The 72,089-nt window shown below is 36.0% G+C and overlaps 4 protein-coding genes across 5 annotated transcripts; 1 reads left to right on the top strand and 3 right to left on the bottom strand.

Annotated features, from left to right (window-relative positions):
- Positions 1 to 18,027: 18,027 nt before the first annotated feature.
- Positions 18,028 to 45,955, top strand: LOC111022289 (ATP-dependent Clp protease). 2 transcript variants are annotated; one of them, XM_022299455.2, is made up of 15 exons: positions 18,028 to 18,818; positions 19,579 to 19,640; positions 19,834 to 19,934; positions 20,020 to 20,099; positions 28,164 to 28,214; positions 29,393 to 29,467; positions 29,545 to 29,622; positions 41,813 to 41,869; positions 44,259 to 44,356; positions 44,453 to 44,552; positions 44,710 to 44,814; positions 44,946 to 45,008; positions 45,154 to 45,276; positions 45,444 to 45,590; positions 45,690 to 45,955. In XM_022299455.2, exons 1-15 carry the CDS (start codon positions 18,213 to 18,215, stop codon positions 45,765 to 45,767), a joined length of 1,824 nt encoding a protein of 607 aa, XP_022155147.1. In that variant the 5' UTR covers positions 18,028 to 18,212; the 3' UTR covers positions 45,768 to 45,955. The 2 variants fall into 2 exon arrangements, with proteins under 2 accessions (XP_022155147.1, XP_022155148.1); XM_022299456.2 differs by having other exon boundaries at positions 18,030 to 18,818; positions 44,286 to 44,356.
- Positions 45,956 to 50,919: 4,964 nt separating this feature from the next.
- Positions 50,920 to 54,020, bottom strand: LOC148208966 (uncharacterized). Its single transcript, XM_088117861.1, has 6 exons — positions 53,237 to 54,020; positions 53,014 to 53,160; positions 52,787 to 52,947; positions 52,229 to 52,707; positions 51,748 to 52,152; positions 50,920 to 51,664 (listed from the first exon to the last, which is right to left on the bottom strand). The coding sequence occupies exons 1-4, from the start codon at positions 53,357 to 53,359 to the stop codon at positions 52,515 to 52,517; spliced, it is 624 nt and encodes a 207-aa protein (XP_087973987.1). The 5' UTR covers positions 53,360 to 54,020; the 3' UTR covers positions 50,920 to 51,664; positions 51,748 to 52,152; positions 52,229 to 52,514.
- On the bottom strand, positions 50,943 to 51,407 carry LOC111022296 (putative ubiquitin-like-specific protease 1B). The gene has a single exon (XM_022299462.1). The coding sequence runs from the start codon at positions 51,405 to 51,407 to the stop codon at positions 50,943 to 50,945; it is 465 nt and encodes a 154-aa protein (XP_022155154.1).
- A 3,017-nt stretch (positions 54,021 to 57,037) lies between the features above and the next one.
- LOC111022290 (nucleic acid binding/RNA binding protein) lies at positions 57,038 to 65,073 on the bottom strand. Its single transcript, XM_022299457.2, has 8 exons — positions 64,766 to 65,073; positions 63,835 to 63,903; positions 63,091 to 63,213; positions 61,325 to 61,407; positions 60,286 to 60,361; positions 58,178 to 58,360; positions 57,930 to 58,058; positions 57,038 to 57,394 (listed from the first exon to the last, which is right to left on the bottom strand). Exons 1-8 carry the CDS (start codon positions 64,838 to 64,840, stop codon positions 57,233 to 57,235), a joined length of 900 nt encoding a protein of 299 aa, XP_022155149.1. The 5' UTR covers positions 64,841 to 65,073; the 3' UTR covers positions 57,038 to 57,232.
- Between the last annotated feature and the right edge of the window lie 7,016 nt (positions 65,074 to 72,089).

Below are 72,089 nucleotides of genomic sequence, written 5' to 3'. Positions count from 1 at the left end.
ACGAAAGTTTTTTTTTTTTATATTTAAAAAACATTTTATCTAAAATAGTTGTTTGGTAAAATAATGATATATAAAAAAACATTAATTTAGGCAAGCAAAGACTCAACCTAAGCCATGTGAATTAATCCTAAGTAACCTACCACTATGCCAACACCATATGATACAACTTAGTATTAATTCTTATCATACAAATCTTTATTTTAAAAAAATGTTTTAAAAAATAAAATAAAACAATAAACTAAAACGAAAAATAATATTAAAATAATAATAATAATAAAATAAAAATAAAATTTAAAACTTATTTTAAAATAAGCAAATCATATTTAAACAAATTTATTTTAAAATATTAAATCATACTTAAACAAATTTATTTTAAAATATATCAAATCATATTTAAACAAATTTATTTTAAAATATATCAAATCATATCTAAACAAATTTATTTTAAAATATATCAAATCATATTTAAACAAATTTATTTTAACAAATTTATTTTAAAATATATCAAATCATATTTAAACAAATTTATTTTAACAAATTTATTTTAAAATATATCAAATCATATTTAAAAAAAATTATTTAATATATATATGTATATATATAATATCAAATTTAAAACAAGCTTATTTAAAACAAATAAAAAAATCAAATCATTTCTAAAACAACTTTTTTCTATACCACGTACTGCAGTGAGGAAATTCTAGGTGTGCCCGCGGGTCTGAAAACTATGAAGGAGCACTCGAGGTCGAAGTCAGGTGGTCGGTGATCCGTGCGTCGGTTGTAGAAGTTTTGCGCCGGACTAGTATGGTGCAGGTTGTCTGAACTTGTGATCACCGGGGGACGCGTGCGGTCTGTGTATCGTCGGGGTCGCCGGCCTGAGTGAAGAAGAAGAGAAGGTGATGGTAGAGAGAAAGAAGGAAGTGAATTCTTCTGTATGGGTGTTCTGTCCGTCCTCTCCTCCCCACTACAGCCCTTCTTAAATACACCTAAAAACTAACGATAAAAAAGAAAAAGGGGGAAGAGAAGAGAGAAAAAGAGGGAGGAGAAGAAGGGGAGGGGATACACGTATGAAGGAAAAAATCAAAGGGGAGAAAAAAACTGTTAAATAAAACAAAATCTCTCTTTTTTAAAAAAAAAAATTTATTTACTTAAAAACAAATCATGTTTATTTATCTATTTTTATTTTAATAATAAAACAAAATCTAAACAAATAATTTTTTTATTTTCTTATTAATAAAATTAACATTTAAATAAATCTAACATTTTAATTTTAGTTAATTTAAACTTTATATTAAAATTAATAATAAAGTAAACCTATGTTATTCTTTAATTAAAATAAACCTCAATAAAATAAAATACAATAATATAAATTAAAAGTAAAAGTAAAAATAAGCCGGACGAAATGTGGTGTCTACAGCTTGCCCCCCTTTGTATATCCTTGCAGAACTAAAATGGTAGACAAAGGCAAAAGACAAAGTATTTGGGGAGGCAAAAATTTTATTCAGACAAGATAGAGATGGACCCAACTGGACACTTGACGGGATCCTGACATGCAAAGAACCTCGTACTTGATATAGGCTTTAACCTCGATCTTGGATCGGGTTTGATTTAATCAACATGATAAGTGCGATGGACCTGGCTTGACACAGGCTTCGACCACAATCTTGGATCGGGTTCGATTTAATCAAATGATAAAATGCAACGGACCTAGCTTTAACAACAGGCTTCGACCTCGACTTGGATCGGGTTCGATTTAACCGAAAGATAAAATGCAACGGACCTGGCTTTAACAACAGGCTTCGACCTCGACTTGGATCGGGTTCGATTTAACCGAATGATAAAATGCAACGGACCTGGCTTTAACACAGGCTTCGACCTCGACTTGGATCGGGTTCGATTTAATCGAAAGATAAAATGCAACGGACCTGGCTTTAACAACAGGCTTCGACCTCGACTTGGACTGGGTTCGATTTAACCAAATGAGAAAATGCAACGGACCTGTCTATAACACAGGCTTCAATCTCGACTTGGATCAGATTCGATTTAACCGAATGATAAAATGCAATGGACCTGGCTTTAACAACGGGCTTCGACCTCGGCTTGGATCGGGTTCGATTTAATCGAATGATAAAATGCAACGGACCCGGCTTTAATAACAGGCTTCGACCTCGACTTGGATCGGGTTCGATTTAACCGAAGATAAATGTTTGATCACAAAAAATACCAAGCTTACGAGCTCGGCTTGGACGGAATGATGACCTTTAAGATGAGCTGGATTTTGCTGAGCAGGAGACTTGCAAGAGAAAACACTCCAAAGCCCAAGTGAGGAAGAATCCGAGTTGTATTCAAGGGAAAAACAATGTTCGCGTACTTTAGATAGAAGCAAATGATTTCTATATATAGGCACCCGACCAGGCCTCAACGGCTCTTTAAGGTAAGTAAGAATTACGGCGTGTTGTCGTGGAGTTTGTTAAAATATGTGGCTAAGCAAGACACTACTAGGTCGGTTCAAACAAAGAATGGGAACGAGACCAAAGGAGACATGGTTGGCTCGGCCATAACGGGCGTTGGCTCGGTAGACAGTGGAAGTACCGAGGTGATAAAATTTTCCTCTTCTAATAAGGATATGCCACCTAAATGTAGGGTTTAGAGTTTCTTTTAAACTTGCTAAGTACATGAGATATGCACTTGACACATGATGATAAGACTAACACCACGTGTTTATACTAATGCGAACTTCCAATGGCAATATGGAGTACTTATCGTAGCGAAATTCTGACATCCGAGCGAGAGGTTAGACCAATCCAATTCATCATAACAAAACAACACTACACTACGTAGGTACTTGTGCAGGTGAGGCACTGGTTGGTCCTAGAAACGCCCGTAGTGACGTGAGGAGTCAACGACTGGAATGCCCAAAGATCATAAAGTATGGGATAGGAATGGATGCGGTGGAATGTTGTACTTATATTAAATTGCGTCTCATTATAAATGAAAGAGCTCCTACCAGAAATAACAAATGAAGATTGGGTACCCTATCGCTAACAATTGAGTGTGGCTTATAAACTAGTTCTAACTCTAAAGGTCGAGGAAAAGCTAAAGGGATCCGCAGGAGGCTCCACGGGAAGTTGCTGCGCGACCTCTAGTGCAACTATCTTATGATGGATGTGTGTATCTACAAATGTGTATTGCCCCAATGTCATGAATGATGCTCCATTTTATTTCGCATTTATTTTTATCACTTGAAAGTGTGTGACAGCATATGATCTGTTTTTTATTTAGCTTAACCAATGAATTTGATCTTCAATGCATGATGTCATCATGTATATGCTTATTGAAAGCTAGAATGCAACATGTATGCATGATACTAATTTTTGTTCTGAGAATGAAATGTGATTATGAATGCACAATGCATGATACTTAAAATTTCATAATCTAACTATGATATGAAAACTTTTTTTTTTTAAGAATATGTATGCAAGTGATGTGAATGCATGATTTGTAAAAATATGGTTGAGAGAAAAAGAAGTTTTTCCATATTTTGCAAAGATATTACTTTTTTGTATATTCTCATCCTTCTTATTAGCAATGATTTAGCAAAGAATCAAATGAGAAAAAGGTAATGTCAATATGGAGGAAACCCGCCAACTCTTTTTCATTTTTCATTTTTCTTTTGTTCCTTTTTTTTTATGAATGCCTTAACCTGATAAAAGATATACACATAAAGGTAATTTCTCAACCATATTAGGTTTGGTAGGGATGATTTTGTAGAGGTATCTCATGTGCCAATTTAGAGAACAATCAAAGGTAACTCATAGCATTGTACATCTTGTTTGATTAAACTGCTTCATAAACTCAACCTTATAATTGACAAGAAAAAGATCGGTTACAAAAAAAAATGAATTTAACATTAGGAGTAATGGAGGATAGAAATCATGATTTTGCAATAAAGCTTGACAATGAATAAAAGTTTGCAGGCTTCCTTTTTAAAGAAAAGGAAACCAAGAATTCATGGATATTTTGTCAAATCTCTGGAACAATAAGAGATTGAAATATATTTTTAAGAGCTTTGGTGAGAGATTAGAGTAGGATCAAATGAATAGAAGAGTAGAAATGACCCAATTTCTTTGGACAAATAACTTTGAGAATTGGTTGCGTAACTCCCCAAGAGTTTATCTCATGTACCTCACTCCTTCTTTGAGCTTAGCTGGAGAAATTTAATGAAATCATCTTTCTAACCACATGTTATTCTTCACGGAAATGTTTTTGTGGTCCACTTTGAAGGTAAAAATCTTTTTAGCCTTAGCTCTGAAGTGTCGTTCTTCACGGCAATATTGTTGCAGTCTACTTATTGAATGTAAATGACTGCTCCTTTTAGCCTTCAATTTAAAAATGAAGTTCTGTATGGAATGTTGTATAACAGCCCACTTTGTGTAGTGAAGGACCTTAAAAATTGAAAGATTTCCTACGAGAGAAATGAGATCTCCTCAGTCTGAAGATGGCCTTTGTCTCATGACCCTGCCCTAGCTTGCAAATGATAGTTTTGCCCCAGTGTAGCAGATGACGGCTTTTGCCCCAATATAGTAATGATCAAATTTGCCCTAGTGTGGAGATTTTCAAAGAAGACCTTGAAGCCTTTGAAATTATTGTTGTAGATTTCTGTTGATTGCCCCAGTCATTGAACTAAAACAGGGTGCAATCATGTATAAAAATGCGTAGTCGCCTTTATTGCTATTCCAAATTATGTCTTTGCTACTGCTCCAGTAAAAATTGCTCTCAGACTAAACTCATCAAAGGAGACTGAGATCTTGAGACTATTTGTCAGGTCGCTAACTTCCCAATTCTCAAAATCACTATCCTCGGTCTTGGAATCACTTTTACTCAAAAGAAGAAAGTAGACGAAGGATTAAGATAGGAGAACAATAGAAAGTGAAAGAAGAAAGTCAGAGTAGGGAAATTTTGAACAACTACAAGTAAAAATTCATGAAGCGGTCAATCATAAGAGCTTAATGTTATTTTATTACTTTCAAAGTTCTTAGGGCAACACTAGGTGGATAATTTTGGACATTTGTCACGCAATTAGATGTGGCAGGCTTGGTAAAAGGCCTTTATGGTAAGTAGGCAAATATGGATATTCATCACAAAAATTGTATGTGATGGGCTGAGCAAATGATTTTTTTTTTGCAGTAAATGGTCAACTCTCAATGTTGACTATATTTACCATATATCGGTAGGCTAGGCTCAAGGTAGATTAGGCTTAAAGCAGACTAGGCTCAAAGTTTTATAGAGAGTGAGTAATTTTGGATTCTCACCTAAAAAAGGCATCATTGCCCCAGTATGATGGTTTACTAGTTTGCACATGAGAAGAAATACGGAGGACCAAGATAAAATTGGTTTGAGTTACGGATTTAGCCCGACAACAAAGTCCGGAAAAATGGTTGAGTTTTGAAAAATATATCTCATTGAGGACCTTGAAGGCATTCGCATTTTCATTTTTTCCATTTTTCATTTCTTTTTTCACTTTTTTTTTTGTTTCCTCCTAGTGACTTACAAATATTGGTTTATGATTCTTGCTAAGGTCTCCACTAACAAGAATTATAAGAGTAGACCATCCAAAAATTTCATTTTTATCGAGAGCCTTTTCAAAGAAAACATTTTTTTTGTTCTTTTATTTTTCAACCAATGATATGATATGAGTGATGCATGAATGAATGTATGACTTTGATTTTATTTATTTTTTTTAAGAAAAATAACTCAATTTCCACACACTCACATTCTTTTTTAAAAGTACTTAGCTCATGGGTGACTAAAGCTTCATTGCCGTTTTAACACTAGCAAGCAATCTCAAAGATGACTTCAAAGAAGAAATAAACTTTATTGAGAATGCAAAGCAATAGGTCAACATTGATTTTGATAATCTTGTACACTCATGATTCTAGTGCTTCATGTGTTGACCATCTTCCTTTGAAAACTTTAGCCATCCTGCCTTCATTAGAACTTGCACTTTATGCTTTAGTGAAGTACAGTTCTCAGTTGAATGACCTACAGCTCCTGCATGGTAATCACAGTGGACTTGCGGGTCATACCACTTTGGATAAGGTGGCTGCAATGGTTCTACATGTACCGGAGCTAGTAGATGGCTTTGAAATAATTGGGATAACAACTCAATATAGGATATTGGGATCGAATGAAAGCTCTCTCGCTTTAGTTGTCTCCGACTACTATGATTGTTAGGTAATGTTTGTGGATCATTCTTCAGAGTCAATGAGTTCATGGGTATCGTAGAAGGACTGTACGCCACAAATCCTTGTTGGTACTTCCCTTTGCGCTTCGAAACTACTGCCTGAACTTTATTTTTCCTTTTAAAATAGCTTCTATTCGTTTCAAGGTGTGCCTCTTTATTAATTAAAGGCACTGGCAGTTGTTCCATTGCTTCTCCCCATCTCTGAGCATATTCTTTCCCTGCAGTCTCTTCAACATTTCCATTGGTAACATTTTCTTTTTCTTTACCTTTTAAAATATTTGAGTGAATGGCCTTTGATGCTTGTCCATCTTTGAATGCAACCTAACAGATTTTAGGAGCTTGTTGGCCTTTCTTGGAAAGCTGAGCTTCATGTGATGAATTATGCTGAGGGAAGCTCTCTATTGACTGACAAGGAGGTGAGTTCACCTTAGGTGATGAATTATTATAAGGTTCGACTAAATTGTTAGGTTGAGAAATGCCCCCAACAATATTTTTTTAAGATATTGAAAATTTCTGTGATTTGTCCCTGAATCTTATCAATGTCTTGTCTCATCTTCTTTAGCTCTACATTCTGCACCTCCATGACCTGTTCTTGAATCTCACCTCTTACTTTCTTTAGCTCAGTATTCAATTCTTCCATGACCCGTTCATGGATTTCGATTCTAAGTTTCTTTAGCTCAGCGTTAAATTCTTCCATGTTATGCTGCTTTATGTACCTTGTATATAAAGAATAGTAAATATGTGGTTCTTGAGCTATTTTTCTAAGAGTTCGTGTTAATTATGATGTAATGGAGAATGCACAGATTTTGATTTTTTAAGATAGAAATTGATATGCATGAGACGATGAGATGCAAATGTTGGATCACCAATTAGGGGAATTATGCGAAACAATGCCTGCGAAAATATTGCTTCCTTTTTTTTAATATATATATTTAGACATACGAATGATGCATTAGAACGATAAATTTTAATTTATGATATAGACATGTAAAATGATGCATACAAAAGATAGATATATTTTTTTTAATTTATGATATGGACATGCAGAATGATGCATGAGCAGGATAAGTTTTTTTTTTTTTTTCTTTGGAGGAGAAAAAAAAAATTATCTAAATATGCTACAAACTGCCCCAAGAATATGATAAATACTTCATGCAAAAACTTAAACAAATATTTAGGAAGAAATAAGGTAAATCATTTTTATTCTTTTTTTTTAAGTGGTTCATTTAAAACCTAATGGTTAAAACTCCAAATCAACCCTAATTTTTTATTAAAAACAATATGCCATGAACGACGGAACAACCCACATAAAATGCAATATGAGTATGGTGTAAAGTTATGTACTAATGCATCCTATAGGATAATGGCCCACAAATCTTTCATATGCTTTGGCAGTATGGTCAACTTGAGTGGAGAATTTCATGCGCCTGCACGGGAAGCGAAATTCCACGAAGGTCACACTACTCAGTCTCCGATCTAATCGTAAAAGGTAAAACCCGGGTAGGAGGCTTGTGAATGTGTGTGAGATGCATGGTGATGCAAAATAAAATAATAATACAATTAAATGAAAAAAAAACAAACAAACAAAAAATGGACCCAAAAACATATTACAATAGGGTAATAAATGACAAACTAAATGGCTTGACTCTCAAAGCTCCACAGTGGAGTCGCCAGGCTGCCGCAACGTCATCGCGACGCGGAGTGGCCGACGTCATCCCTTGAAGGGTCTCTTTCGAGATAAGGGTTTGGAGTCGCCACCAATCATCTACGAGGTGTGATTGGTCACCTAAAAATAAAAACAAGGTCTGCGAAAACAGATCATTGGTTCGGGAGTCGACTGAGCGTAGGGAAGGTGTTAGCACCCTACGACACCCGTTCAAAAACGGTACCACATTTTGTCAAAAATTATCCTATTATGTTATTTGGTCCAAAAAAATATATACTTTTTTATTTTAAATGTCTCATATTATATTAATTCACATTTTATTATAAGATATGAATTAATAGATATGAGTGGCACGAAAGCCATTAGAAAAATTTTGACACCTCGAGAATATTGGAAAGATCCAATTTCTGTCATTGGGATTTTCGAAATAATTATTTAGTAGAAAAGAGAAATTAATAAATAAAAAATAATTTTAGCCTAAGGGCCATCAAGACTTGAACTTGTGATGTGAGAGTCCATCTACAAATTTCTTACCAATGTGCCAACCTACTAAAATATTATTTAAAATTTTATATAAATATTTTAAGATTTGAAATCTTATAAAAAAACATTTTATCTAAAATAGTTGTTTGGTAAAATAATGATATATAAAAAAAAACATTAATTTAGGCAAGCAAAGACTCGAACCTAAGCCATGTGAATTAATCCTAAATAACCTACCACTATGCCAACACCTTATGATACAATTTAGTATTAATTCTTATCGTACAAATCTTTATTTTAAAAAAATGTTTTAAAAAAATTAAAAATAAAACAAATAAAACTAAAACGAAAAATAATAATAATAATAATAAAATAAAAAATAAATATTTAAAACTTATTTTAAAAATAATCAAATCATATTTAAACAAATTTATTTTAAAATATATCAAATCATACTTAAACAAATTTATTTTAAAATATATCAAATCATATTTAAACAAATTTATTTTAACAAATTTATTTTAAATATATCAAATCATATTTAAACAAATTTATTTTAAAATATATCAAACCATATTTAAACAAATTTATTTTAAAATATATCAAATCATATTTAAACAAATTTATTTTAACAAATTTATTTTAAAATATATCAAATAATATTTAAAAAAAATTATTTAAATATATATATATATATATATATATATATATATATATATATATATATATATATAATATCAAATTTAAAACAAGCTTATTTAAAACAAATAAAAAAATCAAATCATTTCTAAAACAACTTTTTTCTATACCATGTACTGCAGTGAGAAAATTCTAGGTGTGCCCGCAGGTCTGAAAACTGTGAAGGAGCACTCGAGGTCGAAGTCAGGTGGTCGGTGATCCGTGCGTCGGTTGTAGAAGTTTTGCGCCGGACTAGTATGGTGCAGGTTGTCTGAACTTGTGATCACCGGGGGACGTGTGCGGTCTGTGTATCGTCGGGGTCGTCGGCTTGAGTGAAGAAGAAGAGAAGGTGATGGTAGAGAGAAAGAAGGAAGTGAATTCTTCTGTATGGGTGTTTTGTCCGTCCTCTCCTCCCCACTACAGCCCTCCTTAAATACACCTAAAAACTAACGATAAAAAAGAAAAAGGGGAAGAGAAGAGAGAAAAAGAGGGAGGAGAAGAAGGGGAGGGGATACACGTATGAAGGAAAAAATCAAAGGGGAGAAAAAAAAACTGTTAAATAAAACAAAATCTCTCTTTTTTTAAATAAAATTATTTACTTAAACGCAAATCATTTCTATTTATCTATTTTTATTTTAATAATAAAATAAAATCTAAAGAAATAATTTTTTTTATTTTCTTATTAATAAAATTAACATTTAAATAAATCTAACATTTTAATTTTAGTTAATTTAAACTTTATATTAAAATTAATAATAAAGTAAACCTATGTTATTCTTTAATTAAAATAAACCTCAATAAAATAAAATATAATAATATAAATTAAAAGTAAAAGTAAAAATAAGTCGGACCAAATGCGGTGTCTACACTTAGTTTTAAGAGGAACGATAACTCTTTAAAATGAGAATTTGTGATACTGATCATTGTTGAATTATGACTTGTTTATTAATTGCCCCATAAAAGTTGTGGAGGTTTACAATCTTAATTATTAACTCATGTTTACTCTAGATTATGACTTATTTTCTAATGATGTTATTTTCTGATAAAGATGAATTTTTTGGCTGAATAGCCTTAATTAAATGTCCATTATGAAATGTGGTCTATCTACTCATTTTTATGTTTTATAAACCACCATCCATTCTAAATTACTACCCTACCCCTCCACTAACATACTTAAACATTTCCCTTTCTTTTTTATTTGAATCTCATATTTTCTCTCCTTCTCTCTCCTCTCATTCTTCATCGTCTCGGTGTTTCCTTCTCTCTTCCCTCTCTCTCCTCTTCTCTCTTTTCAAATTTTCCTGATTTTTACGGATTTCAAACTTTTTTTTTTCTCTTCAAAATTTTCATAATTTTACGGATTTGAAACTTTCTCTTTCTTCAAATTTTCTTAAAATTAAAATGTACAGATTTTTCTTTACCTCTCTTCATTTTCTTTCCCCTGTTTCGTTTTTCTCTTCATATTTCACATGAATCAACGAAAAAAATGAAGTGCTCGGTTCTGTACATAAGGAACTTCATTTTTTTCTAACTATAAAATCAACCAATTGTGGAAGAACTGAAGCTTGATTGTGGGAGATTGAAAAGAGAGAATGAGAAAGAGAAAAGCGAGAGAATAGAGAGAAATAAAACGAGAAGAGAGAGAGAGAAAGAGAGCAAGAAAAAGAGGGAGAACGAGAAAGAGAGCAAGGGCGTGAAAAGGAGAGAGAACAAGAAAGGGGGAGAGAGAGCGAGAAAGAGAGCGAGGGCGCGAAAAGGAGAGAGAACGAGAAAGGGAGAGAGAGCAAGAAAGGGAGCGAGCGAAAAGGAATCCTAATTTTTAAATTCTATTACTGATTTCAATTGAGGTGGAGATTTGATTTCAAAATATTAAATTAGTTTTTATAATTCGATAATTAAACAAATTTATAAAGAGAATAGTTTCAAAAAATTTTAAATAGAATATCTTTTAATAAAAATAATAAATTTGGTTAATTTAAATGAAATCAGAAACAATATTAAATCAATCCAGACTGAATTAAATAAATAAATTTTGAAACAATTTGATCAAATTTAATTTCAAAATATTAGCAAATAATCAAGATCTGTAAATTAAAGATTTTTCGCTCCTTCAGTTTCGTTAACTTTAATCATAAATGATATTCAAATTTAAAATTTAATCCAAATTTATTTTTTTTAATTGGGTTTCTTATCTCTATTTTATTTTCTCCCGTAACTTTTGTTGTGATTGAGGTTCAAATTTAAAGTTTAATTTCTCATCTAAAACGTTTTCTTTTATCTCTCATCTATCCTTCATTCTACAATTAATTTCTTCTCTACCTCTCATAATTTATTTTAATAGTAGATTGCAGGTTTCAAATGGAAATTTTTTCCAATTAATGAGATTTTAAAAACTAATTATCAATGAAGTTTCAAATTTATTAAATATTAAATTAAAAAAATTCTACAACGACTAAAAATAGTGTTTATTTTGTAATTTTGGAATAGGATTTCTTAATCTCCGCTTCAAATTAGTAACAGAATTCAAATAATCGGGATTCTTTTTCTCTCTCTCGCTCTCTCTCTCTTCCTCGCTTTTCTCTCTCTTCTTTTTTCTTTCTCTCTCTCTTTCTCTCTCTCTCTTTTCTCTCCCTCTGTTATCGTTTTCTTTCTCTTCTCTCTCATTCTCTTTCTTCAATCTCGCTTTGATTTTCTCCACAATCGGGGTATTTTCGGGTTAGAAAAAATGAAGTTCCTTATATTGTACAGAACCCAAATAGCGTACTTCATTGGTCAAAGAATACTCAAACGTTTTTTCAAAAAAAAAAAAAAACAAAACAGAGGAGAAGAGAGGTAGAGAAAAATCTAAAAATCTGTTCATTTTAATTTTGAGAAAATTTGAAGAAAGAAAAAATTTGAAATCCATAAAATTCTAAAAATTTTGAAGAAAAAAAGGAGAAGTTTGAAATCCGTAAAAATCTAAAAATTTTGAAAAGAGAGAAGAAGAGAGAGATAAGAGAGAAGAACCACCGAGAGAGATGAGGGAGAGAGAAGAAGATGAAGATGAAGAATGAGAAGAGGGAAAAGGAGAGAGAATATGAGATTCAAATGAAAAAAAAGAGGGGAAAAGTAAAAATTTTAAGTATGTTCGTGAAGGGGTAGGGCAGTAATTTGGAATGGATAGTGATGTCAGCAAATGTTTACAAAACATAAAAATGAGGAGATGGGCCACATTTCATAATGAGCCTTTGAGAAAGGCTATTCAGTCCAAAAACCCGATAAAGTTATTGGTTCTAAATTATTTTTGTGTTTTTATCTTTTATATATGACATTAATATGTCTCATGCATTTAGGGGGAGTTTTTACTTATCATGTCCAAAACTCTATATAATCCATATGTTTAGAGGGAGCGATACTATTATTTTTCTATTTATATTGCATCTTCTTTGTAAGATTGATGATTATTGATTTATTGAAATTTTTATTTTGATTTGAAATTAAGGTTATATGTTTTGATGCATTTACTATATTTATTGATTCTATGTCTCGATGAGTTCTTGAAAGTATTTATATCTCACGATCTTATGTTTGCTCAAAACTGATTGACTCTATTTATTAACGGAGCTTACATGACTTACAATTATCTATTGCTTGATTACTATTTTGAGGGGGAGCTTTTGCTTAGAATTGTTATATTTTGATGATAACAAAAAGGGGAGAAATTGCAGAGAAAAATATAAAGTAAAAGTGCTTAGTATTAATGATTGATAATTTGTTGAAGTGTTTATTAGTGATTTATTCTTTCAATATTATTGCCACTTTATGAATATTTTTCTCGAGTGGTTTGTCATCATAAAAAAAGAGAGATTGTAGCTTTACAAGCTTCAATCATGCCAAATATTTTGATGATAACAGACTTTATTTACTGATGGTTTTAGTATTTCAAAGTATCCATAGCGTAGAGCTTGGAAAGACGAATCCAACACCTTTAGAATCACTTAAATCGGAGTTCAAACAAAGAAGTTATGGTCCAAACAAGTCAGGAGAAAAATCATACGTGGCAAGTGACATGAACAAGTGAACCACTCAAAAGTTGACATGTGGCATCAAGATGACATACTTATACTGACGTGGCATCCAACAATCGAACAAATGAGAAGACAACATGTGGCGCTTTCAATCTCCACAAATCCATTTCCACAAATTTCTCTCAATCTCCTCAATCACTCTCCATCTCCATAATTTCTCAATCTCCACAAATTTATCTAAATCTCCATAAATTTATTTTCTTCTTTTACTTTATCATTTATCTTAATCTACATCATTCATTCTTTGTTGCCCTAAATCCAATGGTCAAAATTCATCATCGAAACTCTATTTAAGCCCATCAATTTCATCTTCTTCAACACACCAATTATCCAAGCAAAAACTACATTTCTCTCTTCAATTATTTTGCTCTCAAATTTTCATTCTCTCCACACAAAATTTGTCTATATATTTTTTTTTGTGAGTGATACATTAAAGTGTAGCTTTTTTAGCTATTGCTTTAGTGCTGAATTTGTAAATCTACCTTAGTGAGGTGTTTTATTTGTATTGCTTATTTTACATTTTGGGTTTGTATTAGGGTGTGGGTACACCTTGGGTTGTGAGAAAACACAATTGGTTATATCTTTAACCAGTTAAAAGGATCATGTGTTTCTCTTTAACCTAAGACAAAAAGAGGGTCGATCGGTTTGGTTCTCACCTGTAAGAGAGTCGGCGTAGTAAAAATATCCAAGAAGGAGTCTTGGAGAGTGGAGTAGGAATTTCCAAACCACTATAAAAATTTATGGTGTCATCTCTCTCTCTACTCGTTTTAATTTGTGCATTTTAATTTCGTTTGATTTTTGTTTATGTTAATCTTTTTTCTAAAATTGAAAAGTCGATATGCAACCCTATTCACCCTCCTCTAGTATTGCCATACAATCTTACACTATCCACTTACTTGATATTGTTCTTAGGTCGTTGATGAACCGTTTAAATTTGATGTTACAGAACTACTTCAGATGTAAGGATGGCTCATATGTATGCATGCAATCCGATAGTTCATTGCCTTCGAGAGTGGCGGCCGAGTACGATTGGGACAGGAGGGACAAGATCATCATGAGTTACACTAACGACACTCATAAAGACTACCCTTTGAGGTGGAGGGAAGTGGATGTCGTATATCTCCCCTTCAACATCGGGAGGCAACCATTGGGTTATGGTTTGTATCGACTTCGAGGAAGGCAAGATCGTGGTATGAGACTCCCTAAAGTCATAACCACAGATGCAGCTATGGAAGATCACTTGAAGTTAATGTGCACTATCATCCTCGTAATGCTTTACAAGTGCGATGTTAAGAAAGTCCGGACCAATCTACAGACCAATCCATAGTGGATTCGACGAGTTACGTCAGCACCATAGCAGATTGGCAGTGGTGATTGTGGTATTTTCTGCGTCAAGTATTGTGAGTATGATATAACCGGGTTCGCATTGGATACCTTAAGACAAGCTAGGATACCGTACTTTAAGAGACAACTTGCTTTTCAACTTTGGGCGAGTAGGCCTATTTGTTTACATTCCCGTAGAATATTTGCGTTATTTTGTAATCAAATTCAATTTAAACTCAATTCGTGCTTTTCAACTTGCTTCACACATTCTTGATTGTTTTGAATGATAATAATCGAAACGTCGTACCTTAAGTTCATAATAAATCAACTAAAATTTTAAATAATACATAAGGTACTTTGAATGCATGAATGAACAAGATTTTGAAATGATAAAAGTTTTCGGGCAAGGTCATTAGATTCATGAGCGAGGTCGTGTTACAATTCTATATTACATACGAAGCGACTTCCCAGGTGAGGTTGTGTAAACCTCGGTCGGGGTTTTCGGCAGAACTGAAAAAAAAAAGGCGAAGATTTTGGCAGCATTTCCTTTGCATGCAAAATGAACCTGGAAAATATATAATTCGGATTTCAACCAAATCATAATCACTAATATTTACATAGCATACATAATTCAGATTCCAACAAAATAAAATTCAGTAACAAATATATCAATCTATTTGGTTTCAGTTGTTCAAAGAGGTTGCCTGCACGTCTTGCGATTGTGTCCGATGTTTCCACATCGGCCGCATTTTTGTACCTGGCAGACTTGCACACTAATGTTTCAAAGCACTGCCCCAATAATGGCATGAGAGCATAAAATCTCGTAATAGTCAAATTGTTTGCACTTGCAGGTCTTACTATTTAGGTTGACACGTATCTTGCTCGTACCATCGTGCACTTCGAATTCAATCCGATCAATTGGTTTGACATGATGATATCGAGCTTGTTTTGCCGCTTTTTGAAGAATATTCTCTGCATATTCAGTAAGCACTGTTCCTCGACTAGAGGCGGCTGTCCACCTCTCGTAAAATCATTTTTGTAGGATAGCTTGACAGTTTTCAAATAGAACTGTTATTGGTAAAGCACGAGCATGAACGAGTACTGCATTCATGGACTCAGCGAGATTCGAGGTCATTTGGTTATACCTCTTTCTCGGTTAATATACGCGGGCCCACTTATCGAAGTTTATGTCTTCCAAATATTTTTGGACTCTAGGGAATCTGGCTAGTTGGCCCCAATAGTACTAAAATTTTGATTCCTTAAACATCTTTGCTGCTTTATAGAAAAGTTTATTCATTCCCTCATTTTTAAACTTCCCATTCAATTTCATCGCTACATGATGCATACAGGTGACGTGCGCTACATCAGGAAGCACTGTTGCCACGGAGTTCGTTAAAGTTTGATGCAGTCAGATACAAAAACTAAACCATTTACGTTACCTATACAAATCCTAACTCTCTCCAAAAACCATGTCCAGACTCATTAGATTCCTTATCAACAATCCCGAATGCAAGATGGTAAATTTAATTGTTACCATCTAATGAGGATGCTATAAGTATGACGCCCTTGTACTTTCCCCCTCCAAATGCTCCATCGATCATTAGTATCGGCCGTATGCAACTTCCAAAACCCCTAATCGAGCCTTCTAAGGCCATGAATGCGTACTTGAAGTATGTGTTGTCCTTCAACTTCATTTGAAAATTAATTCCTTGATTCACAGCCTTCAGAGCCTCCCCATACTTATGTAGGGTAGTATATGACTCTTTAGGCGATCCCATCAATAGGCCTAGTGCGACTTCTTTCGCCCGCCATGCCTTTTCGTATCAGATATTCACACCATAGTTCTTTTGTACATCATTAACAATATCTTTAGGTTTGTAACAACGACTGACCTCTTCAAAGTTCGACTTTATCGGTTGACCCAAGGCCACCCAACTACCAGCTTGTCGATGGTCGTGCATCAGTGTCTCTCGTTCGCAACTGTGCTTCTCAAAAAACGTAGAGATGAGGAATGTATACGAACCTTTAATTATTCTTGCATGCAGGGCCCATTCCTCTTTTGTACATGCAATAGTTAACAATCTCGTAGTAGATTTCTTAACTCGATACTCGAATATTTTTTTGATAGTAAAAACAACCAATTTAAATCATAATTCATCCTTAGACCGAAAAACACTGCCAACTGCAATGTCATCAACCGAGTCATCATCATTACCAATTGTATCGCTATGTTTTAAGGATGCATGCACACCCTCTGCACAAGGTGCATTCCTACTTACAAACTGTACTTCCACAACAAGTGTTCTTAACGATGGATCACCATCACAAACGGGTTCCTCAGCTTCATTATCATCCTCATTCTCAGTGTCTGAGTAATCATCATCCTCAAGATCATCTTCGAGAGCATCCCAAAACATCATGTACTCATACTCCTCATCATCCTCATCTCCAACCTCATCCCACTAACCGAAATATTCTTGTTCATCGTTGCCTAAATTTCATGGTACAACATTGTCCGTTAATGGAGTCATTAATTGTATAGAAGATGAGGGATGAACAGTACGTAGGGAGGAGTGCATATGATTCAATGGAACGGGAGAAGGAACATTTTGTCCTACTTGACATGGAAATGAAGAGAATGCTTCAGTTTGGGGATATAAGGGTACATCGTGTGAGTTGCTACCACTACCTTGTCTTTCCTTTGGTACAACATATACATACAAGGGTACTTGAGAGGGATGTGGAGGGCCCATAAGGAAAAAACTAAAGCTAGTATCATCAAAGATATAATAGTTCGACACTTGGTACTGGAACTCGAATTTGTAGATACATTGTAAAACAATATTGAAAAGGTCCTAATTTATTCAAGTAAACCTAAAGATCGCATTTACGAGGTCTCTATATGTTATGCCTTCATCAACATCTAAACCACCCATAACTCCACATTCGTATACCGTGCTTGCCTGATGCCACTGGCCCCATAGCTAACAAAAAGGCGAAGCATTCTATTATGAAAATCACAAAGCACAAGTGCAAGACAATTATAGATGAAAAACAAACCAACGATAAAAGAAAAAAAACCTCTGGCAAGGGCCTATTTTCCTGCCCAGGTGATTAAAATCCACAACCACGCTCGGGGAAGAGGTCGTGTCAACTTTTCTTATTCGTTACATTTGACCCTGGGTGAAAACTATAAAACCCCGCCCGGGGTTCATCAAATCATTTGAACCTCGATCGAGAAACAACAAATCCCGCACGAGAATGATAGTGAACCTTCACAAAATCATGCAGAAATATAAAATTGGGTTTAAAATTACAAAAACCCGCACCATAACCTTACTAATAAAGGCAAACCAAACGACGAGCCAAATAAAAAACAGCTTTTGAAATGTAGCCTATTAAGCAAGGTTCTTAAGAAAATGAAGAAAGCAACAAAATTGACTACCTGTTTCACAACCTTCAAACTTCCAAAGAGAATATTAGAGACTTTTTAAATTTTAAGGATAAGGACTTTTGTTCCAATGACATGTACACATTTATTGGGTAAAACATAAAAAGGAGTGGTACATTGGTTGGTGTGAATTAAATGAATCTCTAGTGGGAATTAACTCTGAATTTGTTTCGAGAAGGAAAGATCAAGAGAGTGGCACTCATCGTGTCTGCTGCAGAGCACGGTTCCATTTCTCATCGGCTCATTCCCTTCGTAAGAAGAATCAGCGGAGCAGAGGCAGTTGTTGAAAGCAAAGCAAGCATGATTCCACGATTTAGAGTGAAGAACAGCACCGGCTTCATCAAGCTCTTCAGATTCACAGCCACCGCCGCCTCGATGTTCCGCCACCGCTCCTCAGCCCCACTTCCTTGTCTCGAGCCCAAACCCCACGCCGCCGGATTGAGCCTTTGGTTTTCTCAGAAACGCCACACCTGTAATTGGAAAGGAGCCTCCGACTACGATTACATTAGGGCCGATGTCAACTGTCCGAGGTGCTCCAAGCAGATGCCTGTCATCTTCTCCAATCGCCCATTGTCCATTACGGGCCGCGAGACTGGCGTCTATCAAGCCCTCAATCTCTGCCCCAATTGCAAAACCGCCTTCTATTTCAGACCCTTCAAGTTGCTTCCTCTGCACGGCACTTTCATTGAGATTGGTAGGGTTAAGGGCGCCACGGACTTGGATAAACCCACCAAACCAGATTTTCCCACCATTTCTGGCGGCGGCGGTGCCGATGCTAACTTGGGTTCGCTCCAAACCGACAGTGTCCAGAAAGGGGAGGCGGATTTAGGAAGGCAGTTGCTTACTCCCAAGGAAATTTCTGAGGCGCTGGACAAGTTCATCATTGGACAAGAAAAAGCCAAGAAGGTCATTTTTCTCGAGCATTTTCTAGTTTCTACACATTCTGCACGATTTTCGTGTCCTATTTTTTATAATTGAGGAAGTATATGCTTTTCTTTTTATGGTTTGGCTAGAAACCGCATAGAATAGTTGATAGAACGAAACTACAAATGAGGGAGTACTATCCCTACCGAAGCATGGAGTGTTACAGAAAGACTCCAATTGGCAATGATAGAAGAAAACGGTAATTATATTTATAAAAATAATTAGAAAGAATTTTCCATGAGGAAGTTAGAGAAGTTGTTTTTTCATATAGAACTACTGAATTTTGTTCAGTTGTTTTTTTCCACTAGCATACCCAAATATGTTTTCACTGAATTTTATTATAAGATGCAAAAGTTGGTTTTCCAAACAACACCTAGAGAATGACTTATTTTTCACATTTTGTTGGTCTAAGAATGTAGAATATCTATGTTCTGTGATTTCGGTTAGATGGTTTGATTTCTTGTAATTTTCCTTCTTTTTGTTGAAAGATATCTCATCCTTTTCTCAAATAATATTTTTAATTAAAAAATATATCCCCAAAATAAGGCTCATTAGCTTTTGATTTACAAAGAAATTTGGGTCCCAGCTACTCCCAGCTTTTTGCACCTATTCTGCACATTGGGATGAAAGGGAGGGGCTTAATCCACAAAGGAGTCTAGTGTTGTTTAGGATTGTTAAACTCTTGGTCCATTGGTTTTTCCATGGATCTATCATTTTTGTTGATATAATGTTAACATTTCAGGTGCTTTCTGTGGCAGTATACAACCACTATAAGAGGATATCTCATGCCTCATTGCAGAAAACGTTAGTTTCTAAGAGTTGTCTAGTTGTGTCATTCTGTAATTATTTTTGAAATATTATTGGTTACCAATGTTTAAGGAGTTCACTGCAGTAGTAAATATTGTAAAAAAACTAATATTAATATCCAGTGGAAAGATATTTCTTCAATTTTAATGGTTGTGCTCTGCTTTGACTTGGTGCCTACATTTGTATTTAGGTCAGGGCAAGGATCTCTGAGTATTGAATTGGATAATGATGATAACGAAATTGTGGAATTGGAAAAGAGTAATGTGTTGCTAATGGGTCCTACAGGCTCAGGTATGATTGATTTTCTTCCGCATTTTTGAGCCTTGATTTTGCAAGAGTTTTCTTCATTAATCATTTATGGAATCACTAAGGATAGGGAAGACATTACTTGCAAAAACCCTTGCCCGTGTTGTGAATGTGCCATTCACCATTGCTGATGCTACTGCATTAACTCAGGCAAGTGCATCCTCAGGATGGTCATTATTCTTTCCTTGTTAATGTTTTTTCTTATATATAAAAATAAAAAAAGAAACAGAACAATTCGTTAAGAAAAACAAAAAAGCATACAGAAAAAAAGGGAGATAAGGGGCCTCCCTAGGTTGATGATTTATAAGGAACAAACCTGATCCTAGTTAATCAGCAAAATGGAAAAATTACTAAATTTCTTGTGAAGAGCACTTCAAGAAGAGTCCATAAGCTGTTCAATTTCTCAGAATTACTGAAAGATATATAGGTATTTTGAAAATGGTTGTTATTTCTTTCAATCATGAGCAGTGCTAGACACAGATATGACACAGATACAGCGACACGTCAATTTTTTAAAATGTAGAACATGGACATGTTGGGGACATGTTTTTATTTTTTTGAAGATACGATATGCCTATGCATTGACATTAGGTGTGGAAGAGATCAAATTGAGCCGAAAAATTGAACCGAACGGGTTTGGGTTGGTTCAATTACATAAATATTCCAATGAAAACCGAACCGATATTTTCGGTTGGTTTTTCTTTGTTTTGTTTTTAACCTAGTTTAAACAACCCGCGCGGTGAACCTACTCCAATACTTGGCAGCGACCCCCTCGGTGCGGGTCGACGAGACCCTTCTCTAGCGCGACAGCAACCCTCCAGCAACTGTTTTCTCTAGGGTTATTAATAAATCTCCTCTTCCTCCTTCAGAATGTATGAACTCAAGTTTTGCATGAAAGAAGAAGATTAAAGCCATTCAGCCACTATTTGTTTGATTCAGCCATTATTTGTTGGTGCAATACCATCAAGATTCACAAGGTTTTTGTTGAATTAGTTAGAAGTTAAGATTATGTGGACTTAGTTAGAAGTTGTTTTAAAGTTGTTTAGATTTTGTGTTTAAATTTAGCAAATAAATCTCCTTTTTTGTTAGGGAAGTTAGGAGGTTATTCCTAGATTTTGTTTCCTCTTGTAACCTATCAATAGTGCCTCTATTCCTCATCTTTGATCAATCAATTTGAGAATTTATTTCTTCTCTCTTTTCTCGTGTATGTCTCTCTGGTGTCTCTATCCTTAGTTTTTATGGTATCAGAGTTAGGTTTAGATTGACACCAGAATGGTTAAAACAGCCATGATGACTGATGTGCGCAAGGATGAGAGTTCCAACGGATCGAATACGACCTCAATTTCTCTCCCTAAAAGCACATCCACGACACCTCACATCTCTATCTCTGAAAACACTTCGCTCCAAATTACCTCTCCAAAACTCAACGGAAAAAATTTTCTGCAATGGTCTCAATCGGCCCTCCTAATTATTTGTGGCCGCAGTCGACTCGGGTACATCAATGGCACGATAGCAGAACCAGATGAAGCTGACCCTTCTTTTTCCGTGTGGGATGCACAAAACTCAATGGTCATGACATGGCTCATTAACTCGATGGAGGAGGACATTAAAGAATCCTTTCATCTTCTACTCAACAGCAAAGGATCTTTGGAATGCGCTCACTATGGCTTTTTCTGATTTTGATAACTTGGCTCAATTGTTTGAATTACGCAATAAGGCACGTTCCTTACGACAAGGTGAATCCGATGTCACCCAATACTACAGCTCATTACGTAGGTTGTGGGCTGAACTTGATTTATGTCTCAATCTCGAATGGGAGAACTCGAAGGATGCTGAACGCTTCCGCAAACACGTCGAGAAGGAACGAATTTATGATTTTCTTGCAGGTCTTCGTCCGGAATTAGATGATGTGCGTGGCCGCTTACTTGCCACAAAGCCAATCCCAACCATTGACGAAATCTTCGCAGAAGTTCGCTGGGAGTCAAGCCGTAAACGTGTGATGATGGGTGATACACCCACAAAACCTCTGTCTCTCTCACTGGAATCATCAGCTCTGGCGGCACGAGGTCCACCACCACCTTCATCCCGATCTACTCGTCGGAACAACCTATGGTGTGATCATTGTAAGCGCACAAACCATACAAAAGATCGGTGTTGGGAACTCCATGGTCGTCCTCAACGGAAGAATTTATCAGGGGATTATCGGCCACCTCTACCTACAAATACTCCACCTTCTCGAACCAGCTCCTCCGGCTATCAAGTGGGCCCTAGTGTGTCAAACTCCCAAGATTTGGCCACCTCTCTCCCTCCATTTTCGAAGGCACAACTTGAACAACTCTATCGCCTCTTAACACCGCCAGTTGAGTCTACTCCTTCGTCAAGTTTTGTGGCACAACGAGGTATTATTAGTGCAGCTTTAACAAGTCAGCAGCATTCCGATCAGTGGATCTTAGATTCGGGTGCAACTGATCATATGACCGCTTTTCATGATATGTTTACCATGTACTCACCCAACCCGATTCAGACACATGTCAAGCTTGCAGATGGGTCATCGGCCATTATTAAGGGCTTTGGTTCTGTTATTCTTAGCCCAAACATTACGTTGCACTCAGTGCTCCATGTGCCTAAATTATGTTGCAATCTAATTTCTGTTCAGAAGTTGACTCATGATTTAAAGTGTCAAGCCCTGTTCCCTGACTCTAAGTGTTTGTTTCAAGACTTGATAACGGGAACGACGATTGACAATGCTGATGGCTTTGAAGGGCTCTACTACTTTAGAGGACCAAGTCTAAGAAATAAACAAGTTCTCCAGGTTGGTAGTGAGTCGAATTCTAGGGAACAACAAATTCTACTTTTACATCGCCGTTTAGGGCACCCGAGTTTTCAGTATCTTAAACATTTGTACCCTTCACTTTTTCATAAAGATGACCTTTTTACTTGCGAAGTGTGTCAACTTGCAAAACACTCTCGTACATTTTATCCTTCTGCTGAGTATATACCATCCAGTCCATTCACAATGATTCATAGTGATTTATGGGGTCCGTCTCGCATCAAAACTATGTTCGGTAAACGTTGGTTCCTTACCTTCACTGATGACCACACTAGGGTTTGTTGGGTCTATTTACTTAAAGAAAAATCAGAAACTGCATCAATTTTTCAACAGTTTCATTATCTCATTCATAATCAATTTAATACGAGAATCAAAATTCTTCGCACAGATAAGGGGACAGAATATTTTAATCAAACATTGGGAACTTTCCTGTCTCAAAATGGAATCATTCACCAAAGTTCCTGTGTCATTACCCCCCAACAAAATGGTATGGCTGAAAGGAAAAATAGGCATCTTTTAGAAACTGCTCGTGCTCTCATGTTCACCAATTCTGTTCCTAACTGTTTTTGGGGTGATGCTGTCCTTACTGCTTGTTATCTCATTAATCGGATGCCCTCGTGTTCTGAAATTTAACACTCCACTAGAAATCTTACTCACTATCTATCCGCAAATCCGATCTGTCCTCACAATTCCCCTCAAAATATTTGGATGTACTGCATTCACTCATGTTTATGATCATGAACGTCACAAATTGGAGCCAAAAGCCAGAAAGTGTGTCTTCCTTGGTTATTCTCCTACTAAAAAAGGCTATAAATGCTATTGTCCATTCACCAATAAATTTTACACTACCATGGATGTCACATTTTTTGAGTCTCAATCTTTTTTCTCCCTAAATTCCCCTCAGGGGGAGACTGAGCCTATTACAAGTAGTCTTGATGGAAATTTTTGGGAGATTGACGATCTAAATACCAGAATTGAGTCCCCTCAGTCAAAAATACCTGAGATTGATGGTCTAAATACCGAGTCACCTCAGCCAAAAATACCTATCCCGATCATCCCAATTACTCAGATAGAAGAGTCAGTTCCTATTATTTTCTGTAATAATGAAGATGATCAAGTCAACCCAAATCGAAGTGACAAGCAACCTGAGACTCTTGTTTATTCTCGGCGACAAACGGTTCAAAGAGGAGTGGAGCCACCAAAGTTTCAACAGCAAAGTCATGAATCCATCTCGTCCATAGGTACTGAACAATCTACCCTTGTGCCTCAAGACAATACTAATGATCTTGATCTTCCTATTGCACTTAGGAAGGGTGTGAGATCGTGTACTCAACATCCAATTGCTCGATGTATTGGTTATAGTCATTTATCTTCAGCTGTTCAGACCTTGGCTCTCAATCTGGAAGCCAATGAGGTACCAAATTCCATTCAAGAGGCTATGAGCAATCCACAGTGGAAAAATGCGGTAGATGATGAAATGAAGGCTTTGAAGCTTAATGATACGTGGACAGTAGTTGATCGTCCTCAAGATAAACCAACGGTAGGATGTCGATGGATCTTTACTGTCAAATATAAGGCTGATGGGTCTATTGAAAGGTATAAAGCAAGATTGGTGGCCAAAGGATACTCTCAGACTTTTGGGGTAGACTATGAGGAGACATTTGCACCCGTTGCAAAATTAACACAATCCGTGTCCTTTTGTCCCTTGCTGCAAATCTGGATTGGAAACTACAACAACTGGATGTCAAGAATGCATTCCTCAATGGAGATTTGGAAGAAGAGGTGTACATGGACCTTCCTCCTGGATTTGACATTGATAAGTATGATGGAAAGGTATGTAAGCTGAAGAAATCTCTCTATGGTTTAAAACAATCCCCACGTGCATGGTTTGGGCGATTTTCAAAGGCTGTTTGTAAACAAGGATATACCCAAGCTCAAACTGACCATACAATGTTCTATAGGCACTCTCAAGGTAAGATCACCATCCTCATTGTTTATGTCGATGATATTATCGTCACAGGTGGCCATCATGAAGAAATAGAGAGACTAAAACAGGCACTTGGAAAGGAGTTCGAAATAAAGGACCTGGGAACACTTCGGTATTTTATAGGGATGGAAGTTGCAAGGAGCAGAACTGGTATATCTGTATGTCAAAGAAAATATGTACTAGACCTCTTGAAGGAAACCGGAATGCTTGGATGTAAACCATCTGATACTCCAATAAGTCCCAATCATAAGTTGGGAGAGAGCCTAGATGGGGTACCCGTTGATAAAGGGAGATATCAGTGTCTTGTTGGAAGATTAATCTATTTATCCCACACTAGGCTGGATATTGCATTTGCAGTGAGTGTTGTAAGTCAATACATGCATGCTCCTACTGAAGAACACATGGAAGCCGTGTATCATATTCTTAGATATCTTAAAGGAACTCCAGGGCTTGGATTATTTTTCGGAAAGGATGATGACAGAAAGATTAAGGTGTTTACAGATGCTGATTGGGCAGGTTCTATTCAAGATAGGAGATCTACGACAGGATATTGTACCTTCGTATGGGGTAATCTTGTTACATGGAGGAGTAAGAAACAATCAATTGTTGCAAGAAGTAGTGCTGAGGCTGAATTCAGGGCATTATCTCATGGTATTTGTGAGATAATGTGGCTGAAACTTCTTCTCCAAGAACTCAAGATCAGGTTTGATAGTTCAATGGAAGTCTATTGTGACAATAAGGCTGCAATTGCTATTGCACACAATCCAGTGCATCATGATCATACTAAACATGTTGAGGTTGACAGGCATTTAATCAAGGAGAAGATTGAAGAGAAAATTATAAATTTGATGTATGTTCCATCATCTGATCAAGCTGCAGATATCCTAACAAAAGGACTCTTGAGACCCGTGTTTGAAAGGTTGTTGATCAAGCTGAAACTGTTCAATCTGTATAGTCCAGCTTGAGGGGGAGTGTTGAATTAGTTAGAAGTTAAGATTATGTGGACTTAGTCAGAAGTTGTTTAGATTTTGTGTTTAAATTTAGCAAATAAATCTCCTTTTTTGTCAGGGAAGTTAGGAGGTTATTCCTAGATTTTGTTTCCTCTTGTAACCTATAAATAGTGCCTCTATTCCTCATCTTTGATCAATCAATTTGAGAATTTATTTCTTCTCTCTTTTCTCGTGTATGTCTCTCCGGTGTCTCTATCCTTAGTTTTTAGTTTTTCTTTTTCTCTCTTTTTTTTATTTTTTAATTTTATAGAAAGGGCTATATTATTTCTCTCTGTTCTTAAAATTTCATTGATCCTAAAAAAAGGAAAAGAAAGCTGGTTTCCTCTAGGAATTTTGACGATGCTGCATTGCCAAATGCATGACTTTAAAATATTAAGGACAACGGTACCCTTCGTATCCCACATATCTCCATAATGGTATGATATTGTCCTCTTTGAGCATAACCCTCATGACTTTGCTTTTGGTTCCACCCAAAAGGCCTCATACCAATGGAGATAATTGTCCTCTCTTATATACCCATGATCATTCACTTCCTTAGCCAATATGGGACTTTGTTTGCACTTCTTACAAACCTAACATAAAACAAAACCCAAATCTTGGTTTGAGATTTAGAAGTCGTTTCTGAATTTGGGGTAGATAATTAGGGCTTTTTAAATTCAAGAGGCCATTTTCTGAATCTGGGTATGGATAATTAGGTCTTTTGAAATTTAGGAGACTTTAAAATAATTGAGTTTGGATTGAACCGAACGAAACTGATTTCGATTCGGTTCGGTTTTGCATATATTTAATCGAACCGATTTCGGGTTTTCCCTCCCTGCTTGAAAACTGAACCGACCCAAACTTTCTTCACCCCTAATTGACATAGTAATGCTTCTAGTTACTAACCACACAAATTGAACAAAACAAAATTTGCTCGACATTACAAAATAAGAACAGCAGGGGCCAAAGCTGTAGGAGGCGAAGCACGACAGCGGTAGGGGACTCTTATTCTTCCCAAGACAAATTAGGGTTGGGTTTTCTTTTAAAAAATTACAGCTTTCTTATTTATTTTTAGAAGGCTTAAATTTTTTTTAAATAGACTACATTTTCTTTGAGTTTTTTAGACAGGCGTGTTGTTAGCATGTCCGATATTGAAAACAAAAAAAAAATAAAAATAAGACACGTTTTTGGCATGTTTTATACTGAAAATGAAGTGACCATGCTTCTTAGTCGAGAGCCCAAGTAAACCATTTGTGGCATTTCTCTGAAGGACCTTAACTTTTTAAAAAATCCATTGATCAGAGAATTTCATGGAGCATAGAGGAAGTATCCTTTGCTTTACACCAAGCCATGTAAAAGTTTCAAGAATAACCTCCCAGCTTTTAGTTGCAAGATCACAGTGAAGGATAAGGATGAAGATATCGATGTCGATGTCGATGTCGATATGACGATAAAACTTCAACAAAAGTTTATTTAAATCATAAACAATCATTTTAAGCAAATATGTGATTAACATACACAATAATTTAAGAATGAATAGTGAATGTCCATAAATCAACAAAAGTTTGACTAATTCATTGATAAATAGACAATACTAGTTCATACAAATACATTATTTAACAATAATAAGATGTATTTTTTGGTTATTGACAATGATCAAATATGTTATTGATAAATACAATGAAGGAGAAGGAGAGGTTGCTATATTTCTAACTTAATTTATATATGAATTTTTTATCCTAAATTCTTGGTCTAACCCAAAAACTTATTGTGGAAGTTTTTAAAGTGAGAAAAACTTAAGTATGTGTTAATAGTAAGTAGAGACGAAAAGTTGTAAAATATCACGGATATCAACTAAATATCGTGGATATTGGTAAAATATCGGTAAAATATGGACAATATCGACAAAAGATCGCGGATATTCTGACAAGTTAATGGTCAATGAGAAATATTGGCAGAATATTGAGGGTAATTACAAAATGCTTTGGGACATCGAGGCCCAAATAGAAACATGAAACCGAGCAATGGACAAGATCTCCTCAGTCCTCTCAAAAACTCTCTACTCTCTAAAAGTCTCATTGTCTCTCAATCTAAAAACTCCACAAAATAGCCAAAAAAAAAAAAAAACTCAAATGTTTTATTACTTCATAATATTTAAACTTATTATTACCTAGAGGCATTGGTTGGTTCAGTAGATTTAAAATTTTTCACTCTCTCCTTCCCAAGCAGGTTATGGTGTTGTTTCTCTCAATCAAAGCCCCCACAAAACAGCAAAAAACAGCAAAAAAAAAAAAAAAAAAAAAATCTCAACATGTTTTATTACTGTATAATATTTCAAATTATTATTACCTAGCAGCATTTGTTTGGTTGGTTCCGTAGATTTTAAATTCTCACTCTCTCCTTTTCAGGCGGGTTATGTTGGAGAAGATGTGGAATCAATATTGTACAAGCTCCTCATGGTATTAATTTATTTGATTTCTCCTCTTCTGTCAATTAAATTAGTAAGTTATCTTTATAAGGAACACTAAGAAGATTTCTTTGACTCTTGAGTTCAAAATCAGTTGTTTGACCAAGATATGCACAAAGTGATGACTTTTGAATCACTGGGTCATATTACCATTTACATTTTGTGTTATTATTACTAAGTTGAATTCTTAAAATGTCCCAACATCTAAGTTTTGGCTGAATTCATTCAACCTTTTGAAGTCTGGGTAGATGACTCCGAGGTTTAAAGATGGCCTGGGATATGGTTATAGTGTTTATTTATTTGTATATCATAAACCATCAAGCTCTTGAAGTGTCAAATAAGTAGGGGCACTAACTATACGTGTTAGTTATCCTACCATGTCTTTTTTTACCCATGTTCAGTTTTTGGAATTGTAATTATAATTTATGCATTACTGTTGGACTTAGAGGGAATAGGTTCAAACTATGGTGGCCACCTATTGGCAACAAAATATAATAGGGTCGACGGTTGTACTGTGAGATGCAAGCTAGCCCAGACATTCATGGATATCAAAAAAAATTAATGAATTACTCTTGGACAGTTTTTTTGGAAATATCCTGTTTAAATTCGTATTACATTCATTGAGGTAGGGATTTCATCATTATCCTTCTCATCAGTCATTGTTTCAATTTTGTACCTTCTGTAGATCATAAACTGGTGCATATTTTTTCAATTTTATGAATTGGAAATACTATTAAAAGATGATAAAAGAAGTCCAAATAGAAATCATAGACTTGTGATATGTTGCTTGCCTATGGAATAGAAGAGAAGCAGTTTTGGGCCTTTTGGCATTATTTACTTGCTGTTCAGAATTTACTTGTAAATGAGAAGTGGATTAGTGGGCGGCAAATGATGGGATATAAACAAAATATTAGGTGTACCTGCTCTTTGAAAAACCACTGACAGTTTTGCAATTAGTTATCCCATGGGTGATGGATTCAGGGTCTGAATCCTGGGAGATATAGAATGAGAGCTCAACTTTATTGTCATATACCTAGCTTCACCATTTGAGGAAGTATGTGAAATCTAAGGTCATATTTATTTTTGTATTTTTGGTGAACAATAGCTTTCGTACCTTTTTTATTTGTCACTGTACATTTTCTGATTCAATACATCTGCTTAATTGTACAGGATGCAGAGTTCAATGTAGAAGCAGCTCAACGAGGGATTGTATATATCGATGAAGTTGATAAGATAACTAAGAAGGTATAGCATGGTTTAAGATGATAGTTTTAGTTGTCAACTTTCTTGTATTTGTCATAATTTGCTTTATATCTTATTAGAATGAGAGCATGAACACTGGCAGAGATGTATCTGGAGAGGGGGTCCAGCAGGCACTATTGAAAATGCTCGAAGGAACTGTGGGTATCACAATTTGACAGTAAAATTGTGTATTTTTATTCTTGGTTTTTTTTTTCGTCTTGCAGTGCTTCATCTGTTTTCCTTGCTTAATATATTAGTTGGATCAAGTGTCAAATAACTTACATGTGAATTTGATGTTTTTTTTAAAAAATAAATGAACAAGAAATAAACCTTTCATTGATATATGAAAAGGAAGAAAAATGTTCAAGGATACAAACTCCGAAAAGGAGCGCAAAAGGACTAAATAACCAGATATAGAACAAATCTCCAAATATCACAAGAGTATAAAACATCATAGAATATAACGCCTAATATTTTGACAAAACAACAAGCCAAAATAATCAAAATATAACGCCTAATATTTTGACAAAACAAGAAGCCAAAATAATCAAAACCACTTCTTTCAATGTGCAAATACATAAGGAAAACCGTGCAACCATGAAGATTTGCTGCTACCAATCCATTTTGACATGGTAATAACAAAAATCTGCAAGAACAATCGCTTTTTTGGATAGCATGCAAGGACAATGGTCTTAGACAACTTTTGCAAGAACCAAAGGTGGGTGTAATTCAATTCTCAATGCTACCAGTAGGCCCTACGAGTTGCTACCATTTGAAGAATCGAATGTGCACAACTAAGGGAGAATGCTGACATCTTTGCTTGGTCGCACAAGGACATGCATGGGTCGATCCCAAGTTGGTAGTACACCGATTAAACATTGATCCTAGCTTCAAGTCTGCATAGCAGAAAAAAAGAGCCGTGGATGCAGCATGCAACTTGACTTCTGCTTCCGTAGTGGAGCAGCTCATGAAGGTTGACTTCATCAGAGAAATTAATTACCCCGAGTGGCTTTCCAATGTGGTGCTTGTTAAGAAGGCCAATGACAAATGACAGATGTGCATATATTTCACAAGCCTTAATAAGGCATACCTAGAGGACAACTTTTCCTTGCCCAGGATAGATCAACTCATTGATGCTACTCTCAGGCACGAGATGCTGACCTTTATGGACGTATATTTAGGTTGCAACTAGATCAAGATGCAGACCCAAGGCCAAGAGTACACTTCGTTCATAACCAATCAGGCTATTTTTTGTTATAAAGTAATGCCCTTTGGCCTGAGAACACTGGGGCCACCTATCAAAGGATGGTCAGCAAGATGTTCGTCAAACATATTGGGCAGAATATGGAGGTGTATGTCGATAACATGTTGGTCAAGAGTAGACAAGCAAATCAACATGAACCTGACCTAGCTGAAGTCTTTGCGTTTTTAGAGAGCACAAGATGAGGTTGAAACCTGCCAAGTGTGCCTTTGGGTTACGCGGGGAAATTCCTAGGCTAAGAAGTGCGGACATGCAACATGGATACGACACGAACACGACAACACGTCAATTTCTAAAAAAGTAGGATATGACAAGCTGTGGACACAATAATTCTATTTTGAAAAAAATATGTGTGCATATTTTGACATATTTCAAAAACGAAGAAAAGAAAGGAGAAATGCTTGAAGAAATGCCAAGAATATCGAAGAAGTAGAAGAAAACGATGAGGAGGGAAGCCGGTGGGGAAGGGAGGCGTTCACGTGGGTAGCAGATGTGAAATTGGAAAGGAAACCTAATGGTATTGTGTAGGGCCTCGGGCTGAAATATTAAAAAAATATGAAAATAGAAATGAAATAGAATCCTATTGGCCTTGGGCTGAAATATTAAGAAAATCTTGAGATGAAAGTCATTTAACATTTCGCCATGTGTCCTCTTCGTGTTGCTCACGTGTCCTTTAATTATGAAAAATCCAACACTTATTTTACCATGTCGGTGTTCGACACCGACACTTCACCATTTTTAGCGTATCGGTGCTTCCTAGTTCCTAGGCTTCTGGTGCACTAGAGACGGGCGAGGCAAACCCAAAGAAGATATGAGTTGTTCTGGAGGAGTCTTTGATTTTTCTTTTAACAAGATACTAACTTTTTTTTTTTTTTTTGGAGTAAGAAAAGATACTAACTTCTCATTGATGAAATGAAAAGGAACAAGATATTGTTCACATATGTTAACTCTAGAAAGAGTGAAAAAGAATAGAAAGTAGAAAATAGAAAAATACAAAGAATAAGAAAGAACTACAATACTAAGAATTACAAAGAGCTACAAGGGACTAATAAAAGCACCCCAATTATTGATAATAAGAATTGGAGGAGTCTTTGAGGAGTCTGAAACAACTCCAAACTCCAAAGCTTGAACGAGAAGACCGCTGCCTTCAATTGCTTTGTCTCAAAAGTCTGCTGACAAATGCTGATGTAGAACATTTTTCTTGAATAGTTGTGGTCAATTATTTAGATCTTGGTGGTAATCTTGATATTATTCCACCTTTTGGTAAATGCTTGTAACTGAGTAGCTTTAAGATTTTATTTTTACAGCCAATAGCTTTTCATTAGTTATTTTACAGCAGGTAAATTGTTGTTTCCTTAGCTGTTAGGTTTTACCTTGGTTGTTAGTAAGTTGTTAGGCTGTTACCGTGGCCTTTTTATTATAAATAGAGGCCGCGGTGCTCATTTGCAGAATTATTCAATGAATTAAGAAAATTCTCCATGCTTGGATACATCAAATGCTTGCCCTTATTCAATGAATTGAGAGTGTTGAGAAAAAACAGAGTTTGATCTCCAGTAAGATGTTGGTTGCAAGATCCTCAAATGTGATAGATGCTCAACGACTTCATTTGTTGCTGTCACATGAAGAGCCTCCTCATGAGTTTTCATCTGACAAAAGATACTCTAAATTTGAAGTTAGGTTCGAAAATGCAGAGGGTAGCCCAAATGTTCTTCCTATATTGGATAGCATTTCGCCGAAACTCTTGTCTGCTCAAGGTAACGAATTGAGAATTGATCCTCAAACTTTAGAAGGTGCTAAGGTAGCCAAGGCAACTGAGGACTAGATTGATAGTAGCCCGACCAGATTGATAGTAGCTCGACCAGATTGATAGTAGCCCGACTCTTGACCTGGATGTACTGCCACCTAGGACTATTCCCCCTGCCATTTTTTTACTCGAGGAAAAAGAATGACTCTTCGAGCCAAGCAAAGGAAAGAGGAGGATTTCAGAAGGACGTTTCACCTCTCAGCCACGGTATCATCAATTCTACAAGTGAGCAGGCCAATCTTCTAATCAAGGATAACGTTTTGTCTGAAGATGAAGAAGATTTCAATATTAGTGTTAGTAGTGCAGATCCAGCAGAGTATTTGGAGGAGGAAGCGGTTGTTAATGATGATTTATCAGAGGTTTCCCTACGAGAGGAATTTAATTTACTTTTTGCAGAGGATAATCACTCTTCTGCAAAAATAGATTCCATTCCTTCTCCTTCTCGAGAGCAGACTTTGGGAGTCGAAAAGGCTTCTTGCGCAGAAAATCAAAGGTTTTTTTCAAATTTTTTGAAGATGTTGGTCTTACCCTAGTTCCAATCACTGATTAGGTAGGCTTTTATTATGGGCATCAGGTTTTTGGTTGGTTCCACTCAGCAGTTTTGAGGGTTGAGTTTTTTTCGCTTTTGTGTCTTTTCTTGGTGGAGGGAGGTTTCAGTTTCTTCTCTTCTGGCGATTAGCTTGTGTTAAGTGCTGGTTTTGGATTCCTCCTCAGCAGTCTGTTCTTTGTTTTGGCGAGCTTTCTTGTAATCAGTGTTCAGCTTCTGTTCTTGGGCTTCAGTTCTCATATTTTTATGGGTTTTGTTTTCTATGTGCTGTTTGTTTTTTCTTTTTCCTTTTTCGCTTCCTTTGGGAGCTTGTATCCTTGAACTTTTTTCTTCGTTTTCATATTATCAATGAAAAGTTTGTTTCTTGTTAAAAAAAAATGTTTGTCCTGTTTCAAAATACTGAGAAAGAGCGGCAAGTTCGAGTGGATCAAGGAATGCAAGAAGGCCTTCCAAGTCGAGGAGTACCTCGTCTCAATGCCCTTCCTCTCCAAAAATTCCTAAGAGACGAGCTCTATTTTTAGTTATCCACCTTGGACAGTGCGGCAAGTGCAACTCAAATGAAGGACGAAGATGGTAGGCAAACTCCGATACACCACTCGAGTAAAACCATGTTGGGGATAGAGATGATATACCCCAGGTGGATAAGTTAGCCCTCGCCCTAATCACCTTGACTCGAAAGTTGTATCCCTACTTCCAAGCCCACAAGGTCACACTCCTCACCAAACACCCATTGCACCAAGTTTTTAAAAAATTTGAGGCATTTGAACAAGGTTGATGTGGGTGATTGAACTAAGTGAATATGTCATCCATTACAACCCCAAGGATGACAATTAAGGGCCGGTGGCTGACTTCGTAGCCGAACTCACAACTCCACGTCTTGCTCGGCCCGCCGCAAGTCAGAGAAAGGAGAGACCACCCTCCAAACCTTGGACTCTCTACATTGACAGGCTGTCCAACGAGCAAGGGTGGAGGAGGTGTGTTGTTTGTGTCACTAGGGGGAAGATGCCACAAGTACACCCTGAGGTTCCAAGTTTGGGCCTCCAACAATGAAGCCGAGTAAGGGGCACCCTTAGCCGGATTGAGCATGGCAAAGGCCATGGTCGTGGCCCATCTGCACATCTTAGTGACTCACGGCTGATCGTCAATCAAATTATGAAGAATACCAAGCCAAAGATGAGCGGATGACTGAGTACTTGGTCAACGGATGGTTTGAAAGCTGCAAAGTCAAGCAATTCTAAAGCTCTCAAAATGCCAACGTGGACGTGCTGGCTTGGCTCGCCTCTTCGTACAAGATCGACCTAACTTGAGCAATTTTGGTGGAGATCCTTTCCTTGAGCTTGCAAGAGATTGAAGTCATGGAGATGGATCCTTTCCTCGAGCTTGCAAGAGATTGAAGCCATTGGTTAGGTGCCTAAGTGTTTGTTTATTATTTGCAAATATTAGCGGTAAATTCACTGTAATATTAATTGTTAGTTTATATGTATTGAACCTCTCTTCTATGTAAGAAGGCTATGTATTTCTTCTTTTTACACATTGGAATACAAATATTCCATCAAAACTAATTTGGTATCAGAGCTAAAATAAACCCTAAGATCCCAAGGGCCTTTAGAAACCCTAGTCACCATCCCTACCTTTAAACCCTAGCCTGTTGCAATTACTATTGCCGGAACCCTAGCCGTCGTTTGATGCATCCTACTTCCGGCACAGTAGGTCTCTATTTTGGCATCCATCCCCTTCGTCTCGTGTCGGTTAGGGGAGATCTTCGTGGGTCTGTTGAGGTCTTCGTGGTTCATTTTCGATCGTAGAACTTCTGGACTTTGTACGTTGGCGTCGTGGGTCAATGTCAATTTGCCACAGTATACAAGACGTTGCCGGAGAAGGAAGGCGTTGCGTGCGTTGTTGAAGGGAGTGCTTTACCAGTTTTTTGCCATCGTCGGTTTTGTTCGAGACTGCAAAGCAGAATCGCCAAAGGGAGATTGGTCGCCGAGGGAAAGAGGAATCTCGCTGTTGCCATCCGCGCCTATTCTGACATTGCAAACGTTCACCTTTGGTGGATTCAATCATTGCGAACCGTTTGCACCTGTTCTGGGGTTGGTCTTGGTCTTGGTTTGTTTTGCCTTAGAAACCCTAGGTTGGTTCAATTCGGTTCGCACTTTGGTCTGGTCTGGTTCGTTCGATCCGGTCTGTATTTTGCTAATATCAGTGTTTTTGGGTTTGATTTGTTCTATTTAACCTTCGTTTTTACCATTATGATTGAAGAAATCATAGAAATCGTTGAAGTGACTCAAAGTCTAGAGGAATATGAAAGTGACTGGAAGCAAGTTCACACTAATAGTGTTGACTCAAAATCATTTAGCAAAGATCATCTATCACAACGACTAGATACCAATTCTTCATTTGGTAATCTTTGTATGTCTTCGGCACAAACAGGAAATTACCCTAGAGCACTTTCTTGTTTTGGCTCATCTTCATGGATCATTGATTCTAGAGCTTTTAATCATTTGACTAGCTCTTCTAAAATATTTGAATTATATTCTCCTACGTATTGCAATGAAAAAATTAAGATTGCCGATGGAAGTTTCTCTTCTATTGCAGGAAAGGGAACCATTAAATTAACCGAAAATATTACTGTTCAATCGGTTCTTCAGGTTCCTAAATTAGCATGCAATCTTCTATCAGTTAGTAAAGTCTCTAAAGATTCTAACTGTCTTGTTACTTTCTATGCATCTCATTGTGTTTCTCAGGACTAGTCGTAAGGGAAGTCGTTTGGGTGTACTAGGATGTTGGATGGCCTCTACTACTTTGATGAGCCTTCTGGTAGTTATAAATTAACTCAGTGCTTTAGTAGTAATAGTTCTCCTTCTGTTAAAGAACAAATTATGCTTTGGAATTTTAGGCTAGGACATCCTATGAATCATACTGGTAGACGGTGGTTTGTAACTTGTGGTTTGTAACTTTTATTGATGATCTACTTGATTGTCTTGGGTTTATTTATTGATAAACAAATCTGATGTGAAAGATATTTTCAAATGTTTTTATAATATGATTGAAACCCAATTTCAAACCAAAATTAGTATCTTGCATTCTGACAATGGAACGGAATATTTCAGTGAACATTTGAGTGAGTTTTTAAAAAATAAAGGCATTGTTCATCATTCCACTTGTCGAGATACTCCTCCACAAAATGGTATTGCTTAAAGAAAAAATAGGCATTTGTTGGAGGTTGTTCGGGCCATAATGTTTTCTATGAATGTCCCTAAGTACTTATGGGGGGAAGCAGTACTTATGGGGGGAAGCAGTCCTCATGGCTACCTACGTTAATAAATCGAATGCCTACTAAAGTTTTGAAATTCAAAACTCCTCTCGATGTTTTGAAAGGAACTTTTCCAACAACTCGTTTGAACTTTGATTTACCTACCAAAGTTTTTGGGTGTACCACTTATGTGCATATTCCTAGTTCGTTTTGGTTAAAATTAGATCATAGGGCTATTAAATGCATTTTCTTGGCTATGATTTTAGGAAAAAAGAAAGGGTATAAATGTTTTGATCCTCAAACAAAAAAACTACATGTGAGTATGGATAGTGTCCTTTTTGGAAAATCATTCTTTTTTTACCTAAAATTATCTTCCGGGGGAGAAACTAAATTTAGAGGAGGATAATTTTTGGGATATATCTGTCCCCTCCTAATGTTATAAGGCCTAACTTTACTAGTTCTAGTTCTGACTTTACTAGTCCTTTAATGCCAAGTGTAGAAAATTATCATTTAGGGGGAGAATTACTACGAAACGATCCAATTGATCTAAATCCTGAGTTTAAGTTTTATACTAGAAGAAGACTAAATCAAACGAATGAGGACCAGATAGCAGACTCATCATAGACCCAATCTGAAACTCCGAGGGATGATTATGAAACTCCAGGTAATCAATCTTCCATCCGTGTCGCTCCAAATATTGAAAATGTCTCATTTGTTCTTTCTGATGTAGATGTTCCTATAGCCTTAAGAAAAGGAACTCAAACTTGCACCAAATATCCTCCTCCAAACTATATTTCTTATGAAAAATTGTCTAAGTAGTCATAAAGCTTTTACATCTAGGATAACTGACTTGTTTATTCCAAGAAACATACAAGAAGCTCTAAATGATCCAAATTGAAAAATAGCTGTTATGGAGGAGATGAATGCTTTGAAACATAATTGTACATGGGAGGTAGTGGATTTGCCGAGAGATGAGAAAATTGTGGGGTGCAAATGGATTTCTACAATCAAGTGTAGTGCTGATGGTAGTGTTGAAAAGTACGAAGCTAGACTAGTTGCAAAGGGATTTACTCAAATCTATGAGATTGATTATCAGGAAACTTTTGCTCTTGTTGCTAAAATCAACTCTGTTAGAATACTTTTATCCCAGTTGCAAATTTAGATTGGTCCTTTCACCAACTCGATGTAAAAAATGCCTTTTTGAATGGAGATCTTGAAGAAGAAGTATTTATGAGTTTACCACCAGGTTTTGAAACTAATCTTAGGAAGGACGAAGTATGTCGGTTAAAGAAATCTCTATATGGACTCGAACAATCTCCAAAAGCATGGTTTGAAAGATTTGGTAAGGTAGTCACGAGCTATGGATTTCTTCAGAGTCAAGTTGATCATACCATCTTTTATAAATGCTCTTAGAAGAATAAAATTGTAATTTTGATTGTCTATCTAGATGATATTATTCTTATAGGTGATGGTGAATTAGAATTGGCCATCTTAAGAAAAAAGACTTGTAAGTGAATTTCAAATCAAGGGCCTAGGAACATTGAAGTAATTCCTATGAATGGAGTTTTCAAGATCTAAGAAAGGTATCTTTATTAATCAAAGAAAATATATTCTTGATTTACTTGGAGAAACAAGTTTACTTGGATGCAAGGTAGCTGAAACTCCTATTGAATCTAATTTGAAACTGGAAGCTGAAAAAGAAGAAGTAAAGAAGAAGAATTAAAGGATAAGGAACAACATCAAAGCCTTGTAGGAAAACTCATTTACTTGTCTCACACACGTCCAGATATTACTTTTTCAGTCAGCATGGTAAGCTAATTTATGCACTCACTAGGATCAGTTCACTTTGAAGCTGCCTATAGAATTTTAAGATATTTGAAGGGAACTCCAAGCAAAGATATATTGATAAAAGAAAACCCAACCATCTACAGGTTGAAGTTTATACCGATGCTGATTGAGCAGGAAGTATAGCAGATAGAAGTTCTAATTCTGGTTATTTTTCGTTTGTTGGAGGTAACTTAGTTACTTGGCAAAGTAAGAAACAAAATGTAATGGTAAGAAGGAATTTAGGACCCTAGCCCATGGTATTTGTGAAGGAATATGGATAAAAAAGCTACTCGAAGAACTGAGAGTCTTGTAGGAGGCACCCATATGAGTTTATTGTGACAACAAAGCTGCCATCCCCATAGCCCACAATCCAGTTCAACATGATAGGACTAAGTATATTGAAATTGACAAACATTTCAAAAAGGAAAAAGTTGATAATCTCCCAACAATAAAGCATACTGTTGATGTGTTGACAAAAGGACCACCAAAAGTACCATTTGACGGGATGATTGACAAGCTAACAATGAAGATATCTTTAAACCTACTTGAGGGGAAGTGTTAGTTTATTATTTGTAAATATTAGTTGTAAATTCACTGTAATATTAATAGTTATTTTATCCGTATTTTCTTTTATGTATTGAGCCTCTCTTCTATATGAGAAGGCTATGTATTTCTTCTTTTCACATTGGAATACAAATATTTTATTCCATCAGAACTAAGTTAAAAGGGAGGAAGAACTCCCTGACAGCTGTGGAAGCACATTGGTTCCAGAGGCATTTCCTCAAGGAAGAGATTCTTTACAAAAGAGGATATTCTCTTCTCCTCAGATGGGCAAGGGTACATAATGGAGGAGGTCCATGGAGGGAGGGGTACGTGGCAATCACGCTGGGGTGCTCATTAGCCCCCAAAATTCTAATGCAGGGCTATTATTGCCCTATCTTAGATGGATTCTCCAAGTGGCCTATCTTAGATGGAGTCTCCAAGAAGTTTGCCCGAAGGTACGACTGATGCCAGCAAATAGGCCAGGTACCAAGGAGATTATGGATGAGCTCTCAATCAACTGGAGTGAATATGGCGTCAATTGATTATCCATCAGCTCTTGTGCCTTTTTTTCTTCAGGTTTTTGATATCACATCAAATTTGAGTTGCTTCAAAAGGTCTTACTAACCATTCTCTTATATCAGTATCCAGATTTAATAAAAAACTTTTACCTTACTGAGTTGAAGGCGAAGGAGTCCGGAGTTATTGGGTTTGCTTAAGGGTCTTGTAATTAAGAGGGACTAGGGAGGATGTGATATGTTGGAAGACTGAAGCATATGAGATTTTTACTTTCTAAATCTCTCTTCCTGAAGTTGGCTGATTCTAACAGAATGTTTGATAAGGAAATGACTTTGGTGATATGAAAAGGATGGATGCTGAAGAAACTTAAGGGTGCGTTTAGTTGGTGGTTAGGAAATAGAAATTTGAAACAAGGGATCCAATGAAAAATAGAGTTGTATTATTTATTTTCAGTGTTTTCAGATATGTGTTTGGTAGCATATTTGAAAATTGAATCTCAATTTAAAAAATTGTTCAACGTGTATTTAGCAATATATTTGTAAACTAGTAGTAGTTATCAACTAAATATTTAGTTTAATCTAAAATAATATTAATTAAATTATTAACATTTTTGGTATAAATTTTGTATAAATATTACAATGTTGTATAATTTATAATACATTATATTTTACATGTTTTACTTTTAACAAAAATGAAATGAGTTTATGACATGAAATAATATATTTATCAAAGTTTTTTTTTCCTTTTTTTTTCTAATGTAATTCTGCATTTTAAAGTTTCAAATTCAAAATCTGAAAACACTAAAAACGTAAAAATGTTTGTTTTCAGAATTTCCACTGGATCACATAATCCTTAAATAGTTTTCAAAAACAAATCTGTCAAAAGCTGCCAAACGTATATTTACTAAATCCATTTGATTCGGTGAATCTGAAAACAAGAAACAGAATCCGGATGGCTAACCAAACAGGCCCTAAACTTGTCTGCATGCTTCCCTCTAGTGATATGCTGAAGAGTCTAAATATGTGCCTCTCTTCAGTTTGGTGCGTAATGTGCAAGGAAGGGATGGAAAATCATCTGCACCTCTTCTTTCATTGTACCTTTGCTCATGCCATTTGGGCTAGATTACTCAACCTCTTTCGTATTCCTTGGTGTTTCCCGCACAGGAATAATTTGGCGCTTTATGAGACTATTTGCAGCAATCTGTTCAGAGGGCAAGCTTATGTTTGTACACCAATGCAGTCATGGCTACATTATGAAGGATTTGGTTCGAGAGAAATAAGAGGGTCTTCAAAGAGAATTCATAATTTTGATCGAGAAAAATAAGAGCGTCTTCAAAGAGAATTATTCTAGTCAAGAGGACTTTTCAAACTCCATTAATCGTTTTGGTGTTATCCTCTAAACATTTTTGTAATCACTCCCTTGTACAAATCATGATCAATTGGGCATCCTTTTTGTAACCATTTGGTCTTGTGGGGATCTCCATCCCCTTTTTTGTATGGCCTTCTAATCAATACATTCCTCAGTTTTTGAACAAGATACAAAATTTTCATTGATAGATAAAAAGGAACAAAAATGTTCCAAGATACAAACCCTCGAGGGAGTGAAAAAAATAAGATAAAATATAAAGTAAAGTAAAACAAAGTAAAAATAAAACCTTCCCAAGAATAAAAAAATGATATTACGAGAATAATCCGCAAAAAAAAAAAAAAAAAAAGGTGAGCACCACTGAGACGCCTTAAACTTAGCTAAGATCAAAGCATTCTTACCAAACTCTTTGCTTGTTTTCAAAAAGCCTTTGGTTCCTTTCAAACCAGAGTTTTGAAACAATAGTTTTGATCGCATTGACCGAGATCAATCGAGCTCTTGGAGAAGGAATTGGGCCAAAATGAAGCTGCTGTAAATTACCCCGAAGAGGTTTATGAAAAAACCCACTGGAAGTTTACAAGAGAGGAATAGGTTCTCCCAAACCCACTGAAGGTTACAAGAGAGGAATAGGTTCTCTCCCAACACCTTACTGCATACGGACAGAGAAATAGCAAATGATCTTGGCAGTCAAAACTTGCTAAACAGAGAACACAGATGAAAGGTTGCAAATTGCGGTTTGGAAGCTTCTTTTGAAGTGGTATATTTGCCGTATTTAGGTTTCCAAAAAGTACTATCCATGTAAGCACAGAAACTTTTCTGGACACCCTGATCTCCATGGGGCTGACAGCAGCTCCTTTGGTAACTTTTGGCCATGGCATGATGCTAGTACACCATTACAGCCCTATTGATGTGTTTCATGCAGAAATTCAGGGGAAAACTTGAGTCATCTGTTTTTCTTCTGTGATTACAGTTGAAAATTTTTGGAATTTAACAATGAACTGTCGGATCTTATTTACTTTGAAGACTTTCTTTGGAGCTTTTTCTCCAATTTCTTTTGTAACTATAGTTCGTTTAGTATAATCTCCTTGGCTCCTTGGCTCTTGTCGGGTTAATGTCTTCGCATGCTGTAAATTTTTCTTTTTATTAATGGAAGTTTGTTTCCCAATGCCAAAAAAAAAAAAAATTTCTTTTCTCATTTCCAATTTATGTAAAAACCATTTAATTTCTTTCAGGTAGTAGATGTTCCTGACAAAGGTGCTCGGAAACATCCTCGAGGTGATAGCATTCAGGTGAAGTTGAACTGCAATTTAGTAGTGTCTTATTGATTTTCTTCTTTGATTTGATTATAACGTGCAAGTCACATTAGACCATTACATCTACCTTCAGCTATGAGCTATCGAGCTACTTGAACGTGGAAGTTACAATTCACCTAACCTCTCTCACTCAGATTGATGTGAATGTCTGGAAGTGATGATCCCATCTTTTAAGTTATTAACATTACAAATTCATGTATTCAAAACGCTTTCTAGATGTTTGACATAGACAACTTGTTGAAGATAAGTCACCATCTTATTTGTAATGTCGCAATTTAGCTGCCTTGAGCTGCTGGCTTACTGTTAACGGTTTTGGTCAAATCCATTCTATTCCTAAGTCCTCCCCATTTAAGTTTCTGCTTTCATTTTTAGAAGGTATGACTATTTGGGACATAGCTCAATGAAATTAAATCCTGAACATGTTTTTAGTCAGTATTTTGAAAAGTGTGCCTTGGTGTGCTTACCAAGCCCCATGGCAGTTCATCGCTTCTTCCTCATGAGGGTGCCTTGCTTCAAACGTCCACATTGAGGCACACGTACTACTACCCTGCAATGATTTATTTTTTCCTTTTAAAAGAAAAAGTTGCACAAATCACCTCTAAATCATTGGGGTTCTGATCACACCAATTTGTTCAATTAACACGTCAAACTTGGTAAGTAAAGGGTTGAATTTGGACCCAACCTTTAATAACAGTTTGACTTCCATTAACACCCTCTCTTTGTTATTTAGTTTAAGGGAATCCCCATTTTAACCTGCCTCACCCTTCCCTATCCTGATCCTGATCTTGACCGTATTTTTAAAATTATTATTACGTATTTTATTATGTATTCCACGTCTCCGATTTGGACCCTAGTCTCATTATTTTAATTATTGTTATGTATTTTTATGATGCATTCTACTTTCCGACCTCAACCTCAACCCCGACCTTGAATTATTTTAGTTATTCCTATGTTTTCCATGTCGGTCTCTCTTGACTCTAGTATTGACTGCAGCCTGCAACCTAGGCCCTAATTTTCTTTTTTATTATATATTATGCGTCTTTGTCTCAATTTCAATTTCGGCTTTGACCTCAATCCCAACTTTATTTTCTCTAAAAGAATATATATATTTTTATGTATCCCATGTCCCCACTTAATCCACCTCAAGCTTGACCTTGGCCCTATGCTCAAATCATACATCACAACCATTGTTTTATCTCAAGTAATATTGTCGATTTACATTAGAACTTGGTTATTACACAACTTATACTCTTCATTCGAGTGGTTGAGAAGGTTTCTAACAGAACATTTTTTTTTTATGAGAAACATCGTACTATTTCATTGATGTGATGAAATATACAAAACAAAAAAAAAGAGGGGAGCAAAGCCTATGCCTGGGGAGGCAACAGAAAGGGCCTCCAATTACTCAAAAAGTGTAGAAAACCCATAACTATGAACATATGTTGAATTTCTACACCAAGAAATATCCAAAAGATTACACCATCCATGAAGCTCTCATGTGGTTTTCATTTTTCTTTGAAGATGCGGTTCTTTCTTTCCATCCAAATAGACCAAAGAATACCTAATGAAATTGAACCAAAGTTGCTTTTTTTCTGTGAAAAATGTGGCCACAAAAGAGAACATTCAGCATGTCGCGAAGATCCCTTGGCATGACAGAAAGCAACCCAAAGGACGATAGTAGAAGAATTTGTGGAGGAGATGCACCCTCGAATCCAGCCTCTCCACATGAATTGAGCCCTTTGACCTGAAGGATCTCATGAGAAAGTTCAAACCATTTTATCAAAGACCTTTTCTATAGTCAATTTATAACCACTCATTTCTTTTGCTATCGCTTCCAATCATCAATAATCTCATTAGCAATGAGCTATAATCAGTCTACTGGCAAAGAATGAAAAAGTTTCTAACATAACTATGACGAATAAGCACCTCACTTCCTCCAACTGTGCATCTTCCCGTGGTTGGAGTCAACCCTATAAAGAGTACTAAAAAACCTTTACTGTTTCTGTGCTTTGCTCTTGAGCCCTAGAAGGCTATTGTACTTTACTGCAGTTCACGCATCAAAAACTGTTTTTAGTCAACTAGGTGGAAATTGTAGCAGATTGGAAGTCTGAATTAAGTTCATCTTTATCCATTCCAGAGCAGAGGCATCTTTTTTTAAACAAGGCTATAAAAAACAATATGAAGTGGGCTGAGTTTGAGAAGAGAACTAGATTTATTCTAAAGAAACTAATATGAGTTGGGGAGTGTGTTTTTACATGTGTTTTGAGCATTCTTATTTGGAATAGAATGAAAATATGAAATAACTAATGTTTAGCTTTTATTTTATTTCATTTTTATTGTTCTGTTAATATATTTTGCTTCCTAGGACTTAAGTTGCTATGATGCATGGCAGATGGATACAAAAAATATTCTCTTTATATGTGGTGGTGCATTTGTTGGCTTGGATAAGTGCATTTCTGACAGGTAGGGAATTTCTTAGTTCTAAATGTCAAACTAAATTGATGTTATTTTGTCCTATTTTGATTCATGTACAGAAATTGAAAATCCACCTTTTTACAGGCAGCATGACTCTTCAATTGGCTTTGGAGCACCAGTTCGTGCTAGCATGAGAGCTGGTGGATTGACTGATGCAGTAGTGACATCTTCAATACTGGGATCTGTGAGCCCATAAACCATTAAAAAGTTAAAATGTTTCGTCACAAAGGACTTATTTTATTTTATTCACTTTTTGAACTGAGACTCGACTCCATTTTTTCCCTTCCATTTCAGAACCGGTCTTCATTCAACAACTGAACCGAAGGTCTTTTAACTTTCAGGTAGAAAGCAGTGATCTTGTTACTTATGGTCTCATACCCGAATTTGTTGGACGATTCCCGATCTTTGTGAGTTTGTCAGCTTTGGACGAGGATCAGCTTGTTCAGGTTTTTCTAGACTTTTGGGTTATCTTTATTTTGATGTTTCCATTCTAGAAATGTGCAGGTTTTATATTTTTCATTTCTGTTCTGTTTTTGTTTTTAAGACAGATCTCTTCATCTTAATTTGTCTTTAATAGGTTCTCACAAAACCGAGAAATGCACTTGGTAAACAGTACAAGAAGATGTTTGGAATGAATGATGTGAGTTTTCGTTTTATATATAATTAACTAACCATTTATTACATATATGTGAAATGTGTTACCATGTTACTTTTTCTTACATTGATGAAAAAAACTTAAAAAATTCTGGTAAATCCAGCTCACTTGAGACTGTATAATTTTGCAGGTTAAATTACATTTCACCGAGAACGCTTTAAGAATGATTGCAAGGAAAGCAATGAAAAAGAACACTGGTGCTAGGGGATTAAGATCCATTTTAGAAAATATTATGACTGAAGCTATGTTTGAGGTATCAGATTTTAGGATGCAACGTGTTTAATCTCCAACAGTTGCTGTCTCTCTACTTTCAACATCATATTCGTGCTTGGACATATGTTCTTTTTTCTTTTTCCAAGTAATTTTGCAATGTTGTTATGCTGGAAAGTGCTGCCTCCAATATTAACTCATTATGCTCAGGTTCCAGAAACTAGCAGTATAAAGGCAGTTTTAGTTGATGAAGAAGCTGTAGGATCGGTCGACACTGTAGGATGCGGAGCAAAAGTTCTTTGTGATGTTGATGAACTAGAGCGATATGCAAATGGAGGAATAGTGAGAGATCTGAAGGTATTCTCTCCTGATGTTCATTTTTTTTTCTTGTCAATCTTTTGCCTCAGTTTAAAATTGGTGGATTATGTTGTCTAATGCATTTACCACGACGTACAGGGAAATGGTTTGTTAGCAGAGGGCGAGGGTCGGTTCTCGGATGGAGTCGAGGTTCCATCAATAACTATGAGATTGTAGATGCATTTTAAAGAGCATATATGTAAATTTATTGTGTAATCAGTATCACTAGGGAGAAGTACACAAGTAGTTCATTTAGAGATCTTATTTTCAATAATCCCTTTAAACCAAACAAATGTATAAGGCTAGCCCATTTATAATACAAGTCCATATGAGGAAGGGGCAACTACAAGAATGGTCAAAATAAATAGAGTATTTTAAAAAATAGCTAAAATTATTAGTTATTATAAAAATAGCTAAAATTATTAGTTATTATAAAAATAGCTAAAGGACAATTTTCATAGAATCCTAAAATTTATTTTGGATAAATATACTCTTGAAACAAAATACATTTTAGGAATTTTTTAAACAATAAATAGTAGCAAAAAATATGTACCATAATTGTAAGGAAATCAATTTACTACAATTTACTAAATTAATAAAAGTTAGATTTTGAAATCTAGAAGAAACAAAGAATGCATATTAGTAAAGAATGTATATTAGGATGATAGGACCTCATGATGATGAAGATGAGTGATGCTAGAGAATTTAAGAGAATTCATGAAATGACAAAAAAATAATAATAATAATAAATAAATAATTTGTACATAAGTAAAATAAAGATTTTTTAGAATAAAAAGCTGTAAACGTGGTTTTATAAATTTATATTATTGCAGCAACAAGTAATTGAATTTGAAGAATAAGAAAACTACTAAAAATCAGTCCCTAGAAGATGGATACCTGAAAAATGTTCATGGAGGGAGGAATGTCTGTAAAATTGTTTTTTTGCGGATTTTGTTAGAGATATCCATTTGTGCTACAGAAACATCTAACTTATCCAAGGAAATTTACTTAGAATGGGGTAATAATTCATACAAACCTTAATTGTAGGGATTTATTTTGTTCAACTAGTAAAAACAACTAACTTTAATGGTAGGAATCAACTCCAAATAAAAAAATCAAATTCAAGCAACTAAAATCTAATTTAAAAATTGATGTTCTATGTGTTGAAATCAAGTATCTTGGAAGTAAATAAATAAAAAATTATTTAAAATTTGATTACAGAAATCAAATATTTTTCTAATGTTTAAAATTGGTAAGTTTCTAACTTAAGATCTGAAATCTAAAAATTAAAATTTTTAAGTGGAGGGGGTAAATATGTTTATTGGGTCCCTGATGTAAAGGATCCCACATTGAAAAGTTAACGGAGCAAGGATGAGATTGTGAGTTTGATCCCCAACCCTACATGTACTAAAAAAAAAACTAACAAAAGTTTATAATATAAGTGGATTACTTCTTCTATTGCCACTTAGATTGAGATGAAACCCCCACAAACATTGGGAATTTGACTCAAATGGCCCTCAAAAGTTTTTGAAATGCTCAAATGACCCATCCCTCAAAATGTGTCCAACTGACCCACTTTTAGCATTAATGATGTGTCAAAAGCACATGAAATGATCATAATGCCATTAAATGTAACAGATGACCGTTGGAATAATTTTCGGCCAAGGTAGAAAAATTCTTGTCCAAGGTAGCTTCAATGCACGCCAAAACCAATCAGTACATGTCATTACTAACCTTAGAGAACATATGTCCTTATCGTGAATATTCTCTCTGCACAATCCTTAAAAATTTGAAAAACATTGTGAATATTCTCTTTGGAAGTTTCAAGATTTTGGAAGAGGTAGTTCTTCATTTTTTATGTTTTCTCCTTTTGCTCAATAATCTTGCTTGATGTCTACATTTCAAAAGATGTGTTTTTATTTGGTCCTCGTTTGGTTTATTTTTGTTACAGTCGGAGTAACAATAACGTTTGTTATTTTGTTTTAAACTCATTTGTCCATTCCTCCTGCACTATGTGTTTTTAATTTTCGGGTCATTCTCGAGTGAGGTGATATGATTCTCGATCGAGAATCATATTTTTTATGAACCTCGGGCGAGGTACGAAACTTTCTCGCCCGGGGTCAGAGGTTTTCAAAACGGAATGTTTGTTAAACTCACCTCGGACGTGGCTGCATATTGAACTCCACCTCGGGCGAGAAAATATATTTCTCGCCCGGGATATATATAATTTTTCCATCTCTAATTGTCTTTCAATTGTGCTTTGTAATGCAGAACAAAATGGTTCGCCTTTTTGTGATCTATGGGGGTTAGTGGAATCAGACAGACACTGTATACGAAGGTGGAGTTATGGGTGAGTTGAATGTTGACGAAGGAATAACATATAGAGACCTTGTAAGTGCGATCTTTAGGATGACTAGAATAAATCGTGATATGTTCAATATAGTTCTACAATCTATCTACAAATTTGAGTACCAAGTGCTGAACTTTTATATATTTGATGATAATAGCTTTGGTTTTTACCTTATGGGCCCTCCACATCTCTTTCAAGTGCCCTTGTATGTATCTGTTGTACCAAAGCAAAGACAAGGTAGTGGTAGTAACACACATGATGGTACATTATATCCCCAAACCGAAACATTCGCTTCATTTTGCCAAGTAGAACAAAATGTTTCTTCTCCTGTCCCACTAAATCACATGCATTCACCTACACATACTGTCAACCCGCCATCTTCTGTACAATTTATGACTCCATTGACGGACAATATTGTCCAATGAAATTTAGGCGACGATGAACAAGAACACTTCGGTCAGTGGGATGATGATGGAGGTGATGAGGACCATGAGTATGAAAATGATGATGAGAATGAGGATGATGGTTACATAGGAACTGAGAATGAGGATGATGATTACATAGAAACTGAGAATGAGGATGATAATGAAGCTGAGGACCCAGTTTGTGGTGGTGATCCATCATCAAGAACACCTGTTGTGGAAGTACAGTCTGTAAGTAGGAATGCCCCTGTGCAACTACTGATGGTCAGCATGCATCCTTAGAACAGATCGATACAATTGGTAATAAGGATGATTCTGTTGACGACATTTCAGTTAGCAGTGTTTTTCGGTCTAAGGATGAATTACGATTTAAACTGGCCGTTTTTGCCATCACTAGGAATTTTGTGTACAAAGTTAAGAAATCTACTACAAAACTATTATCTATTGCATGCACGGAAGAAGGATGCAAATGGGCCTTACGTGCAAGAAGAATCAAAGGTTTGAATAACTTTCTCATCTCAACGTTTTCTGAGAATCACAGTTGTGAATGACCAACACTGACACATGACCATTGACAAGCCGGTAGTTGGGTGGTGAGTCAATTGATAAAGTCAAATTTTGAGGAGGTCAATCGTCGTTACAGGCCTAAAGATATTGTGAATGATATGCGAAAGAATTACGGTGTCAATATCAGATATGAGAAGGCATCACGAGCGAAAGAAGTCGCACTGGGCCTATTGATGGGATCGCCTAGACAGTCGTACTCTACTTTACCTAAGTATGGAAGGCTCTGAAGGCCGTGAATCAAGGAACGGTTTTCCACATGAAATTGGAGGACGACACATTCTTCAAGTACGCATTCATGGCCTTAGGATGCTCGATTAGGGGTTTTGGAAGTTGCATACGACCTATACTTATGATTGACGGAGCACATATGAAGGGGAAGTACAAGGACGTACTACTTATTGCATCCTCAATAGATACCAAATTTACCCTCTTGCATTCGGTGTTATCGATAAGGAGTCTGATGATTCATGGACTTGGTTTTTCGAGCGGGTTAAGATTTGTATAGGTGACGTAAACAGTTTGGTTTTTGTATCTGATTGGCATCAAAGTATCACGAACTTCATGGCAACAGTGTTTCCTGATGCAGCGCATGTCACATGTATGCATCATGTAGCGATGAAATTGAATGAGAAGTTTAGAAACGAGGGAATGATAAAAATTTTCTATAAAGTAACAAAGGCGTTCAATGTATCAAAGTTTCGCTACTATTGGGGCCAATTAGCCAGATTCCCAAGAGTCTAGAAATATTTGGAAGACATCGGATTCGACAAGTGGGCTCGTGCATATCAACCTGGAATGAGGTATAACCAAATGACCTCGAGTCTCGTTGAATCCATGAATGTGGTACTTGTTCATGCTCGTACTTTGCCAATAACAGCTCTATTTGAAAATTTTTGAGCTCTACTACAACAATGGTTTTATGAGAGGCGGACGGTTGTCTCTAGTCAAGGAACAGTTCTTACTGAATATGCAGAGAATATTCTTAAAGAAGCGGCAGAACGAGCTCGATATCATCATGTCATGCCAATTGATCGGTTCGAATTCGAAGTGCATGATGGTACGTTCAAGGTAAGTGTCAACCTAAATAGCAAGACCTGCACGTGCAAACAATTTGACTATTTCCAGATTCCATGCTCTCAAGCCATTATTGGGGCGGTTTTTCGAAACATTAGCGTGCATTCATTATGTTCCGATAGGTACCAAGTCGAAACCCTTATACTTGCTTATGTCGAACGCGTGTACCCGCTCGGAGATGAGGAAGAATGGATTTTACCGGATGACTACGTGCCGAGGACGATTAAGCCACCAAAACTTGTTCCTTATGTTGGACATCGCCAAATTGCCAGAATACCATCAGTCGGGAAGTCCGACAGGTACACAAATGCGGGCGATGTGGAAGCGTTAGACACGACCGCAAGACGAGTAGGTAGTCGCTCCGAACAGAATGATATGGTTGTTACTAAATTTTGTTTCATTCTAGTCAGAACTATGTGTGCTATGTAAATACTACTACATTATGGTTTTGCTGGCATTCAAATGATGTATTTTGTAGGTTCATTTCGGATTGCAAAGGAAATAGACCAAGTCAAGAAAAATTCTTTTCAGGTTCTGTCAAACTTCTCGGGCTCGATCTCGGGCGAGGTAGTGCCCGAGGTTGGCTCATTTTCAGGTTCTGTCAAAATTTCCGATTAGATCTCGGGCGAGGTGAAGCCCGAGGTTGGATCATTTTCAGATTCTGTCAAAATTCTCGAGCTCGATCTCGAGCGAGGCGAAGCCCGAGGTTGGCACATTTTTCTTAATTCCATAATTCTCAGCCAAGATATAGTTGACCCCGGTCGTAAAATTCAATGAGCTACGAAAATAGAGATTAAAATGATTAATATATTGAAAAATAGTTCGTACACTTGATTATTTCCGATAATAAAATTATTACCGAATGATTACCGAATAGAGATTATAGAGAATATATGGAAAAATATTTCGTACAATTGATCACCAAACTGCCTTATTAGATCATAGCCGGAAGGCAAATTGCCTCCTAAAGTATGACATATTGTTTTGCCTCAATGTTTCTAAAGAAGTCCCTGTTACATCATATTCAAAATACTTAACACAAAAAATGCCGCAATCTCCACTACCAAACTGCTGTGGTGTCGACGTAACCCTACTAATTCGCCATGGTGTCATTGGTAGGTTTGGACGTACCGTGATGGCCTGAGATTTATGCAATAACGGCGGGATAACTGCGCGCATGACGTTCAGTTGCTCCTCCAATGATGCATCTGGGGTAATTGCCATCAGGGAGTCCCAGACAACGATCTCACCTTCAACGAAGTCTATGCATATCATAACCCAATGGTTGTCGTTGACATTGAAGGGTAAATAGACAGCCTCTACCTCACGCCACTTGAGCGGGTTCTTCCGAATGACTTCCGTCGATATATACCATGACGGTACTCTCCCACGCATCCCAGTCATACTTCTTTGCCGCCTACGTTGGTGTGGCATTTTTTGATTTCACCAGCTCGTATAGACCATCGATTCGACGAAAAAAGTTTTGTACATTTAATATGGATTTTGTTAGGCATGGATAAGAAATAGAGAACAAAAATAGAGTAACAGACATTTACGTGGGACGTCGACAACACAGTGTCTCTAGTGGTGAATTGGCGAGAACATAGGTCAGTACGTTCTTCCAGCTTCTTCCGCACGAACATGACTAGTGAATCAACGACCTGCAAGTATCACCGTCATATTAAAAGTAATAGACAAAAAAAAATAAGGATTTCCTAGCCTCCATCATTTTAAGCCTATGTACCTCATTCGTGCACCAGTTCTTCGGCCTAAGTAGGTCACGAAATCACTGCTTCTTTCTGTACGTATATAGTGTCTTTCGGGACGAACGATTTGATTCGTAGTCTTCAATCCACTTTTGGAATTTGACCTCCTTTGTAGCTGGGAGATCTAGAAGTGGATTATACACAATCACCCTTTTTCACTTCCCACCCACTCTAACTTCGTAGGACCCTCCAAGTTTCCATGGCTTTTTCTTTTCCCGTTCTCCACGACAAGGGGGTGGACGCATGACTGGCTGAGATAACACACATACGTCGCCATCATCCACACGTGCCTGGCCTTGTGATTGTGTTTCCTCGGATGCTTGTGACTGGGATACGATATCTGGGTTAGTGTCAGTATCCGACAAATTGTCCAGAATCTGAACCTAAAAGGATGTTATCATTAGAACAACGTCAACGTAACCCCAACCAAAATAAGTTAGTGCACAGCAATTGAGATACATGTTCGGTGACTAGTACTGAATGGCGTCGGGGTCAACATCTCCCACGTGTTTCGACGTACCGATGCCCGTACTCTGGACGTCCTTGTGATGATCAGAAGGCGTGCCAACCATATCTATATCAGGTTCCACGGTTTTTTCCTTACCAACTGCGCCTGTATCGACTAGATCTATATCGAGGTCCACGGTTATTTCCTCGCCAACCGCAACAGTGTCAACCTCTGTTACCTCGGGGTCCACTTGTTCGTTCTGGACATCTTGAACAACTGCATCTTCATGGACATCTGCTACACCATCCTCATGTCCATCGCCCGCTGCATTCCCATGTCCATTACCCACTGCATCCCCATGTCCATCGCCTTCGGGATGACTATCCGTTGCCTCCTCATGAGTACGCCTTCTGTCGCCTGCACTTCCCGATCCACCAACATCGTCACCTCTTCTGCCTCTTCGCATATCGGATGGGTCGACTGGTTGACCCTATACATAAAATGAAATATTGCATGAGGGAGATGGAGAAAACATTCTATAATACAAATTTAATGAATGAAACACTCACCCTTGCAAGCCGTCGCAAATACTTGTGTATGGCTTTTGGCTAGTCTCTAGACGTTCACAGACTTCCTCATCAGTTTCCAATTCATCTGATGTTGGTGGTTCGATTACCCTATTCAAAAACATCTTCTCCGCCGCAGTCGGTTCTAAGCCCCTAATCGTGGCCTGCACGAAAAATGATATCAATACGACACAGTTTGAAATCAAGTCATAACAAAGGGCGAGACTTACTGTTATAGACTGGAATATATCCCTCTCCAGCACGAGCCATCCTGTCGAGTGACCGCACCTCCACCGAAGCATGCCGGGTATCAAACTATCACTTATCTTCTTGGCAACTCGGCTCGTCATGGAAGATATTGTCTCATACGCCTGCACCTATACAAATTACAAATAATGTTAGTAACAATTAGTATGTCCAAATTAAAGTGAAAATTTACATATATTTATTTACCTGGAACACCCACGGGAAACCATACAGACTGTACGATTTCCTCAACGCCCCCTCAAGTGTCTTCTTTGCAAGTGCTCGCTCCAAACTCTTCATAGTCTTCTCAAACGATAGCTGCCCAGTCATGGTTGCATCACACTTCCCAGTCGTCTACTATTCCAAGCAGACTATGAAGACCTTCCTAGTCGTCTATATTTATTTATCGTACTTCATGCTTCTTTCCTGCCCGTAAAGTACAAATTCAACCAAGTATACAATGGAGACCTTCACTGCGTCCCAATCATCCTCGAAACAAAGCACTTCATACTTCTTCTCGAACTCACCCAAGGTTAGGTCTACATTATCATCGAAGTACAGGGTCCTAAGCCTAAGAGGATAGGTGTCCTTCATAACGGTGGCTGTCGAATATTTTAGGCCGCTAATTAAATCAAATTCTCTTCATCCAAAGGACACCTTACTACCAAACAAGTTAAAACTCATGGTGTCTTTACGACTCTCATATATCTCCCTAAGCAGCAAACAATGAATTAGTGGCCCGTTAAAGACGAGATTTACATCAAGCAAATGCCCAACTGCAGTCTTCCTAAATAAACGAAGATGACCAGGGGTAAGTTTCTTTTTAATGGCCTCGGATGTCTTCGCTAGGTGTGATAGATAGGTCAACTGGGACGAGGCATACAGTGTGGGAGGGACCTTCGGTACCAAATCCATTTCCTATAAGTAAATACACACAAACATGTACACTCAGATTCAAACTATCAAAGTTCACACTAAACTAAACCATATATGGTCAGAAATGAACACTGTTTAATAACTCAGTAAATAACTCGGGCAAAATATATATTACTCTTAGCAAAGTTTACATTTGTAACTTTCCTCGGGCACAACCTCGGGCAAGATCGGGCCCGAGAAAGTTCACAGAATGTAGACTACACAAAAATTTGTAAAGTCGCTCAAGATTTGTAAGCTTCTATCATTTTTCTCGGACCGACCTCTGACGAGGTTATGCCCGAGGTATTCGTCAGATATTCAACCTCGAGTCGACCTCGAGCGAGGTTGAGCCCAAGGTATTTGAAAGATATTCAACCTCGAGGTTGAGCATCGCCTCGAGGCTGAGCATCTGACGAATACCTCAGGCTCAACCTTGCCCGAGGTCGACCCGAGAAAAATTGCAGAGCTCTCGTCCTTCATCAACCTCCCAACACACAACTTAGAACTAAACATCCCACATATCTCAAACATCAATTTCAGCAGAACAACAACGAAGTAAAAACCCACAAAAATAATGGAACGAACAAAATAAAGTAAAATCGAACAACGAAATCACTCATTTATGTACATGGTCAACAAGGTACAATGCTGGTTTTTAGGAATCGATGGAAAAAAACTCATTCAACATGAAAAAACGCAGCCCTAACCCGATGGAACAATTGAACTTACCTCGAGCGATTTTGAACGGAGACGGAGCGGGAGAAGACGACTCATGCGAACGGAGAAGGAGAAGACGATTCACGTGAATGGAGAAGGAGAAGGAGAAGACGAACGACGACTGAAAACGAAGAGAAAGGGGGAAAGTTAGGAGAAGACGAACGACGACTGAAAACGGAGAGAAAGGGGGGAAAGTTAGAACGGTTCAATTTTTTAACAAGGGGTACTACGGTAATTTGGCTACCTTTAAAAAGTTAATTTAATATTCAAGTGGGTCATTGGAGCACAATAAAAGGGAGAGGGTCATTTGAGCAAAACGTTTTTACCAAGGGGTCATTTGAGTCGAATTCCCACAAACATTGAGGAGGTATAACTTCAATTTAGTGGTTTCAAATGAGAAAAGATAAAAAAAAAAAAAAAAAATAGATTTAAGGGCAAAGTTGATAAATCATCCATTTTTAAAATCTCGTAAAAGTTTGTTTGGCTATTTATGCAAGTGTTTTCTAACCAGAGGGCTATATGGCAGGCTAAGATTCCGCCTAACCAACTCTACTCAACCCATCCAAGACAAAGAAAAATTGACCATTGCAATGATTAAATTTGAAGGTTGAATTTTTCCAATTAAAAAGTATATAGGTTAAATTGCAATAATTAATCTCTTATAACATCCATTTGAAAACGGATATCACATCTTATTTTATATTATCCAATTTATCTGATTATGGAAAATGACCTTTATTTTGGAAAAAAATTATTAATTTTATTTTGTAAGTAAATGTTTCATTTGTCTTACCTTGACTTCAAGAATGAAGTAAAGGTTCAATATGATGAGTAAGGTAAATTATCATGCTGTAATTTCTTTTAAATAAAAGAAAATACTCCTAGAATTTGATAGATTTCACAATCTCAACTCTATCATAAAATTTACCTAATTTTTTTTGTCTTATTTTTTTTTTAAGAAAAATAATTGTTTGATAAAAAAATTTATAAGGATTTTCGTGCCCCTACACAGAAGTTGAAACTCTATGATAGTACATTACTCAACCCAAAAAATAAATACGTCTTCAACAATCAAATTAATTTTGGAAATACATATTTACTTTTGAGCATATTGTTGATTATGGTAGGAAAATCATTCTTGGCTTCTGGGTCGTAAAAAAACAATTATTTCTTTCTTATTAATGAAGTAAATTATGATTATACTTGAATAAGTTATTTTGTGTCTGTAGAAAAAGAGAGTTATCCATCTAACATAAATATTTAGCCTTTTAAGTGAATGATTAGAGAGGGAAGATTGGGGGAGAAAAGCGTTTACAATGGAAAAATATATATTGGAATAAATTTCTTTCTAGGTGAAAAATTGAGATTTTGGGAGAGATTTCATGGGAGAAAAATGAAAGGAACTTGGAAAAAAGGGAAGTAACTCGAGAAAGGGAGAATATTTAATTAAAAAGTGGGGGAGAAAATTGGGGAACAGGGAGATATAGAGAGGAGTTAAAATAACTTTTTTTTTCTTTTTAAGTTTTTGATATTAGTTTTCATAATTTTTAGATTATAATACTATTTTAATCTCTATAATTTCATTCCTAACTTATACTTATACTTTTAAAATGTTCATTATTATGGTGACCATCAAATTTTTACACAAATTCTACACAACCAAAACAATATAATTATAGTTACATTTCAAAGATATAATTGTGGTTACATATCAAGAAATATATTGAGTATACTATCTCAATTGAAAATGTTATATCAAAATTGAGATGAAAAATAATATTAAATGACTAAAATCGTCACCCTTTAAAAATACAAAGACAAAAACAAACAATTTGAAAAACGATAAAACCACCCGTCGGGCCTCAAAAAGAATGCCAACAAACACACATGGCAAGGTTAGACAGTATAAAATTTTGGAACGTTTTAAAAGTATTTTTGCTCACATTTTCCATATCCTTTATTGATTCCATGTCAGTTATAATAAAGATTAAAAACACCATGTTTGCAATTGTTAAATTTCAATATCAAATCTCTCAACCCTTCAAAAGTATTCATAATATCAAATTTCAATTCTGTATCCAATCTGCAAACCTGACCGTAGCTCACAACAGATTTGTTAAAGATGAATAAACCACCACTCAACTCAAAAGCTTAAGCTGGTGAATTGGATAAATTTAATTCATTTATGAATATCTCAAAAGGATTAAACATCACGAGTAAAAGATTTTGAATCTCCACCGCTACAATAAAGATGTTATATAGTCAACTTAAGCATGGATTAATCACCTCCCTTAAAACATTGGTGCATTCAAGTTCACACAAATCCGCCTATTTCCAAGGAAATAGAACAGTCAACGTAAAGGGGGAAAAAAATCATGCCATGCTAAACTTGATAACCATTCTTATAAGAAAAATATGTTACCAAGAGCAAATCCAGGGACCTAAACTTTTAGTACATTACTGGTAAACCACATTTAGCGTATTGATCTAGTAATATCAGACAGATTGCCCCAAATGGATACTAAATAAAAAATACATACAAAGAAAGCACCTACAAAATCTGACCTGCCTTTAATCATCCATCTCCACCGTTGCACCTTTAAGATGCAAGTGCTTTTCCCTCTTCTGAAACTCAGTCAAACCCTTACCACTTCCAGTCACGCCAACCTTTCCATTCGGATCATCCGGAGACTTGAAAATGCTCTCCCTCTTGCGCCCCGAGAAGAAACCAATCTGAGAATAACATGTGTATGTATGTACTTATTAGCCCCACAGCAAAAGTGCCCGAAACGAAGAACATAATCAGAAAGTGTTGTAAAAAGTACGTTATCGCAGGCAGCAGTAGCTAATGTATACTAGAGGTTCAAAAAGGAAGAAAAATCCTGACTGCATTGGATATTTTAAGGAAAGTCTGGTTGGAAACAGTACAGAATTTTTAGTCCTATTTCCAAGGGTTGGCATGATACTCATACAATATAACCTGGAATACCTTCTTATTAACCTACTTGCAATTATGATTCTGCTTTGATTAATGGAAAATGAAATATCTTTCTATAACATCCTTCGGCCTTGGGGCTTTCTTGTACTTCAGTTTTCATATGTTAAGTGAACACCGAAAATTAATCTATTGCTTGGAACAAAAACGTGTAAGAACTAAATTTTGACGACCATGTGAATTGAAATCAAATTCTTTATGCAAGTAATACCGATGTACATCAATACAGAACACAGGAGCATTCCACAAAATGCTAGTGTTCACAAAAATTACCTTTTTAGACTTGCCTTTTGCTGACTGAAACTGCTGCCAAGCATTCTGCCGTTTATTTTGGGTAACTTCAAGCTGTTCTATGCGCATCTTTGACTTGAAAGCATGTATTTTCTTGCGTTTGGTGGCTTTCTAAATTTCAACCACGACAAGAACAAAATAAACGCACTTAAAAATTATCTTAAATACCAAAAAAATTACTATACTAATAAACTAGTTGCCATCAAACATTAAGATCGTCCACTACTTACAACATCCTCAGGATCGTCAGGTTCAATACGAAGCTTTGGTGGTAAATTTCGTGATTGGAAGTCAACAGAAGCAGCTTGCGCAATCTTGCGCTTGATAGCCTGCTTCGTAGCTTCAGCCATTCTTTCTGCTTCAAGTAAAGCATTAACTTCCTGTTGGATTTCCCTTACATTGGCAGGGTCCACCTAAAATTAGTAGATATCACATAAGTTGTTAACTGGTGCAGTTTTCCCTTTTTACTGACTACTGAGGTAGAAGTAGAATAATTCCAGAAAAAGGCATTAAAAATGTAGAACAAATACAATTGACATGCAAAATAAAAATTAAAAAATTAAAAAAAAAAAACATGTATGTTCTGGTTTGAACTCCTAAAAGTAAACTTCATAAAAAGGCCTCAAGGGGGCCTCAAGGGGAAGTCCAGTTGGCGGGCTTAGGGTCTCTGGATCATACTGGCTTGAGGTCAAAAGTTCGAACCTTCCGGTGAGCCTAATACCAAAAACCCTCCCAGTTATCCAAAAAAATATATATATAAAAAATAAAATAAACTTCATAAATATGCATAGTATGATTTGAACTCCTAAACTTCATTGAGCTCTCCTAAAGTTCAAATTAGATTCTTCTTCATTCCAATCAGCAACCAATTGACTTTCAGAGGGGATTGTATTATATATAACTGGTAATTTGACGGTAAGAGCAGTGCCTCCAGCTCAAACGATTAGTAAGGCACCATGATTGTTTTAGCACTGGCACGCTTAGAAAGAAGAATGAAGTTATTGTAGCAAAAAGGATTAAAAGATTCCCTAAAATTCTAGAGTTGCATGGCATAGAGTAACTTCAAGCCAACATTTGGTGGAAAAAAATGGTGGGCTTCACAATTAAGTGAGTGGTAGTTTGTGGTGGTCAAATCTAAAAACTCAGATTTCTTTTTTATTAGTTTCGAAACTTAAACAAGGAGATGGTAGCAAAATTTCCTCTGGGAGGATTGAATGGGTTCACAATTAGCCTTAAAGTACAATATTCCCAAGATTACTTTGTGAAGCTGTGGATAGAGATGGTGTGAAAGAATTTTTTAATGGGGGCAAGCTGGAAAAATGTTTAAAGAAGGAATTTATTAGAAGTTACTGAACTATCTACTTGCCTACATTAGAAAGGATTATGCTAAGAAAGTGAAGAATCAGAAACTCGTAGGATATTAAACTATAGATAGCTGGTCACCATAATTTTAACCCAATTCCTCTACGGTCCCATGACCACTAGACAAATCCATGATGATTAATTCAAAGCTATTTTTTGGGAATAATAAATGGAAAGGGACTATAGACTTTGAATAACAAGGTCAAGAGTTGAGAAGAGGTGGTGAAAGGGCTAGACTAAACACATTTAATTGGTGTTCCTGGAAAAGTTATTTTTGCAATCATGCCTTTTTGTAATTAATTCAAATTGGAGAGTGATTTTCCGTAAATTCCTAGGAGTTACACTATTTTTGGATCGGGGGAAGTTAATATCTCCTTTTGGGTTCTACTCATCAAATCTTCTCCTGTCATTATCCTCTTTCCTCATTTACCAACAACTGAGGCTTGGGGCTCCTTTATGTAATTGTTTCCTCTTATTTTGCTCCCTATTGTGGTCCACTGTTGATTGGCCCCTTTTGCAGCCCTTTTCTCATTAAAAAAAAAAAAAGAAAAGAAAAAGAAAATCTGTTTCCTTTCAAAAAAATGTACTATATATATATACACACACACATTGCTGATTGAAGGTTAGAGAGAACGTAAGACTCTCATATAGTTCCTGAAAAAACCTAGAATACTCTTAGAAAGAATTCAAATAGACATGCGAACTATGTTGAAAATGCCAACCAATTAACTTCTCAATTCTAATGGATACACTTGCAGCATAAGTATTCTGTCAAAACAGAAAGACTCAGAACTCAGAAGACTCAGAACTAGCTAAATAACTTCAAATTTCACATAAATGCATGCAGAGAAAAATTTGCTTCTGCATGGGAAGTAAATGAAATTGTACAAGGTACAGGGCAAGTGAAATAAAGGAATAAGATCAGTAGAGTAATACACTCAAACAATAACTCAAAATGCAGCCATAGAAACCTTACCTCTTCTTTGTTCCCCCAACTATCATAAGAAACATAGAAACCATTTACAGTATGGGCTTCAATCGTAGCATCATACCTGAATATATATATATATATAATTGAACACAGTCAAAGGAGTAGTAAAACAAATAGAAACGATAAAGAATGTTTCAATAGAGGAGGCAAAGAATGTTGAAGCTGTGAGAGTAAAGGCCGGTCACAATCAAAAGAGTTAGAATATACCTGGAAATCTAGAAAGTAAAACCAGCTTCAACGGATGAAGACTTACTCTCACTACAGTTATCATTGATTTGGATAAGAAATCAGGAGATGTTACTTCGAAGGCTCAAAATTTTTTTTTTTTTTAGTTTTCCAATACAAGAGGGCTCGAACCTAGACCCTGGGTATCAACACCCAACTGCCTCTTGCCACTGCACCAACAACCTAGTGTTCTCGAAGGCTCAAAATATTGACAGACACAATGAACTGAAAACTTATGAGGGGAGGATGAAGACAGAGTTCAGGTGCATAATTTTCACAAAGGGAATGACTGTCATAGTTGTGGAGGTATTCAAAATGGGTTTAACCAAACTCTATATTTAATCTGTTTTTCCATGCAAATTATTAAAGCCTTGTTTTTTCCTACAAATACACTAAAAGGCTTCTCTTTAAGATGTATTATACAAAAACAATTACAGAAAGACACTGAGAGCCTAGCTGCTATCATAATAGCACAAAAAACTGGTTTTCGTTAACAACATTCTATAAAGAATACATTTATGGAAATGGAGCAGTCTTTTGTATTGGATACTAAAAACCTTCAGAAACAAAAATTGAAGAACTCCATGCTAACACGGCAGGACAGACAGTTACTATTTGGATTTCCGGGGACAGTCAATCAGTAACATTGAACAGTAAGTTATTTCTATATTTTCCAGTACTTGCTCCAATAGTCTGTAAAATTTCAAGCACAGATCTCTTTTGCACACACTTTTTCTTCAATGTCTCTGTTTTAACTAGGAAAGTTGGTGACTAAACGTTCTCCATTTATTTTACTTACCATTCCCCATCCTCACTCCAAACAGCTTGAACTTTTGATCCAATAGGAAATTTCTCATGATGATCGGACAGGCTTTCAGCTTCCTGCATACAAAAAACATAGAATATTAGAACACCAAACATCTGCGCACATGCTTCCATGCAAACATTATGTACATGAATAACAATATTCAGTTCAAAAGAAGCTTAGCTCCATGCCAAGCAATTCATGCAGTCTCTATCATGGTACTACTTCCATGTCAGACCAATCTAAGTGTTATTTGCAGTGTGTCTTAACAATAGAAGGTGCAAAAAGGTAAAGAAGAATTTGGAATCCTCCAAAAACCCAATACAAAAGGAGATAACAAGGCTATCCAATTGGATGAGAACAAGGTCGTTACAGAAAGGCTTTGAAAGATTGCCCCGAGTAAGACTCTAAAAAACCTTGTAAAAAAGACTAAAAAGATTGGCCATAGTGAAAGCAATTAATCAAACTAATAATGTCCCACATCAAACTAATACCTCTAGGGATGGGAATGCAAATGCTCAAAATAGGATGATTTTTTTTTTTTAATATCCGTGTGTCCGAACCAGCTTGCGCGCACCTCGACTAATCACTGGACAACCGCGCACCTCGACTAATCATGGGACAACCGCCTGACCCTAATACATTTGGTTGACAAGGTAACTCGCAGGAAATTAATCCTGGGTAGGTGGCCACCATGGCTTGAACCCATACCCTCTAAGCCCTTTGCTATTTACATGAGCCCGACCACTAGGTCATCCCATGATAGTTAAAAATAGGATGATTATTGATTATATTTGATTATGAGAATGGGGGTTTGTAAGAAGTGATTTATATTTTATTTATTTATTATTCAAAATATTATTATATTTTCTACAAATTGACCAATGGTATAGAGTTAAATAAATATATAAATAATATTACTATTTAATTAATTACTTCAAGCTAAATTTAGGGTGGGGTTGGAGATTCGGACATGACCTTATGCCTTAACTAATTGAGTCATAATTGAGCTAGGCTCAAGAGCCTCTGTCAAGCAAAGTCTAAAAATATTCATTCCTAATTAGGAAATTAATAGTTAAAATTAAAGAAACTAAATTAAGTAATTAATTATTTCTAGTGAGTTTAGGATGTTCGATATGTCTTGGGTCCTTGCTGTAGAAGTTCCTGAGAATATTTTTCTACTGCTGTTTGGTACAGTATTGCCTTCCAAAACTAGTATTTGGCATCAAAGTCCTTATATTAGAGTTGTGGTTCGAAAGATATCAAAGTGTTTTTGCAGGAAAAAGCAAATCTCCACTTGAAAGCTTCAGATTTACCAAGATTAAAGCTTTTCAATGGTGTGCTCTCTCTAATTTTTTTCAAATTACTATTTTTTGTGTGTGTGTTTTGATATGAAACCTCAAACATATGTATTATAAACAAAAAGTCAAAACAGCCTAGGAGCTGGGGGTAGAGAACCCCCACCCATTTTTATAACTCCCCAGTCTCCCCATTAGTTCCATTTCTTGCTTCATTTCCTGATTATGTTTACTCTTTTTGTTAATTTCATTCTTTTTGCTCTTTCACACCTTGGGGTAGTAAAAGTTTGTATCTTGTTCCAAAAAAAATAGCACATGCACACGCACCATTCCAACATCCATCACCAACCACACAGAGATTCAAATAGTGTGCATCAGATCTAATACCTTAACCATTTATAACATCATGTTGCTTCCAGCAAAGAAATGTAATGTGCAAAACAAGGACAAATGTGAACTTACCATCTTAGTTTCTTTAGACTGCAGGAAACTTATTGATGCACTGTTGTCACCAGTTTCTACGTTTGATCCAGAAATCTCATTTTGCTTTGCTGTTGCAAGTAGTTCTTCCGTCAGAGAGATAACCTGCATGATTACAATCTTAGCCCAAGTCCAATATTACTGTTATTATATACTCTTAAACTGTAAAATTCATAAAGAGCAGGTATTTGTCCCCAAAAAAAAAAAAACAAGAACTTAAATCTCAGGATCAGCATCCGAAAGGAGGTCAGGGGAAGAGCAGACTGGCCATCACGAATATTAGCAAAAACCTGCAAGGGAACCAAGGTAGAAGTGATGTGCATCTTGATGAAGTTTCTAATTTTTACACATATCCAATAATCATCATTTATCCATATCCACCAGAGATTTGTGCTCTGGAGCACATAAATGAAAGATGTAAAATGCCCTCACCTTTTCTTTCCAAAAATGAAAATGACAATCTTCACAGAAGCCATAACTCTTTCTTAATTGAACATAATGTTTCCTTTAAAAGGAAGAAGGAAGACAAACAAAAGAAAGAAAGCAAACTGGAGGGGTAACCCACATAATAAAAATAATAATTCTGAGCGCTCTCTGATCCTTAGTGCTACAGCAGAAGATGAACCTAAAAATACATTCAGCGGGAATATGAAGAGTGCTAAACCATACACATATGACGAGTTCACAAAAGAAGGATGAGTATATTAGGAGGACAAAACAAACTACCTCTTCAAGCTCCTTTTCCATATCAATGTATTCAGAGTTGCTGGGATCATCATCTAATAGCTGTCTGACCTGGATCAGGATAGAAAGAACTCATTGTAACAAAAAACACTCATAAAAGGAAGCCACATGTGAAAACCAAGAATTCATAGAGTTATGTAAAGGAAGTTATTGATAGAAAACCATGAATTTTCCATACAAATGTAAAAATATTCGATTGCTTAAACCCTGCTCGGGAGTTTCTCTTTTCCAAGAGAAACATAAAACAGAATTTCATATAAGTAATGAAATTTACAAAAGGCTAATGTGGGTTCCAAAAACCCCTTCCTATAATCTCGGTATTCTAAATACGCTGCTGGAGAGTTTCAGTATCATAAATACAAAAAATCTTATTTGGGAAGAAATAGATAAAACGTAATCATTAAACAGGTAAGAGCAAATAGCACTTAAGGTTATCTCTGCTTTCCCGTTCGTAGTTCATCATTATCCTTTATTTCTCAGGTCGAGGTTTGTAAGTTAGTTTCTTCTTTGACAAATTTTAGTTTCCTTGCTTTTGAGACAAAACCTCATTAAACTGGAAAAATCCTAAAAAGAAATCTTAATAAAAGCTTATTTAGATTTAAGTTCTAACTTCCTAGGTCCAATGCAATTATTTAATACAGGTTTCGTTTTCCTCCGATCTGAACTCAGCACGCAACCCCCAAGGTGGGGCATAAAACCCTAGTAAAAACACGAACTACTGGAAAAGAAAAAGTGGCGAATATTGTAGAAATTCAATTGTAATCTTTTCTTAAATTTCTTCAGACTACAATTTTTTTTTTCACTAAAAAAATTGTAGTCTGAAGAAATTTAAGAAAAGAGAAACCCTAATAAATGAAACAAAATCAAAGCAGTTGAAGGAAAGCAAAAGTAAATCATAGCGAGAAAGGAGCACCTGCTGAAGCTGGTCTTTGTAGGTAGAGAGATTAGAAGCCAACTCTTCGATGCTTACGTCTTCTCCTCCTTGCATTTTGGTAGAAGATGAATTTCAGAGGTTGAAACTGAGAAATATTTTAGAGAGAATTTTTTGCAAGAAATAGGATGAACAGAGGCAGAAGACGGAGGAAGAAAGCGTAGAATATTTGGGAAAATCAGAATGAGAATCAGAGGATGACGAAGAAACGCGCACAACAGAACCTCCGCTGCGATCAAGAACGAAGCCCTTTTTCTGGTCTAAGTGGGCCTGCACATTAGGAAACTCGCTTTTTTCTTTTTTTTTTGTTCATTTTCTTAATTCAATCGGTATTTTTAACCCCTCCCTCGGATCATTACTCCTCTCCTTTAATTTTTTTTGACCTATTTTCATAAAATTATCCAAATATCTTCATTATTAAAAAAAAAGCTAATTTGTTGACCATCTTTATTCACTCCACCAATCTCTCATCATAAACCTGGCAATAATCAATTACAACATTAAAAAATTTAACTTTTAAACTTGAAAAATCATTTACTAAAATCTAACTCAAATAGTTAATTACATATTTAACATGGAAAAAATCAAAATACGACATACAATATAAATGTTATCTCAGGACGAGATTGTTTTAATTATTTTGGGCATGCAATCTTGTCCTCTTTTTAAATTAAATCCCAGATTTATTCAATCTTACCCGAATTCACATAAATTTATGCAATTTCTTTTTTTATTATTATTATTTTGGGCAGGCTTGCCCTCCTTTGAAATTAAATCCCAAATTTATTCAATCTCCTGGATTCATGGAATCTTGACCCCTTTTTTAATTAAATATTTACACTTATGCAATTTTGGGTTGGGATTTTGTAAATTCGATTTTTGTTAAATATTTAATCATTCCATTTTGTAATTTCAACATTTTTTTATAGATTTTTTCCTATTAAATTAGTAATTGATTTTTCAAATTTCAAAATTTTGATTTTTTTTCTAATGCGTGATTGATTCTTCAAATTAAAAAGTTTGATTTAAGAAGAGATTGTGAGGTTTAAGGGGAAAGGAATCAAGATTGTGGAGAATTTTTCTTTTTTGAAACAATAAAGATATTTTAGTAATTTTACCACGGCGAAAGTGAAAATGGGTCAAAAATAAGTTATGAAGAGTCACAAATGTTTTTAAATAAGGGGTCAAAATTCTCAATTTCCGTACAAATAAAGAAAAATTGACAAGATGACCCAAAAAAATTTTGGTTGAGGAAATTAACCAAAATTTTGAAAATAAGTCTTTCTAACTCAGAAAAAGACATTTTTTCTGACATGTCAGCGAAGACGAAAGTACGAAACTACCCGTAGAATGGATGAAAAAATGGAATGATTGAAAGAGAAAGCATGTGATGTCACTCAGGTGCAAGGTCGAAGGAACTTTGCCCGAGTTTTATCAAACTCGCCCTAAATCATTGGTTTTCATGGTCGAGTTTGATAGGTCAAGGGAATTCAAAACTCGAGTGAGTAACCCATATAACTTGCCATGATTTTAATAAATCGTACCTACAAATTTATTATTTATCCACTTTTACCTACAAAGTTAATATCTTTTATCTATCAATGTGTACTTATCATTATAATTATTTCAAAAAACTAAACTAAAACCCACGTTTTATTTCTTTTCGTCTTATAACCTCACACCCCTACCACGTTTTTCACCCTTCAACAACCATCGTTTTCAACCTATAGAATATTTTTAATGTCCAACATCTTTCAACATTCAATACATTTCATCATTTTCAACCGTTTGAATCATGTAACTTCTATATTCGTTTAGAACTTGAGTATTTATTTATTTTCTTCGGGTTATGGATTGCAAAATCTCAGCAACTTACCCAACTTTCACATTTATGTTGAAACTTGGTTGAATTTCATTTGAAGTTTGCTTGCGCTGCGTGGAACCATGTTCCTTTATTCATGCGGCGGGGAGAAGAAGCGTCAAATTATTTTGACAATTGTCGCGCTGGTAGAGCAGGGAACCTTTAAAACTGCTCGAATATTTGTGAGTTATGATGGTACGTGCAATGAGATACAAAATGAATACCAAGGTGTAGTTTTAGCAGGTTTAGATGTTGATGAATCCATAACATATTGTGAGCTCCTAAATGAGATGCAAAATGAATATCAAGGTGTAGTTTTGGCAGGTTTAGATGCTAATGAAACTAAAACATATGGCGAGCTCTTAAATGAGATGTACAAGCTTACTGGAATTGATCCCGACTAGTTCAACCTTGAGATATAATGTATTTATAAATTCCTATCGAGAGTCCCTACCTATTTGATTTTTTACAATAGAAATTTAAGATTTTTCTTGAGTGGACCCCTAAATACCTTTCAAGTGTCCATGTACGTATTCGTCATGCCCAAGGAAGTGCATGATAGCAGAAGCAACCAAGGAAAAATGTACCTTCTATCCATAGACCCAAATATTTCCTTCATTTCCATATTACCTAGGGCAAAATATACCATCTTTTGTCCCATCAATTCTCATTCGTCCACCACTCTAGGGTGTTCTCCACATAGTACACATATGAATATTTCATCATTAACCTCGTTGTCATGCAACGACTTAGGTGATAGTGTATTATGGAGGATGAGACACCACAATAGAGTATTACGGTGGAACGCCAGATGATGAGGATGCAGGAGGTGTAGATGTAAATGAGTTAGTTGAACCTAGTGGAGAAAATCTTGTAAAACTTTTGGGATGTATGCTTTAAGCTTGTGATAACTATTTAGATATGAATTAGGGGTGCAAATCGGTCGGTTGGAGTCGATTTTGAGCTTCAACCGAGTCGACCACCGATAAGTGACTTTTAGTTGATTGGAGCTCGTCGGTTTTAGAAGGCTCTACAACTACAATCAACTGACCACCACAACGGTCAGTCAATTTTAGTCAGATTGGAGACTAAGAAGTAGGAGAATAAAAAATAGAGAAGAGAAAAGAAGGGAGGTCAAGGAGATCAGAGGTAGGGGAAGAGACAGAGGGAAGAAAAAGAGAAAATTGGGGAGAAGAAGAAGACGTACCTTACCTTTAAAGAAATTAGAGAATTAAAAGGGAGAAAGAGAACTAAAGAAGGAGAGAAAAGAGATAGAGGGGAGAAGATAGGGGAAGGGAAGAGATAGAGAGAAAGAGAAAGAGGGAAAGAAAGAAAAGTAGAGAGGGGGAAGGGAAGAGATTAGAAAATAGAAAGAAGGGGAGAGGTGCGACTCGAGAGACCATTGAGATTTAAGAGAGTGAAGAATTAAAAAAATAATAATAATAATCACATCACCTTGGGAAAACCAGTGTTGCTATAGTTTTCTTTTGCAGATTGCAGCACATTTAATACGCATGGTACTTTTTTTTAGTTTATTAAAGTCGACCTGTTTCAATTTGAAATAACATTTTTCACCAAATCGACCGACCATGAGTCGATTTTAACTTTTGCAAGACCAACTCTGATCGAATTGTTAATCAAACAGACCAATCAATGTTAGTTTAGTTTTGGTCGGTTGGATCAGTCTTTTGAAAACTTTTGCTCACCCCTAATATAAATAGAATAAGCTTAATAATTGGATGTGAATTTTGTCGAGGAAATTGATATTCAATGCTTAACTGCTTCAAAGCTATTGGATGTGTTGTAAAACTTGATATGTGTTGTGTTCCCAAAACCTAGGTGAATGCAAGTGTAAGTGTACATTATATTTGTCGATTGTAGTATAAACAAGGTCGAAATCCATAAGGACTAAGTGTTAAATCTCAAGTTCATACTTAAGAATACCAATAATACAAAATAAAATATTATCAGGTGGTGTTTTACTAAGTCTAAACGAAATAACATGGAATTGCATATAATGACTCTAAGAGACAGATAAATAATGTCTAATAGATGCTGGGGCAAAGAAAAGCTTTAGCACAACTAGCGAAATAGGGGAAACAGAAATGAGATTAAGACGGGGGAGATTCTTTCAAGCTTTCATTCACTCACAGACGACGCTCTAGCTTAAAACAATGTTCATGCTCAAACCGGTGCAGTTCCCTTCCGATACACCTAGATATGAACATTTACAACTCCCGTTGCTAAATACTCAAACATTAAGAGCAGTTTCTAAGCACGATTAGGGAACCTTATTCCTAAGTATCCACAAATCTACTAGAAAAAAGTAGCTAACCACAAATAGAGCAAATCACACTACTTGTATATACTTCTGAATCATACAAGAGCTAACAAACTGATAAAAGTGGCCAACAAAAATCAGGTAAGATGAAAATGTAAACACAACTCTATTTATCAGCAAGGTAATCGAAGAACATCATTGTTTGCAACTATAGCAGAGAATCTTCCCCGAAAATGGGTTTAGTTCATGGGGGAGAGAAGAAATACAATGGGTAAATAAAAGAGGTAACCCATTTCGTGAAAGAAGACTATGAAGCTCTGAGAAATCGCTAGTTAAACGCAAAACCTAGTGGCTCCAGCGTTGTCGTCAGCTTCCTCTCCGAAAATGGGTATCTGTTTTCTTGGCTTCTGCACCAGACAAGGAATAATTCCTCCTTTGGGATCTGTGTTGTTGTCGGCTGGGACAACCCTACCCTTTTATATCGAGTCCCAAATTTTAGGGCAACATATTGGTTCTTGTATGGGCACGGTTAAAATTTCCTAATAGGGCAGTCTCTGCTCTGTGATACTTACTACCGCCTAAGGCTGCTCCAGCTTCGCATGCTCTTGCACCATAAAGCTCTTGCAATTCTTATATGGTTCATTTGTTGCTTAACCAATTCATTTCTTCAGCTCCATCTTCTGCAAAATTGAACCAAAACAGGGTAAAATAAGCAGGAATTTGTAGAATTTCATCAACTCAAGGAATCAAAACATGTTAATTTACTTCACCACTCAATTTCTCACTTTTGTATGCGATTTAAACATAGATACTCACATTAATGCACAGAATTACCCAAGTATTTAGTAAAATAACTCTCTTTTGGAGAGTTATCAGTATGCAATAGACATACGAGAGATCAAGTTTGATAGTAGTAACTTAAATAGTTTAATAGTATATAGATAGGTTAGGGACCTTATCTTGGAGATATTGTTGATATGGTTCACTTTGTAACTATTTCAAATGGTCCTATCAGGATCGTTCATGTGATGATATGTGAATAAAGGTATCATATGTTATGGGATTGCATAAGACACGACCACGATGTGTCTTGCACTGTTTTAATAAGATTGTATATTAAAATGCAAACGCATCACTAGGATGATCATAGGAATGAACAATCAAGAGGAAACGAAACATAAATGGATCAATTTAAGAGAAAAATTAGAGTCAAAGTGACTAAGGAAGAATGCATAACAAAGATTGGAGCCTAAAGATCGAGAAGATAGCATTAAGAAGCTGTTTGTAGCGTCTCATCGCTACTAACTTAAAGCGTACTTGAAAAATCTGTTATAGTGTCTCAACCTTGTTTATAGCGTCTCAACGCTATCGCGCCATTTTTTTTAATATAAGAACAGGGTTTTCAAGTTGCCACGGAGGAGGAACTTTGAAGAGGTTTTTTGGCAGTTTGCTTTTTTGACCAATTTGGAGGGCAAGAAGACCATGGAAGAGCTTAGAAAAGATATTTTCAAGCCTCGGGATCGTGGAGGTTGCTTCGGGGACAGACGATTAACACGACAACCTTAGTTTCTTCTCCTTTCCCTTGATTTTTCTAGTTTTGTTATGAAACTCTCATTGAGATTTTGTTGTTTTACATTCAATATGAGTAGCTAAACCTCATCTTAGGGATTGATGAAGTCATCAAATTTTATAGATTTGATTGTTTGATTCTTTTGATGGAATGCATTTCAATATTTTATCTCTATTTCTTTATGTTTCATGCCTTTAATCTATTGACCATAGATTAGTTGATCTTAGACTTTGAATCTTACGCTTGAGATAGGTAATTAGAGTTAGAACCAGGATGCATAACTAAAAGGGTGCTTGAGATAGGTAATTAGAGTTAGAACCAGGATGCATAACTAAAAGGGTTTTAGGATTGGGAGATTTAGAATTCATTTAGAGGTTGTTAAAAGACTTATTCATTAGAGTCTTTACTTGTTATTGAAACTAGATATGGTTATTGGTTTCTTAATTAGTAAGGAGAATTAGCTTGCGCTCGAGATAGGCAGTTGATATTTGAGAATTCTTGGCCTATAGAATTAATAGTTCATTAAATCTTGAGCAACTAAGTAATTAATTCATAGATTCAATAGGTGAAATCAATTCCCTAGTACCGTTCTTCCCACCATTCTTCCCATCTATTTTCTCCGTTCTTCCCATCTATTTTCTCTTTATTATTACAGGTTTATTTGCTTTGATTATATTCTATCATTCGATTTTGGTTCTCTAAACAAGATTGAGCGATTATATCTGTGGTACTTGAGTGAGTTAGAAACCCAATCCAAAAGACGATATTGGTATTCACTTACCATCTATATTAAAATTTGACTCGTAACCTCACGGTAAGCAATTTTTGTTACAAGTTTTTGTCCCCTTTTAATCCTGAGTGTGTCATGAACTCTTACCTATGCATGTGTGTTCTTTGATTCACATGGGAGAGGGTGATGTGAATGTTTACGCAATAAGCCTTTTGTTTTAGGAATACATTCAAATAGGGAGGTGAGAAAATTCCTACACAAGATGAAATTCACAGTCTCTCAGTAGTGGAAAGTGCAAAGTATGAATTTCTCCTTATTGACGTGTATATAAGTGATTCCCTTAAAGTGCTTGTTTGGGACTTGAATAATAGGGTACTTGCCTTCTTGATACCCCAAAAAGGATTAAGTAATGATGAGATCATGAAAAGCTATCTATTAGAGAACAAGTGAGACTTAAAGAGTAAGAGGTAGAACTAGGGGGAAAATAGTAATTTCGCCTAGCTAGGACCATGAATCACTTTGAGAAAGATCTGATGAACAGTTATGATTATATATGTAGACATAACTCAACTATAGTGCATGAGAGTGCAACCATTGACCTATAATAGAGTCACCTTGGTTAATTGTCCAACTGGTTAATTAAAGAGTTTAATTAATCAATTCTTGAACATTAGTTAAAGGTCTATAAGGTCCTCTGCTAGCTCGTTAATCTTCGCTACGAATAACAAGTTGGGAGAAAATTAAATAGTATTGATTATTTAATTTGACTTTGTGAAGTCTTCGGCTTTGCAGCTTTTGAAGTGCTTTGACTTTGCAACTTGTTGAAGTTCTTCGGCTTTGTAGCTTGTAAAGTTCTTCTGCTTG

Source organism: Momordica charantia, assembly GCF_013281855.1.
Source record: "Momordica charantia cultivar OHB3-1 chromosome 9 unlocalized genomic scaffold, Mcharantia_2.0 BLBB01000009.1, whole genome shotgun sequence".
In the NCBI taxonomy this organism is placed as follows: Eukaryota; Viridiplantae; Streptophyta; class Magnoliopsida; order Cucurbitales; family Cucurbitaceae; genus Momordica; species Momordica charantia.
The sequence above is the reverse complement of the archived record's forward strand: the minus strand, read 5'-3'. Positions and strand labels throughout refer to the sequence as shown.

Excerpts from the sequence above, each read along its gene's own strand:
- LOC111022290 (XM_022299457.2), bottom strand. The coding sequence starts at position 64,840 with ATGCAAGGAGGAGAAGACGTAAGCATCGAAGAGTTGGCTTCTAATCTC. Across the intron at positions 63,214-63,834 it reads TGGAAAAGGAGCTTGAAGAG|GTTATCTCTCTGACGGAAGA; the intron begins GTAGTTTGTTTT and ends GTAATCATGCAG. Across the intron at positions 57,395-57,929 it reads CAAAAGGCAAGTCTAAAAAG|ATTGGTTTCTTCTCGGGGCG; the intron begins GTAATTTTTGTG and ends TGTTATTCTCAG.
- LOC111022289 (XM_022299455.2), top strand. The coding sequence starts at position 18,213 with ATGATTCCACGATTTAGAGTGAAGAACAGCACCGGCTTCATCAAGCTC. Across the intron at positions 19,641-19,833 it reads CATGCCTCATTGCAGAAAAC|GTCAGGGCAAGGATCTCTGA; the intron begins GTTAGTTTCTAA and ends ATTTGTATTTAG. Across the intron at positions 19,935-20,019 it reads AATGGGTCCTACAGGCTCAG|GGAAGACATTACTTGCAAAA; the intron begins GTATGATTGATT and ends CACTAAGGATAG.
- LOC111022296 (XM_022299462.1), bottom strand. The coding sequence starts at position 51,407 with ATGACTGGGATGCGTGGGAGAGTACCGTCATGGTATATATCGACGGAA.
- LOC148208966 (XM_088117861.1), bottom strand. The coding sequence starts at position 53,359 with ATGACTGGGCAGCTATCGTTTGAGAAGACTATGAAGAGTTTGGAGCGA. Across the intron at positions 53,161-53,236 it reads GTTTCCCGTGGGTGTTCCAG|GTGCAGGCGTATGAGACAAT; the intron begins GTAAATAAATAT and ends TAATTTGTATAG. Across the intron at positions 52,948-53,013 it reads ATATATTCCAGTCTATAACA|GCCACGATTAGGGGCTTAGA; the intron begins GTAAGTCTCGCC and ends TTTTTCGTGCAG.